Source organism: Tauraco erythrolophus, chromosome Z, assembly GCF_009769465.1.
Source record: "Tauraco erythrolophus isolate bTauEry1 chromosome Z, bTauEry1.pri, whole genome shotgun sequence".
In the NCBI taxonomy this organism is placed as follows: domain Eukaryota; kingdom Metazoa; phylum Chordata; class Aves; order Musophagiformes; family Musophagidae; genus Tauraco; species Tauraco erythrolophus.
In genome coordinates, this window is record NC_141496.1 from 88,168,089 (window position 1) to 88,239,739 (window position 71,651).

Here is a 71,651-nt window from a genome sequence, read left to right on the forward strand (position 1 = left end):
TTTGTGGATTTTCCTCGTGAGTAGGGGATCCACTGGAGCACGGGAAAAGGGTGGAAGGGCTCCTAATCCTTTGAGAAAGGAGCGGCAGTAACAACATGGATGAACTGACCTGCACTCCCCCATTCCCTGTCCCCCTGCGCCGCTGGGGGGAGAAGGTCAAGCAGGGAAAAAAAGGAAAGGGGCAGGGGGGGGGAAGGTGTTGTTTTTAAGATCTGGTTTTGTTTCTTTTTATCCTCCCAAGTAACCGGTTTTGTTTCCCTTTGTCCTTTTAAGTAACCGTTAGTAAATTGTTTTGAGAAATCCGAGTCTGTTTTGCCCAGGACCATGGTTGGTGGGTGCTCCCTCTGTTCTTATCTCGACCCTCAGTCCCTTTATTACATTTTTCTCCTCTCCACTTTACTGGAGGAGTGAGAGAGTGGCTGTGTGGAGTTTAGTTGCTGGATCGGGCTAAACCACGACATCTTGCTACAGTTACTGATCTACGATGCTAGATAATGCCAGGGTCTCACAGAGGTGTTGGACGAGCTGGAAGGGTGGCGTTACCTTGGTAGTCCAAGGGTATAGTTTCTTCTTCATGGACGGCTTTAAGATTCTGAGAAGCAAAAGGTCCTTATCTTCTTGCCCCATCCCTGGAAGTGTTCAAGGCCAGGTTGAATGAGGCTTTGGGCAACCTGGTGTAGTGGAGGGTGTCCCCGCCCATGGCAGGGGGGTTGGAACTAGATGATCTTTGAGGTATGGATATGCATCCAGCTGGTACAAATTCATAATTATGTAATTAATTAAGGTTTAGGCCCTTCCTACAAGAGGCGGGCCATTTCCTCCTGGCTGTGGAGCTGCAGCCTATGTTGGTGAGCAACATCTGGTGACCTCGATGTGACTGTAGAATGATGATAGAAAGAGACCCAGAGCCAGAGTGAGAATTCCTTTGACAAAGAAGGTAAAGCCGCTACCCCAACAGAAAGAAGGAAGCCAGAATTTATGGAGTCAGAATGTTCAGCAGAATGTTAAAATCTTTGAAGAATCTTTGAAGCTATTTAACTGGGTCTCTGCTCACCTTAAAGCCTTAAAAAAACCTGGCAAATAAAAAGGGGGAATTATGAATATGCATCCAGCTGGTGTGAATTTGTAACCATGTAATTAATTAAGGTTTAGGCCCTTCCTACAAAAGACGGGCCATTTCCTCCTGGCTGTGGGAGATGCAACAACCTGCCTTGGAGCTGCAGCTTATGTTGGTGAGCAACGTTTGAGGTCCTTTCCAACCGAAACCATTCTATGATTCACGGTGGGGGCTGTCCTTCTCTTCCTCGCAGTGAGATGGAGGCCTTTAATGCTGACTTAACCATTTTTATGCAGTATAGGAGGCAAAACGTGCATCTCTTCAGAAGGCTCATAGGATTTCACGCTATAAACACTCACTAGTACAACAGTCAGCAGCGAGCTTTCGACAGGCGCCTGGAGAGAGCGCCAGGCGCCTTGTCCCCACCACCGACATCGCCAGGGCTCGCAGAACGGCACCACAGAGATGGGGGGGGGGGACACGACTCGTCTTTAACACCCGCGCTCTGGAACGGGCCCGCGCCAGTGCGCTCCACCACCACGGGGATACGGGCAGGCGCGCTTCCCACAGACTCCCGCCGCGCAGGCCCGACCGCTCACGCACCGCGGCGGGGCCGTCCGGCCCGTCCCGCCTCGCTCCAGCTCTGGCCCGGCCCCGCCGCCGGCGTGCTCCCCGCGCGCCTGCGCGGCTCCCACCGGCGGAAGCGGGAAGTGCCGCGGCGGCGGCGGCGGCGGGAGGGGCTGGGCGCGTGCGGCCCCCGCCGGTTGCCATGGAGAGCGGGGGCGAGAGGGGCGCGTGAGCGCGGCCCCTCCCTTCTCCTGCCGGCCTCGCCCGACGGTTGGTTCTGCCTCGCGCCCCGGGGAGGGGGGCGGCGGGAGAGGGGGCGGCCGGGCGGGGGGTGCGGCGGGGGGGGCCGCCGTCACCGCGCCTCGCCCGGGACAGCGCGGCTCATGGCCGCCGTGAGGGGCGTCTCTGCGGCAGTGTGGCGGCCGAGCCGGCGGGATGGAGCCGCCGGCTGCCCCGTGGCGGGGCCCAGCGGAGGCGGGCTTTGGCGCGAGTGCGGCGGGGTCCCCTTGTCGCCGGTGCCGGTGTTAGAGCGGCGTTAGCAGCCGCGGGTGTCGGCTTTGCCGCTGCTGGCTTCACCTAAAGGGGCGCCGCTTTCTGTCCGGAGTGCTGGGGGACGGACATCCTTAGCGAGCTCCGTGAGTGTCTGCTTACTGTGGGGTAAATAAGTAAACGCTGTGGTCATAGAATCATAGAATCATAGAATGGTTTGGGTTGGAAGGGACTTCAAAGATCATCTAGTTCCAACCCCCCTGCCATGGGCAGGGACACCCTCCACTACACCAGGTTGCCCAAAGCCTCATCCAACCTGGCCTTGAACACTTCCAGGGATGGGGCAGCCACAGCTTCTCTGGGCAACCTGTTCCAGTGCCTCACCACCCTCAGAGTGAAAAATTTCTTCCTTAGATCCAGTCTAAATCTGCCCTCTTTCGGTTTAAAGCCATTGCCCCTTGTCCTATCACTACACGCCCTTGTAAAAAGCCCCTCTCCAGCTTTCCTGTAGGCCCCTTTAAGTACTGGAAGGCTGCAATAAGATCACCCCGGAGCCTTCTCTTCTCCAGGCTGAACAGCCCCAGCTCTCTCAGCCTGCCCCGAAGCTCTGCAATGCTGCTTTTTTTTTGTGAAATGAGGAGGGTGCTTGCTGCTTTTGAGGTGGTGATGGGAGAGGTGCGCGGGTTTCGTTGGCTGCCTGCTCCACCAGTGCAGCACAAGGAAGTACAGTGCCCTCTTACCTCTCTGGGCTCTGCTTTTCCAGCTCCAGTGGTTGGTAAAAATGAAATTGTAGGTCTTCTTTCCCTTTGCACTAAGAATCTAAACAGGGATGTGCTTAAGTAGTGTATGTTGTCTGTCTAGAAGTGGTTGCTTGATCCGCAGTGGGGAAAGAGAGTTTTCATGGATTTGTGATCAATGAGGATGTAGCCTTTATACGTTAATATCAAGCCAGATTCCTGTCCAAGCCCATCTGGCATCTTCCATGAATGCAGTAGATGTTTACAGGTACGCCTTGCAAGATCCTATCTGTAAAAAAGAATTGGGTGGGAATGTCTTGGCTGCTGACAGGCTGGTTAAGGCAGGCACCTAAGAACTGTGTGGTGCCACTGTCTGTGCTGACAGCCATCTGTCCTATCAGCACGTGCAATGCCAGGTATGTTGGGCTTCGTCACAGCAAATTATCTTGCTGTTTGTATTCACTGGTTGTTCAGACACCAGTTCTGTTAAATGGAAGAGCCGAGAAAGGCATAATGATAATTCTTTTCTGACGCTTGGTGACACACATAACTGACTTCTTTAAAATGTACTTGCTTGGTTCAAGTCCACTTTTTTTTTTTTCCTGGCGAAGTGTGTTTTTACTTTGATATCAGTAATTTTTGGCAGCCTCTCTTAAGATTTCAGGAAAGTCACAGATCTAAAACCACAGCTGTAGCCAAAATTTGAGGGACACTGTTGACTGTTATGGCCTTGCCTTGCCTTGGCTACCACCAGTATTACCGCAAGTGTATCTCTTGTGTTTCTACACTCTGTTCCTCTTTCTGTATGAATTGCATAGAATACAGCCTTTTTGGAAAGTGGTGTTTTTCTCACTCTGGTAGTTATGGAAGTCAGCTTTCACAAGTCTTACTTTTACTGAAGTGGAAGTCGAGGGCTCAAGTGAGGCAGAATGTAGAGGATCTTGTTTCTAGTTATGTATCAGGGCAACAGCCATAAATGTTCAAGGAGCAGGATGTCACCACATGTGATTTTTGTGCTTCTTAGGATGAGAAACTGAGTAGTGCTTGTATTTGGTTTATTTATGAAACAGAATTTTCTAAGTATGTTTTGGGACAGTCTTGATGCAAAACTGTATACTTTTTCTGAAGTTTGCATTCAAACGAACCTATTAAAACAATCTTTGTTTCATGCTAACGTTTCGGGTTAGTGCAAAGCTTTCTCGTTTCTAGGAAGTGACTTTCTGCCTGCCTGACTCATTCTGTGATCTCATTATTCAATGAATGACACATCAGAAGTCATGTTGGAGGTGGTTGTGGTGGACAAATAGAGTTTATGATACCATTAATTGAACAGGAAAGGGTTAGGAAAAAATACTGTCCAAGCATCCTGTAGTAAAAGTGTTTTATGGAAAGACAGGAACAATTCTTGATCACGTAGGAAAGTTTTGGCAAATCTGAAGATTTTCACAGCCACAGCTACTGTTTGTTTTCAAATGCTGTGTGTTCGAGATGTTTATTTAGAAAAGATTGCTATAAATTAGCGTAAGAGGGAAGAAAGCCACGAAACCTCCAACATTAGTGTTGTGTATTTTATCCTAAATTATTTTGTTGGAAAACTTTAAGGCATTGCATGTATGAATACTTAGTGTATATGGATGTAAGTCACTTAATTGTTTCTTTTTTACTGATTTGTTGTAAACCTGCTCATACACTTTTTAACTCTACATATTGTAGTTATTCTTATCAGAAACGATGTGTCCTAAAGAACAGAATTATTTGAGATCAGTCTTTCTTTCTTTCAACATTGTATTTGAAAGAGTAAATATAGATTTATTTTTTTTTAAGGTATGTTTAAAAAGAGAAGACTATAAATTCATCTTGTCTGTGAGTTGAATTGGAACCTAGTACTTAATTATCAGAACGTGCACGTGTTAGGTTTTCTTTATTCCTGCCCAACCCTTAAGTATTTATATATGGCACATAAACCAAGAGAGAGAGGGGAAAAAAAGCTCACTTTGCTGGAGGAAGTCATATATTAACTTGTTTATGCAATGTTGCTGACAAAAGTATAAAGAAAAATATAAAACTTAATTTATCACTGTAATAGGCATGCAAGTTTATCACAATTAAGTAACTGAAATGCACTGACAGTAGTGCAGTTATATATATATATATATATACCATGTATGTATATGCAGTTTCTCTGAAAGCTTCAATCCTTTTAAATATATATTACACTTGTGAAATGGCCTAGAACTGAAATGCAAGGAATGATGGTTCGGATCAGCATGATTCAGGCATGAGAGGCAAAGGATCTGGATATCTCTGTGAACAGCTTGAGGGGAAGCCCTCACTCGGTGAGGTGAGATATGAAGAATAGAACGTAATCTACTGTATGCTTCCTTTCAAACCAGTGATGGTGGTTGTCTGAGTATCACACTCTTTTCTGTCTCTTTCAGAAAAAGATACAGAAGATGATGATGAAAAATCTCCTTTTCTTGGGAATGGGGCCTTTTTTTGCATAGTTCCAACTTCATTGTGGAACTTGCCATCAAAGGTATGGGTTTTGGCGGGGAGGAGGGTGTTTGGTTTGATTTTTTGATCAGAAAAGTGATTAATGTCATGCAGGCAAAAGTTAGTCATTGAATTGTAAAAATTCGAGATATATTTCCTTTACAGACATTCTTAGTGTTTTCTCTAGAATCTGTCTTGCTGGTTATTGCTCACACATTATACTTAGTAGGTCACTCAGAAACAAGTATTTCAGTACTTATTTATTTCTGTTTTGTTTGTTGAGCTGTTATTTCCCCTTCTGAGGAAGCGCTGTGAAGTCATGGAATCTCTGCTGCTCTGGTAAGATGGAAAACAGATGGATTCCTCAGCGGTCAGCACTGTTTCTAGCTGCCACTGGTTTTTTTTGCCTCTGTGTTTCTGTCAGTCTGCATGATTTCCCATTCGTAAATCCATGCTGACTGCCCCCATCACCTTCTTGTCCTTCAGGTGTGTGGAAACAGTTTCCAGGATTATTTACTCCACCTCCCCGGGGATCATGGTGAGGCTATCAGACCTGTTGTTGCCTGGATCCTCCTTCTTGCCCTTGGAAACAGGGTTGACACTTGCTTCCTTGAGTGCTCTGGAACCTTGCCCATCAGCTTAAAACTTTCAAGTATAATGGAAAGTGGCCTCACAATGACAGGGGCAGCTCTGTCAGCACTCATGGTTGACATCTTATCTGGTCTCATGGAAGTGTTATGGCCACTTTGTTTAAAGGTTTCTTAATGTGATCCTCCCTCACTTAGAGTAAGTCTTTCTTGCTCCAGACTTTCCCAATGATTTCGGGGGCCTGGTGTTCCAGAAAGCACATCTTACCTGTAAAGAGCAAGGTGAAGAAGGCATTTTGACCTTCTTCGTGTCTTTTCAACGGGTATCATGCCCCGTTCAGCAACAGACCCACATTTCCCTTACCCTTGTTGCTCATGTACCTATGCAAGGCTTTCCTTTTCACCTTCATATCCCTCACCAGATTCATCTCCAGGTGAACTTTGGCTTTCCTAACCCCATCCCAGTACAACCAAGTGGTGTTTCTTTATGAAGTGTGCGCACACACTTGATGTAGCCCCACTTCACCTCCTTTTTTTTGATTATAACGTCTCTATTGTCCACATCATCTTTCAGCCTTTGTCTGCAAACCCTGACCACCACTTCCTCACTCGATGGCAGGTTACCACCTCCTTCTCCCATCATTCCTAGTTTAAGTCTTCCTTTAGTATAGCAGATTAATCAGCCTCTTGGCAAAGATGCTTTTACCCTACATAGTGTCAGGTGGATCATCGCTACCCGCCCCGCAGTTCTTTATCCTCAGAGAAGGTCCTGTGGATGTAAAAGCTGAGTTCTGGCTTTTGACACAAGCTGCACAGCCACTTGTTGGCCTGCGGGATCTGTCTGCTCCTCCTCAAGTCCTTCCCCTTCACTGGCAGGATGAAGGAGACATCACCTGATCCTCAGGTGCTGGTCCTCGTACTCCAAGCCATGTAGTCATGCTCGATGGTCACGCTCCTGGTCTTCCCTGGTGCCCATATATAAATATATATATGTGTGTGTGTATGTATATATATATATGTATATGTGGTGTGGTATATCTGTGGTGGTATATCTGTGGTGCCCATATGGAAGAGCAGCTGAGGGCCAGACTACTACCAGGCTCAGTAATAGCCTGTCTGTGGTATCCAGAACTCAAGCCCCTGGCAAACAGCAAGCCTTGTCAGGGGACAGGTTGGGCTGGCAAGAGGTGCCTCTGTCCCTGCAGCGGGGAGTTTCCCACCACTGTTCCTTGCCCCATCCTGCCCACATTGCCACAGGACTCAGGCGCTGCCAGCTCAGAGGCTTCATTGCACAGAGCTCTTTGGTCTTTGCCTGCTGCCAGGGCTCAGAACCTTCTCCATAAATCAGAGCTGCAAGTGGAGCAGGAACCGTCTTCCTGGTGCTGGAGCTCACAAGCTCCCAGGCTTCACTCAGCATCTCCATGCCTAGCCTGGAAAGCTAAGGCTCTGCCTGGATCTCCGCGGTGTAATGGGGTATCCTGTAGCTTCAAGGTCTTGGAGGGGACCTGGTCCATCTCCTTTGCAGCATCCCTGACAGTCTGCTCACCTCCTCCCACAGCTTCTTGATGAGACAGATCCTCCGTCAGTGCATACTTAGGAAATGTTTTTTAATTCTAAACCTGCTGGTTGTCAAAGCTAACTTATAACAGAGGCACATGAAGAACTGGCAGATTCATGAGTATGATATTACATACATCATTTATATGTCTAAAGACTGTCCATACATGTGTAGTGTATTAATACCATGTATACAACAGACTCTGGTGCATGCGTGCTACATACAGCAAAATTAAAAAAGAATAGTAAATATAGCCCTGAATAGTTTTTATGGTTATCATGAAATTAAAAACAGTTTCAAGGGCACAGCAGCTGCATTCAGTATGCAAAATGGGTTTATAAAACAAGCATTAGCAAATTGGATACATTTTTAAGATAAAAATAAGCACTTAATACTGTGCTGTACTTGAAAGGGAACACTGTTGCACTAGAAGACAGCAAATGAAGGGTTGTGATAGTGTGTAGAAGTGTGAAAAAATGTCAGATAGCTTGTTTGGGTCTGATTTTGCTTAGAAATCCAGAAAAAGAAGAAAACAAGCCATTAATGAAATTTGTGGATAATATTAAGCAAAGAAATTGTGAAGGCAAGTGAGGATAGGCAAGCATGAAACAAGTAAGCAAACCTCCTGGAAACAGACATGTCTGACTGTGTCCTGGTTTCAGCTGTGATAGAGTTAATTTTCTTAGCAGCTAGAACAGTGCTGTGTTTTGCTTTTAGTATGGGGTTTGGTATGAGAAGAACGTTGATAATATACTGATGTTTGTAGTTGTTGCTAAGACATCAAGGACTTTTCAACTTCCCATGTTTTACCAGTGTGCAGGTGCACAACAAGCTGGGAGTGAGCATGGCCGGAGCAATGGACCCAAAATTCCTGGTTTAGGATTTGAGCTTAGTTTAGGATTGAGGCCCAAGTTGGCCAATGGAATATTCCATATCATGCAAGGTCATGCTCAGTATATGAATGAGGGTTGGCTGGGAGGCTCGCTGTCTTCTGGGATTGCAGTTTCAGGATTTCTCTTCTTCGGGATTGCTAGGCAGGGACAGGCTAGGCATTGGTCAGCTGGTGTGAGCAACTGAGCTGTGCATCACTCGTTTTTATATTCTGTTGCTATTTTTATTATTCTTTTCATCATTATTACTTTTATTTTATTTCAGTTATTGTTCTTATCTCAACCCTTTGAATCTCCTTCCTGTTACTCCTTCAATTCTCTCCCCCATTTCTCTGGGGACAGAGGAGTTTGAGTGAGCAGCTGTGTGGTGTTTGGTTACTGGCTGGAGTTAAACCACAACAGACTGATAAACAAGGTGAAATTTCAGTGCAACAGGTAGAAGCTGAAAGGAATGGAAGGAAATGCATTGAGAGCAGCCCCGAGGAGAAGGACTTGGGAGTGCTAGTGGCTGAGAAGCTCACCATGAGCCGGCAATGTGCACTGGCAGCCCAGAAAGCCAACCATGTCCTGGGCTGCATCCAAAGCAGCGTGGCCAGCAGGTCGAGGGAGGGGATTCTGCCCCTCTGCTCTGCTCTCATGAGACCCCACCTGGAATACTGTGTTCAGCTCTGAAGTCCCCAACACAAGAAGGACATGGAGCTGCTGGAGCAAGTCCAGAGAAGGCCACGAAGATGATCCGAGGGCTGGAACACCTCTGCTATGGAGACAGGCTGAGAGAGTTGGGGCTGTTCAGCCTGGAGAAGAGAAGGCTCCGGGGTGATCTTATAGCAGCTTTCCAGTACTTAAAGGGGGCCTACAGGAAAGCTGGAGAGGGACTTTTTACAAGGGTGTGTAGTGATAGGACAAGGGGCAATGGCTTTAAACTGAAAGAGGGCAGATTTAGATCAGATCTAAGGAAGAAATTTTTCACTCAGAGGGTGGTGAGGCACTGGAACAGGTTGCCCAGAGAAGTTGTGTCTGTCCTATCCCTGGAAGTGTTCAAGGCTAGGTTGGATGAGACTTTGGGCAACCTGGTGTAGTGGAGAGTGTCCCTGCCTATGGCAGGGGGGTTGGAATTAGATGATGTTTGAGGTCCCTTCCAACCTTAACCATTCTACGATTCTTTGAAATCCATCTGAAATAGACAAGTTCTCAGAAGCTCAGAAATCAGGGAAACTAATGGGTAGGAGAGTAGCTTGGGGTTTGTGTGTGTTGCAATATTAAGGTACTTCTGTGAAGGCAGCCTGACAAAGACATTAACAGTAGGAGTCCTTCCCTTGAAGGTTCAGCTGAATAGTGCTTATGACTTCTAGTGTGGTTGTTTTATGAAGATCAGCTTATGAAGCTCTGAAGTTCATACAGTAGGATTTGGTGGGGTTTCTTCAGTCTAAACCAAAAAAGAACCCAGCACACTAAACTATCAGAATGGAAACCTTGATGTTTTAAGTGTGATTAACAGTGAGAAAACTTACTGTTGTATGATAACTCTTAATCATCTACAAGAAATACGTTAGAGTAGTGTGGTTCCTTTCTCTATTAGTTTGGCATAAATGGCATGAAGGAGTTTTTTTAAGCAGGGAAAAATTAAACATTTCTAGGGAAGCTTGTGAAAATTTTAGCATAGAAGCTTTTAAAAAATAATTTTGAAATATAGTTGGGAGACTACAGTAGGTAGGTGGGATGAATCCTTGTATAACGTAAATAACTTCATGTATTTCTTGTTTGTTTTGCAGCCTTTTTATTTCGATGACAGAGTTCTTTAGTGTTTATATCCTTTGCTGCTGCCAGCTGACTGACAGTTGCTTGCTTTACCTATCACTTAATAGTTTTCCCAGGTACTTGTTTTATTTGCATCTTGATGATAAATGTTACTTTTTAGTGAGATGTAACTAGTTAATGAAACCATAAAATATTTCTCTACTTGGTATTTGAATAGTGTGTGAAATGTCTGTAAGTTTTCATTTAATTCCTTAAATCAATAGCTGACTTTTTTTTTTTTCTATTTGAATGTATGTGGAACCCTGTAGCTTGCATGACACTAGTTAATATACTAATTTCTTTTTTTTTTTTTTTTTTTTAATTATCTCTCTAGGATAATCTTTTCTTCCTGGGCCGTGGCAGATTATTACCTGTTTGTGTTCAATGGGACGACGAATTCACTTCGTGGTTGACCCTCAGGGTTGGTGCTGCATGGGTCTGATTATCTTTGTCTGGCTGTACAACACAATCTTCATTCCGAAAGTCATCCTTTTCCCTCACTATGAAGAGGGACATATTTCAGTTGTGACAGTTCTGTGTAAGTCAATTTAACTTAGCCTTTTTTTCTACTAGTAAAAATAGTATCTTTGGGCAGTAGTTAGCATGTAAGAGAAAAGTCAGAAAATAAAGAATGAGTTGAAGGATAAGAGTACTGGGACGCATCCTACATTTTTGTATTCTGAGAAGTTGAGACACTTCATTCATTTCAAAGACATTAGGTAAAATTTGCGTGGAAACTCAGCAAAAGCATTAATATGGCTTTCAGATCTTGTAGCTAGAACTCGTTGACAGAATTTCAGACCCACAACTCTTAGTGCTTGTCAGAATTTGGGATGGTAGTCCTGATGGTTCACAAACTGAGTTTTGTTAGTTTTGTCGTGTATCCCTTGATGGGTCCGCTAATATGAGTTATGCTAATAGGTTTTGCAGGGGAAAAGGCTTTTAAAGTGTAGATGGACCATCGGGAATTGTCCTTTCCCATAGAAGCTTTGAGGTGTAGAACGACTGGTTCTTATTTGATAAGACATTGGAGGAACTTCTTAAATACAGGAGTAAGGTCATAGTGACATCCAGCTGGTGCTATCATAACAGTGTTCGCTGCTACCTTTTCCTCCCTGTTTTTAAGACTGGGGAATTCTTAATACTGTGGGCTGTATAATACAAAAATATATCTGGGATTGAGTGAAAAGGCAGAGTAATTTCCAGCTCAGTGCTGGACCATCTGTATTTTTGATGCAGCGTATAGTAGATATTTTGTGCTCCTGAAAAGGTCCAAGAAATGCTTATTTGCTTTTTCAGGTTATTACTTCTGCTCATTGTTTTGTATAGCTTCTTTACTAAGAGCTTCAGTAGCTGATCCAGGAAAGCTACCTGAAAACCCAACCATACCAATTACAGGTACATTAAATTGTTTCCGTATAATTGAGTAAAAGTTATTTTAATGTCCTCAAAACAATTAGGAATCAATTTGATTTTTTGAGATTTGGTGGAAACCAGGAACTGTCTCTGCTGAAGCCTATATTGTTAATGAAATTAAAATTGGTACATCAGTTTTCAACTTGTATATTTCTAGAACTTTCTCTTGTGTAGACTAAAAATTTCTTTTTCAAAACTTGTATTCCATCAGAAGTTTAGTTATGTAGGAACTTCTGCTAGGAAATTTTTCCATGGGAAGGATTTTTTTTTTTGTGTTATAGCCTTTCAAACATACTGCATATAAGTAACTTGATAATATTTAATAAAAAAAATGTTTAGAGGTGATTAGTCATTATAATTCCACACCTTTTTTCTGAGTAAGTTTATAAGATGATGAGAACGGTGGTGGAAGGTACTCTTACACTGGATTTTGCCTATGCATTTTGTACAGTTTGGTTTTTGGTCACTTAAGTTTGTATGGGCTGTTAACCAAACAAATGTGATACTAATTACATTGTGTTGCTGTAGAGTAGCAACTTAAGATGTTGACAATTCCCTTCTGTCCATGTGAATTTATCCCACAATTCCTGTATAGTATCCGATGCTCCAGAAGATGGAGGAAATTTGAAACCTTAATAATTCTCCACAGAGAAAGCTGGTATTTTTATAAACTGATAGATGCCCCATCCCTGGAAGTGTTCAAGGCCAGGCTGGATGAGGCTTTGGGCAACCTGGTGCAGTGGAAGGTGTCCCTGCCCATGGCAGGGGGGTTGGAACTAGATGATCTTTGAGGTCCCTTCCAACCCAAACTGTTCTATGATTCTATGATGTTATTCTAAGGTGCTTGTCTAATGCAGAAGGCTCTTATATAGCAGTTTAGAATGGAGTAAGGCTATTAAACAACATGAGCTTTGTCACATTGACAGAAAGTACTTTTGGAATGTAGAAAATGTACCAAATGAAGTGAGGGGCGAATATTTCAGTCTTGTCTTGCAAAGTGGTGGATGCCAGGATTGACAGTTTGCTCTCTTTTCCTGATGTTAGTGAGAATCTAGGATGATGCGCTTGGACATACGATCTGTTCAGCCTCAGCACTGATGTTAACAGTGTGCACAAACTAGGCAGCAGGTCGCAGGAAGGGATGTATCTCCCTGGGATTCAGATGTGAAACACTGATAGCAGATCTCATGTCAGTGTTCTTTCTGTTCCTGGTAACTGAGCCTTTGATCTAGTAAGTCAGTTTAACTTAGTTCTGCAGTCAGAGTTCTTGCTGTGGGAATAACAACATGGATGCTGCAACCCGAGCTGGAGAATAATGACTCAGTACAGTTACAGAAAATTACATTTATGACTGAACGTTCATTTACGTGCAAAATACCAGGACTAGTACAAATTCGTTTTGTGCACAGGTGGTTTTTTTTTATTTTAAGGGATCTTTTTGAATAGCTGTCGAACCTCTTCATGCTCCATTCATTTCATACAGCAATGATACTTTATAGGTACTTCTGAAGATGGAACACTTAGGCTTCGCTGTGGCAATGATATTGTGATTTTGTGTGTGCTAGATCGGGAATTTTGTACTTTCTAAAATAGCACTTCAGTTCTTTTACATTTTTGCACGGTATTAATTGTATTGAAAAATGAGGTTGGGGTGTTTCCAAACTCTGCTGGTAGCTACCCTATTAGGGAGTGACACCTCTGTGACACTGGGAACAAACTATGATTCAGTTTCCCCCTGGCATTGTTACTAGTTTAATAATCTCATATATTTGGCTTGTTCAGTTCCAGTGTCCAAATGTTATTTTGCAGCAAGAAAAACAAGATTAGAGCTGCCAGCAGGTGGCTCAGAAGTGCTAAATTTTTTATTTTGTTTACATAGGGACAATGCTTTACTATATAAAATTTCAGAATGCCCTACTGTAAAAACTAAGGTTTGTTGGTTTTTTTTTTTCCACAGGGTTTTAAGAAATTTCTCTGCATCAGAAAAGTTATATTTAGGTAGAAACAAACAGTCAAAGTATGTAAGATTCTCAGTCATGCATCTGTTTTCCTCAAAGACAGAAAATACATGCTTTTGTGAATGGAAGTATTACAGTGTTGGTGTGATTTGTTTCCCATGTGAAGGGGAACTTTCTGAATATCATAGAATCACAGAATGGTTAGGGTTGGAAGGGACCTCAAAGATCATCCAGTTCCACCCCCCCTGCCATGGGCAGGGACACCCTCCACTACACCAGGTTGCCCAAAGCCTCCTCCAACCTGGCCTTGAACACTGCCAGGGATGGGGCAGCCACAACTTCTCTGGGCAACCTGTTCCAGTGCCTCACCACCCTCAGAGTGAAAAATTTCTTCCTTATATCCAATCTAAATCTGCCCTCTTTCAGTTAAAAGCCATTGCCCCTTGTCCTATCACTACACGCCCTTATAAAAAGTCCCTCTCCAGATTTCCTGTAGGCCCCCCTTCAGAGGGGCCTACGATTCAATATATCGTTTGAATTCTCTTTTTCAAAGGCTTCCTCTAATCTGGGTGGTGCAATTTGAGATAAATAATAGCTAAGCTGAGCAATAATAGCTTCTGGTAGTTTCAGCTGCTCAGTATCTCTGGAAATCAGCTTAAAGAATCTCACATTGGGCATCCAGAAATAGCGTATATTTTTACATACAAGCCTATCCTCTATCTGTTCTTTGATTGCCTTATATGTAAAATTGAGTGTTGTGAGATGCATGTCTTAGAATGCTTTGAGATGGAACATGCTCCTGAAGTAGTCATTGTTTATTTCATTTCAGTTAGCTAGCTTTGACAAATTCAAGTAGCACTGTTTTCTCGGGAGGTTTTGGAATGGCAGGGGGACTGTATGATGGTTCTGTCTAGCAGATACATTTTTTCACAGTAGATGTGTAAGAAAATAATTGAATTATGTGGCAGCTTTTGTGCTGTAATAATTACTTCCTAGAAATATATATACAAGGAGAGAGGATTTTGGAGAAGAAAACTGGCACAGAGCAGCAATAATATCTTCCAGTTTAATTAAGGTGACAGTGGAAAAAAAGTTTTTTAATGTGCTGCTAACCCTTCTCAGATCATAGTAAGATTTCTTTTTTCTCCTTGAATCACTAACGTATAAATTTATCAGGAGTGTGCTGTACTGAGTTTAAATTTCTCTAATCTGACTTTGTGTTTCCACCTAGAACGAGAATATTGGGAGTTATGTAACAAATGCAATATGATGAGACCTAAGCGTTCGCACCATTGCAGTCGCTGTGGACATTGTGTGAGGAGGATGGATCATCACTGTCCCTGGTAAGACCAGGAAGTTTGTTCTGACAGTCCACTGTTGTTTTAGTGAATCATTTCAAAGTTATAGTCTGACAGTTGCTCATTTGTCATACTTCTTTCCCAGTAGGGCTTAATCATTTAGGTGTTTAGAGCAGGGAAAGAACAGCTTTCAGACTTTCTTATATCTACAAGTAAAACTGACGGTAAGAACTGTTGCAGCCTAATGTTTGATCGCTGTCAGATTGTTACATGCCACATATTTTTTGAAAATTCACGCATTTTGTTTAAAAAATTGGATTTTTACTCCTAAAACTGATCAGAACATAATTTATACATAGCAGATTTATTTCATTTGTTGCAGTTTGGTTTGTGATGCTGTGAAAAATATTTTTCGTGGGGAAACTAAACAATATTTATGTTTCTTGGACTGAAATAAAAGATTACAATTTCAACATAGGATGGGGTGCTCTTTATAATAATAAAAGTAGATCATGGTTTTAGACAGTTTTGGGTTTTTAGTTTACTGAGTGGCTGCACTAAGCGGAAAATGTTACTGACTCACACTATGCCCCACTTGTCATATCATCTCTGATTTTGTAGTGAAATTGCTTATTTTAGTGTTCTCTAAGTAGTTTCAGTCAAAGTGAACTGAAGTGGCTAAAATCCTCCATTTAAACTGATTGTTTGTAGCTTAAAATGAAAATAAACATTGCTGTCAGTAGTTGTGAGGTATAATTTCTAGCAAGACAGCAATGATGAACTGCAGAGGACAGAACTGACATCGGGATCATCCTGTGTTGATTTAGCCATTTTTAAAACTGCCCTTTTTGTCAGTCGCTGCTTCAGAAAATAGTGCCAGTATAGTGCTTTTGTCATTATGGCTTAGCTTGGCCCCGATGTGTGTGTCAATGCTTGTAGGAAATTGCACCCCGGCCACATTTTTGCATCAATGTAAATTCTATGAGGCGGATTAGACCTAGATTTCAAAGGTTTTTACTCTTGTTCTTGATACATATTCTAGAATCCTTGTGACTCCTTTACTCCTTTATGTTGGAGTACGCAGAAGGAGTTTCTGAATAGAGATGCCTGTTCTGTCTTCTGTGTGTTAGGCTCCTTCCTAAGTCATTGGGAATCATTCCTATTTGTCATTGGGCTACACTGCGATCACATTTATTTAAAACCACTCATTTGCAGTTCCACTTTTTGGACTCTACATAGTTCACAATCAGTGAAATGCATTGAGCAGCAGAAGATAATACATATTACTGTGAAATTTTGCAGACTTTAAAAAAATAATTTGGTAACTTGAGTATTACTTAAAATTGTGGGACTGTCTTTGCTGTATGAAGATACAGAGAAGTATGTCTCCTGTTCTAAGCAGTGATCTCAGTAATGCAGCCTACACTTTAAGTGGCAATGTAAGGAAACTACTGCTTACAGTAACTGCCATCTCTAACACAGAGTCCATCACTTTGATTAAGAATGAAGTGGTCAGTAGTTCTTATATTTCCTCCATAAGTAATTACAAATTTTCATATTCACAGTATTGTAACTGCAGATTTAAAGTGTCTGTATTTCTGTCTTTATATATATTTTATTTCTCTGTAGGATTAATAATTGTGTTGGTGAAGACAATCATTGGCTGTTTTTACAGCTGTGCTTCTACAGTCAGATCCTTAGTTCCTACACGCTGATACTTGATTTCTGCCACTACTACTACTTTTTGCCTCTGAAAAAAGAAAATTGGGTAAGAATCTCTTTGTCTACGAAGTGACTAAATAGCTAGTACTGCAGTGTGATTTTGGTATCTAATCACTACATGTTTCTGCTGAGTTACTTGTTGACAGAGAAGAGAGTTCATCTAAGTGTGTGTTATCAAGTGAGCAAACTGATTTATGGTTAAGTAACACAATACCATTCTAAAAGTATATGTGATTTCTGTGTGTTAAAAACACAACATTTATTTTCTTAGAAATCTAGGAAGGGAGGACAGACCAGTTAGGTTCCTTTGGAAGTGATTAGTGAATACTGGGAAGAAGCAAGGCAACTACTTTAGGTGTATTCAGATTTCTTTTTACTTTCTCCAAAGAAAACTTATGCAGAGTATATTTTTTTCCTGTCTTAAGTCCCTATTTAAAAATGCTGATACTGCCGGAAAAATGAGAAAAAACATGGTTGTTCTGAAAGGAGAAAAATGTACATTGCTTTTGAAGCAATAGTTTGTGTTGCTTTGAAAAGGTCTTGCGGGTTAAGGGAGAATTAAGTTTGGTTTATTTTACTTGGACTTTATGCTGTTACCATATTTCAACATCTTGTCATCAGCAAAACACAGTTCAGCACACAATCAGAGAAAATTGACTTGCACATTGGAATAGAGTAAAAAATTACGGAATTTTTTCCATTGTGAAATTGAAGTTGTAACGTCTCTATCTGGTGCTTGTTTATGTCTATTATCTTTAATGTTTGGAATATTCAAGAAGTTTGCTTGGAAGTTATTGAATGCTTGAAAGTGCTAGAACAACAAAGCTGATACTCTTGAAGAAAATGTTGTAAGATCTTGCTCATAAAGAAACATAAAAACTTACACCCAAAATCTGAAATAGATTTTGTACTGAACTGTAACAAATAGAAGAGCACTGCAGAGAGAAACCTAGGAAAAAAGTTTAAAACATTTTCAAAATTAGATAACGTTCCAGATGTCCCAAGTGAAGAGATGGAGACATCCCAGAAATGGGTAGTACTCTAAATTTTGTTGAGATTTTTTCCAAGTACTGAAGTGCTGCAGATTTTCTATTCCATGTTGTTGTGACACCCAAGCATACTCTCTTCTGGTGAAGTCAGACCCATTAATGGCTTTAAACTGAAAGAAGGTAGATTTAGATTGGCTATAAGGAAGAAATTTTTCACTCAGAGGGTGGTGAGGCACTGGAACAGGTTGCCCAGAGAAGCTGTGGCTGCCCCATCCCTGGCAGTGTTCAAGGCCAGGTTGGAGGAGGCTTTGGGCAACCTGGTGTAGTGGAGGGTGTCCCTGCCCATGGCAGGGGAGTTGGAACTAGATGATCTTTGAGGTCCCTTCCAACCCAAACCATTCTATGATTCTATGATCTTTCAAGGCTGCTGGAGACTAGCCTTTGGTTATGGGTAAGGCAAATCCCACTTTCTATTTCATTGAAAGATTTATGTTTGTTGTATTATTTTATATCCTAAATGATATAAAATAAGAATAGTAAACTTTCTGAAAAATTCTACTTCTGGAAAAGAATGAAGCATAGCCTTTCAAGGTTCTTGTTTGCTCATAAATCAGTCTGCAGTGGATGTGATGTTCCCAAGAAAACATATGTGAAGACAGTGTGTCAAAGGAGAGCTGAAAATGTGGGAAGACTGTACTCCTTGGATCATCCAGAACCAATAAAAGCATTTTACTCAAGTTGATAGATACCAACTTTGGATTATATAGAGTGTACCAAAGTTGAGGATTTTTGCAAATCTCTCTTAAAATAACTGCTATTCTAAAGGAATTTAATTTTTTAATTTTTTCATCTATATGAATATTTCCATTTAAAGGGTTTAAGGAACACTAGAAATGTGGAAAAGGGAAGAATTTGCCATCTGCTTGGGACATCTTTCCATAGACACTGCCCTGTAAACTGAGACAAACCTGTAAAATGTCTCTTGAGTTGGAGTACTCACATTTTTCACTTTGTTTCCAGTTTTTTTGCAAATGGGCTTTTCATATTCGCCTTGTTTTACAGGCATTGTAAGATTTAAGGAAGCTATTTTGATTTGTTGTAGAAACATTCAAGTTAAAAAGTATATGAAATTGCAGTCTTTCTGTATTAGTGAAGAAATCTGTCGTTGAAGTAAAATTCCTTGTGGATGTGTTACATTTGGGGTTTTTGGAAAGTTAATGTTTTTGAAAGGTGACTAAATGTAAACGCCTTTGCTTCTAGTTTCAGTAGCTTTGTAAACTTTGTAATTTATAAACTATGTTAACCTACTGCATTTCTGGACAGAGTGATCTCATACTTTCTGTGTTCTGAAGGCTTCCCGTGCACAAGGTTTGCAGGTTTCAGGAGCAAATGCTTCTCAGTGGTATTGATCTGAGTACTGGATTGGGTATTGTAGTGCTTCTAGAAGGAATGTTATTTTCCAAAGATAAAATCTTTATATGATATTGGCAGTGCTTCTCTAATAGTTTAATTTAATATTAGAGTATTTCCTTTTTATTGTGAGAGTCCCTGAGTGCTCTAACTTTGAGTAATTACGCTGTGTTTAATAACAAACCCAAGTTCTATTTGTTAGCCTTGCTTTTTAAAAGCAGGGTGAAAGGGAAACAAATTATTTGCTTGGGGATGGTCTGTGCAAGAGAGGAAGAGGGAAGTCATGTTTACTTCAAACAGTTTACAACCTCGAGGTAAGAGGTAAAAATAAATGGTTATTAATAATAACTGTTCAAAAAATGGACACATATAAGACTTTGTTCTTGATGGTTTAACTGGGTTAATTTCAATTCTTTTGGAGAGAGACTTACTTTTAATATTCACCGTTTAGAAGATGTGACAGGTTAAGAGGCAGGATGCATACACAATAATTATTTTAACCCAGTTTGATGTAGTTGCCTGAAGAGTGGATAAGTTTCCCATGTTTAGTTTTGTTTTGTTTCAGTTGTGGGTTTTTTGGCTTTATCAACTATATGGACACTTCAAATGACAGTCTTCATTTGGAAAAACTAGATCTGTGTTATAGTATATAACATTCTGTGCCCCAGAGAGATAAATGTGTTACACCATATAGAAAAACTTAGTAGACACAGCAGGTCTGGTCTGTTCAGACCTCTTTTAAATCTGGTGTTACTCTCAACAGTGTTTATCTTTCTCAGTTTTTCAGCTGCAGGATTGAGGGGCACACACTGAAGTACAGAAAATTAAGAAGAATTTGTTTGGATGTCTAGTCAGTATATCTGCCTGGAAGATGACATCAGAGCTCCATTAAGCTGATTTTTTGAAGTGTTGCTAAGGATATAATGCCATACGTGTCACAGAATAATTTGTCAGAATTATGTAATTTTGACATCAAATGAACAGTGAGAAGATTTGCTTACTATTAGTTAGGGTTTTAGGCCAGCATTCTGCAAGATTCTTTTAGTCTTTGTTTATAAATTAAAGCTGAGGTACCACAGCATTCTGGAGACCACAGTAGCTTCTACCTGTCACGGAAACGCTGTTCTTTGTCAAAATTTTGGCTGTAACCAAGAGCTTACGTTTTCTGAATTGACAGGGGTTAGTGTTTAGCACAGATTCAAAAAACAGGGTAATTTTTTCTAAACAGCCATCTGGAATTATCTTACTTCCTGCTCATTAAAAATACTTGTGATTTTTTTGGCAGTGCGCCTTTATCTTAATCTTTATTCTTTGGAGATAAAATAGAGATTTTTAACAGAAGCTGTAGAATTAAAATTGCTTCTAATGCTGTTGTGAAATAATAATTTCATCACTACTGATTAATGCATTATGAAAATATGATCGCTGGATGCATGTTAGTATTTCCTTCTGACTGAAAACTTGTGGTTTTATTTTTTAACGAGTCAAGTAATAAAAACCCAAACATTTTAAATTAAGTATACTAAGGAAAGGGTGGTTGCTTTAAAGCTAATAGAGGAAGCTATTTGGATAGAGATACAACCTTCCAGCTTCAGGTCTTATAACAGAAAATTGCTTCCTAGTATTCTTAGCTCTTGTAATTGATACACTGTCAGAAAGATGGATTGTGGTTATTGCTTCTGTTTGTCCAGCAGGAGGAGTACAATTACTGCTAGAAATGAAGGAAATCGTAATTAAATTGTCTATGTGAGATCTTAGCAGAAAAAAAAATCTATATAGTTTGAGTGTGACAGCAAAAGAGTTCCTCTGCTAGCTTTGGTGATTTTCAGAGGCTAAGACTGGAATGTTCTTAATTTTGCTTCTTCATCTTTCATCTTCTTCAGGCTGATACCGCTCTGTCTGGGACTCAGCTTTCCCAAATCCAAATAAAAGGTGTTGGGAAATGCTCATTAGGCTTGGTGAGAAGATTATTTAGAGTAATATTTATTTCAATATTATGTATTAACAAATATTAATTGAAATCTGGAAATACGTATCATTCAAAGTCCATTTCTATTGTAAAGAGACTCTAAAGGAAACCTTTTCTCTTAGGGTTATGAGATGACCTACAGGATGTGAGAATTTTTAAAAAACAAAACAAAATAAAATCAAAATTTTCCTTCTCAGTGTTCTGCAAAACCAGCCTAACCCTGCTCTCCTCCTGTATAATTGTAAGGACAGTATATAAACGTCAAATTAAGTTTAGGAAGTAAATACATGGTTCTCTAGAGAAAAGATAGGAACGACTGAGAGGATAACATTTTGTTAAAACTTAATATGTTCTTAGTATCATTTTTACGCAAAGATTGCCTTTTAAAAAATCTATTCTAATCTGAAATTGTTTCAGAATTATCACTTTGGATTGAACTCTGTGTAGACAATTGTTTTTGGAATCAGAGTGCTATTCCCATTTTCACTTTAAACCAAATCAGTCATGAGTCAGACTTCAGAAAATTACTCATTTAGTAGACATGAAATAGTCCTTAGTAAAAAGTGCTTTACATAAACATCCGTCGTTACTAATAATAAATATTTCTACAAAAAGTCTTATTAGAATGCAGCTCATGTTCTGTGAATTAATTTTCTTTTTTTTTTTTTAACACGAGTAAATTTTCTCTGTTGTACCTCTCCTTTGTCTTCTTGCAAAACCTGCAGTCTGTATTTTTTGCTTTGCTTTCTTGAATCCGACAGCCTGGCTTTGTTGTGTATTCTGTGCTGGTTTTATGATAGCCAAGTTGATAGACTGACTTCATCACCAGGCTGGGACAGACATCCTGGGCATTTGCATCTGAGAATAGATGAGCAGGTTAGCATGTGTTACATAAGGTATCCCCTCCTCAAGAGAAAGATGGAAGTATCTTACTATATTTTCTTAGCATATTAATTTCTGTGTGTATCATATTTCAGTAAAGAATCGAGATTGAATGAATGACTCTTACATTGTAAATGAAAATTTATGAAGGTTGTTTTTCACTTTGTCTCTTCTGGAACAGATGCAGTAGTCCTGTGTTGGTCCTGCCGAAAGCTCTGTCCTCTGTACAGAGTGTGCTGTTTTTAAAGGAGTACTGTAAAGCCTTGAAAATAATAACCCAATACTGCAAATGGCAGGGACCCATTAAATGTTTTCATCCTTTTTGTTGTTGTTGTTAGCAGGGTAAAGAAAAAGTTTAATTTGGAAGCAGTGGTCGTATAATTTGTTACGATCTTGAGCTGGACCCATCATTGTTTTTGACCTCTCTCCTGTATGATAGCACAAAACTGTGGTAGCTGTTTTCCTAGTCGATGGTAGCCTTAACCATAGGGATCATCTCTAACAGCTGACGCTCACAAACGAAGACATGGCATGTGTTCTTCCATGGAGTTGAGGAAGTCTTACATGAATCTGTCACGGAGACTGGTTTTCTGTGGAACGTTTTGGTCTTTCCTGTTAAGATAAACAGGGCAGATCTCATGGCTTGTAATCCATTCCTCAACATAATCCTACAGACACACTCTTTGTTTCTTGTTTTGTGGCAAGTTTCTGTTGTACACGTTTCTGTCCGTTTTTATAACTAGCCAAGAATCCTTGGAGTTTTGACTGGATGGATAGAAGTAGTGGCTAAAGGGAACTTAAAAACCTTTAGAACAGGCACCAGCCTGGGGGTAGGGCGCATCTGAGCTGTGTAGGAAATGCTAAGCAGAAAGGCAATGGCAGCAACCCGTGTGAACTGAAGTTCTGCCAGAGCCGTCAGGCTGTGATGCTGACAAAAAGGCAAAGAGAAAGGGGCTACCTGAAGCTCTCACACCGTTAAAACTGTGCATGCCACAGGTGTCAGCCTGGCCCAGTGCAGAAAAAAAGCTGCTACAGGACAGAACCCTGTTGAGCCATCAGAAAGAGTTGATGCTTTGGAGATGTTGGCTTACGTGTGCTTACGCTTGGTGGCTCGGTCCGTGTTGTTCTTTCTCTTAGCACAAGCAGTGTGATTTTGGAGGGTGGGGGGTCAGGCTGTCTCAGGACTCACACTGCACTGAGACTGATGAGTCCTAAACGGTTTTTGAACAGGAGGATCTGTTCAAAATACATTAAAAGAGGGATTGATTAATTATTGACTAGTCTTGGAGGTTGATTTATTATGGTTTCGATTGGGTTTATTATCTGGGAAAAATGTTTTTGTCAGTTCTGAGAAGGAATAATAAAGCCAAATAGGGCTGAGCAAAATGAAAAGCAGCAACATCCTAAATGTACAGTTATTATTATTATTATTATTGTGATTTAAGTGGATTTTTTTAAATGGTCTTTTTTTCTATTTTCATGGAGTCACTTGTTTTTATTTCAATGCAGGATTGTGAAAGTAGCTCTGTTACTAAGGTCTGATTACCAAAATACTCTTTTCCTCCATATAGTTTGTTTTTCTATAGAAAAATGCTCGTCTGTTTGTACAGATTGCTGGATGAGTATCCGGTACTGACTTCCAGAGTCTTTGATTCCCTTAGGGCTGTGTAATGGCTGGAAAAAACGTTGGTGATGTCACCTCTTCTCACTAGTAATTCATCAGCACCCGGTCTTTTGCAGTAGATGCTTTCATCTTGGGAGGCCCTTCAGAGGGATTTGAACAGACTGGATCGTTGGGCTGAGGCCAATGGCATGAGCTTTAATAAGGCCAAGTGCAGAGTCCTTCACTTGGGGTATAAAAACCCCAAGCATCGCTATAGGCTCGGGGGAGAGTGGCTGGAGAGCTGCCTGGCAGAGAAGGACCTGGGGGTGTTGGTTGACTACCGGCTTGATATGAGCCAGCAGTGTGCCCAGGTGGCCAAGAAGGCCAATGGGATACTGGCGTGTATCAAGAATAGTGTGACCAGCAGGAACAGGGAAGTGATCCTGCCCCTGTACTCGGCACTGGTGAGGCCGCACCTGGAATATTGTGTCCAGTTTGGGCCCCTCGCTTTAAGAGAGATATTGAGCTCCTGGAGCGGGTCCAGAGAAGGGCGACTAAACTGGTCAAGGGGCTGGAAAATAAAACTTATGGGGAGCTGCTGAGGGAGTTGGGGCTGTTTAGCCTGGAGAAGAGGAGGCTGAGGGGAGACCTGATTACAGCCTACAAATACTTGAGAAGGGATGGTGGGGAGGTGGGGGAAGGGCTCTTTATGTTAGTGATGGGTGATAGAACAAGAGGAGATGGGTATAAGCTTAGTCAGGGGAGGTTCAGGTTGGATGTTAGAAAATATTTCTTCTCTGAAAGGGTTGTCAGCCACTGGAATAGGCTGCCCAGGGAGGTGGTTGAGTCCCCATCCCTGGATGTGTTTAAGAATAGGGTGGATGAACTACTTAGGGATATGGTTTAGTGGGAGATTAGGGACAGTTGGACTGGATGATCTCTAAGGTCTTTTCCAACTTAGAAAATCTATGAAATCTATGAATCTTTTAGAGAGGATGGAAGGAAGGGGGGAAGGAGGGAGGGAAGGAAGGCCAGAGAGAGGGAAGGAAGGAGGGAGGGAAGGAAGGAAGGAAGGAGGGAAGGAAGGCCGGAGGGAGGGAAGGAAGGAAGGAAGGGGAGAAGGAAGGAAGGAAGGAGTAGCATTCCTTGGTCTTCAGTATGAAAGGCCTTTCCTTTTCTGTACCTCTGGCTTTAACAGGCGTTAGAAGGGCCAAACGCAAAACGTAACCTGCCTTCTTTACACTAGGTGTTTGTCATGTGTTGGGGGATGTCTCTTTTCCTGCTGAAAATGATGCTTAAGAGAAGGAAATCTTCTAATTAGGGTGTTAGGAGGATGCTAAGGGATGTGTTATAAATTTTTTTCTAATGGGACAGTGTGTTGCTAGATCCAGAATGTGACTTCGCTGTTGGCACTCTCTTGCATTTCTCTGTTTTCTGTCAAGTTTGAATATGTTAAAACATTTCTGATATAATAAAACAACATACCTATGATGATAAGAAGAGAAAGTATGATTATAGCTAGTAGAACTTGCGTCGTAATTACCTTGCTTTTCTTTAAAGCTTTGGTCGGCTGGTGGAAAGAGGAATAAAAATTAGTATGAATGCTTTTATTTTGAGTTGATTTAACTGAATTAACTCATTAACTGAATAAGAAGAGTTTGTGGGGTTTTTTTCAAAAGAAAGGAAATGAAGCATATATTTTCAACTGCAGCAAGAAAGGCCAATAATAATGAGAGCTGGCTTACCGGTTCAGAAAAGTCTGGTGGGATTTGGTTTTTGTCTTAGCTGGTTGGTTAACTAGTGATTTCTACTTGTTCATTATATACTGACTTTCTTCACAGCTTTCATAGCCAGTATAAACTTTTTTCCTGGGTTTATATTTTGAGCCTTTGTGGAAATAATTTAAATCTAAAATCAGACTTTTTTTACTAAATATAATTTGCTTTAACTATTCTCTGTTTAATTAAACCCCAGTATTCTTGAATCTAAGAAGTCCTCTTCTTTCAGTCCTCTGGTTGAACGTAAAGAAGGAGAGTTCAAAAGCAGTGGTTTTGTTGTTTGTGGTTTGTGGTTTTTTTTTTTTTCATTCAGCTCACTTTTACGTTCTGGTTGTAATTTAAAGTTTACTTGAAAGATTTTAATAGTTTCCTGCTGTGATCTGCCTTTTCAAAGTGGAGAAACAGATGTGTACATTCAAAAGACAGCCTTGAGAACATAACTGTAATTTATAGATAAGAGAATGGGTGTATTAACTCATTATCAAAGGCTAAGATGGGGTGTGAACTTGCAGTACATCTACAGTAACCGCCATGTACAAATGTTTTCCCGTGATAAAAATAAGGTGTTTTATCCTTTGAAAAAGATCTGTAAAACTCTCTCACACTTTTCATATTTTCAGCTGTGTGAGAGAAGGCTTTCCAGAACAGCTGATGCAGTAAATTCATATCCTCCTGTACCCTGAGGTGACTGGATTGTCCACCCATATCCAAAGTTATAATAATCCACTCTAAGGCCAAAACGTAAAAGATAAAGATAAATTTGTGTTGGATAATAGCATTACAATGAGACCAATCTATTACAGATACTTGGAATTTGTAGGTACCATCTTCCAAGAGTCAAGCTAGGAATGTTGTTATTTTTATTACAAAAGAGATGATGTTAAAATGAAATTTGCTGTGACTGGGAGCTGAGATATGAAAGTCTTATAAATCAGACTTTAACAGAATGGTTTACTTACGTTCTGGAGCTTGTGTGTAGAATCTGGCACAGTTTGAGATGGAAGATTCAGGAATAACCCATTTGAGCTTGATCTATTCCCAAACCTTAAATACCTGACAGATTTTTTAACAGTCAGTCTGGCAAAACCCCCTAACTGTTTGCATGCATGAATAAAAGATTATTGGTTTATAATTTTAGCATATAAATGTATTAATGGTTTGAATGTAACTCAAAAATCCAGTATTTGCCTTTAACTGTAACTCTTTGGGAACAGCTCTTATGTAGTTATTTCCATTTGGTTCAAAGACATAAACTAATTTTTAAGTGCTAAAGTCTCTCTCTTCTTTCTTGTTCTAGGATGTTTTTGTATTCAGACATGAACTTGCTCTCCTAAGAATATCTGCCTTTATGGGTCTAATAATATTAGGTGGAATAAGTGGACTCTTTTACACTCAGCTAATGGGTATTTTCACTGTAAGTATCTCATTTTAGAAGTATATATCAGTTTTATTTTGAATCAAACTAATAAAAGCAGAAAAGCAGATTGCATTTAAGGGAAGAATAGAGAAGCACTATGAGGCAGCTATTTGGTATGTGCTCTGTCAAGACTTGTCTGAAAGCGAGTCTTAAGAAGCCTTTTAACAAACAAGTGCCTAATAATGCACCTATCAAGGCAATTTTCTCATTTGAATTAGCAAATAAAACCATACATTGTCCTCAAATTACGAAGCATACAAGGTACGTATTTGTGGGGTTTGACCTTTGTTTTTATTTTAAACTCTTATGTGCCCTGTTCTCAATTATACTTTGTGACAGTAAGGCCCACTGATAAATCATACATTCGGAGAACACAGACTTCTTGTTAAGTATTTTATTAAATATGTGTACTTTCATATCTCTTCAGTTACTGAACTGTGGAATAGAATCAACAGTTTACAGTCCAAATGCATATTCTGTATTTAAAGGTATGGAAGAAAAATCTTGCGCGTAGAAAACTTTTCTAGTTAAATGAATTTGGTAATGTAATAAATATCTGCAGGCTTTTGTTGCTGTAGCATGCTGTTCTGTACATTAGAAGATAATCACTGTAGTGAATTATTTAAAGTTATCTTGAGAATCCATAGAATTATTTGAAGTACTGCAGTGTTGAACAGTGAGAGTACATTAGTTGGACCTCTGCATATCTGAAAGGGTGTATGATCTGGCCTGCAGAACTTTTTTTACAGGCAGTAACATACAAGATGACAGTATCTTTGTGACTACAACTGATTGAGATCTGTCTGAGATTTCATTTTGGGATTATCAGGTTTTACACAGTATTAACCTTTGTAAGTGCAACGGAAAACCTCCTACCTGTATTATATCATTCATTTGCATAGAATAAAGGACAAAAATAGTTTTTCCTTCTGTTAGATAAAACAATATTACTGCCTTCTGCTCTTTGTGTGGCTGTGGCTATGCTGTGTGTAACTTTTGCCATCTTCCAGCTGCTCTATGAGACTGCCTTCTGTCAACCTACAGGTCTACAGATTTACCTTCGTGCCCCTTTACTGCTGCCTGGTTTCTGTTCCAGGGTCTTGCTGACGAGTTCTCACCTGGCACACAACCTGTGTGTCTGCATGCTCTAGAGTTGTTTTTTTTTTTTCTAATCCAATACTGGATTTTTTTTCTAATCTAATACTGCCTTGCTGGGTATCTATCTGAAGTGGTGCGGAAATCTGAAGTCTTTTCACCCTCAATCCCAGTAGTGGGAGAAGCAGAAACTCAGAGAGCCTTAGAGTTCAAGTGCTGAAATATGGGTGTCTTTTTAGTCTCTTTTAAATGGGTCTATGAGAAGGAACAAAAAGCCGCGTAATCGGTACTACATTAAAACACAGAAATGATACAGAAGAAAACAGGGAACCTAAGTCTGCCATTCTGTTCTACATGCTGCCAGAAGCTGGACTAAATTTTGGCAGTGGCCATCAGCATCCATTCAGATACTATTAGTATACATTAAATAAAAACTCTCAGACTGAACCAGATTCTTATCAGATACACCTGGAACTTGGGATGTTTCTTTTCTGGCACCAGATGCCAACTGTGCTGCCTCTGCAACAGGCATGAATTCCCAGTATGTTGTATCACTGTTATGAGCCTTAACACTGTCAAGCTGCTACTACCACTGCAAACTCTATACTATAAAGTGCTGTAAAGCCCCTTTGTTCTAGGTCAGTTGTGTAATATACTGTGAATTACATCCCATTGCACTTACTGAGCTGGCCACTACCCTGGAACAGATGTGGAATAATAGCATTTTCAAATCCAACCTCCTTTTATGTGCTCAAATCATAATTCTGTGGATCACTGAGCTGCAGTGTGCCTGGATACTCTCTTTTGTGCTCTTTGCCAAACTTTGTGAAACAAACACACTACAGTAATTGTGGATGTGGATGGACCCTGAGAGGCAGAGGCTGTTAAAGTACACAGGTCTTCTGCATTAGCGCCTCTCACTGCACCCTACCCGTAGCAGAAGGGCTGTTGTGCTTGCCTGAGATGGATAACATTTTAGGTTTGTGATTGTTGGGTTGAGATTGCTGGGGAAGTAGAAATCTGTTACTGTGATCCCCAAACCCTAATTTATTCACACCACATGGATGCTGTTGCATTGACTCATTGAAGAACATAGATCATCTAGTTCCTCCCCCGCGCATAGCATTTCTGTGTCAGTAGCACAATTGTCTTCTTCCTTTTCATTCCTTTCTCCATGAGTAGAGAATTGGCAAGAATAAACAATACAGTCATTTTGAGGAAGTCTGCTTGGCAACAACTAGTCAGACTTCAAATGAACAAAGCCAAATCTGTTTGGTGAGGTTGTTGAGGTTGTGCTTAGTCTGCAAGTTTTCTGCGTCAGAAGATCTTTCTGTACAAATGGTTTTTGATTGTCAGCATTGTAGTGTGGGTTCTCCGTGCGTTCTCCATGAGCATTTACTAACAGCTTTGGCTTGCCAATGGAAAAGGCAGAGGAGAGGGCAGCAGGTGAGTGAGCCATTTCTCTGCAGCCTCCCCAAAGATAGACCTATGATGCGTAGAATAAGGAAACAAAGAAACTGGGTATATGCACCCACTGTGCTGAGCACATAGCATGGAAGACATTAAAGTCCTGCAGAAGCAATGAACCGTGATCACTAAGAGACAGTGATGTTCCCATTGTGTACTGGGCTAGAGATCCTCTTCAGCATCTAGCCTTTCTGTATAAACTAAGCAAATCGTTACCTGAAATGAGCTCTATTTAAAATAATGATGAAATTAAGCTTAACTTACTGTAAGGTACAGATCAAAATTTATTTAACAGCAGAACACAATCATCAAAGTGAAGTGGTGAAGACTTAAAGTTAGTTTTAAAGGAACTCAAAACACTTGAAGGCATAGATGCGCACAGTTAAAGCATTTGTGTTATTTTAATTGCTCCATAGCTATTCTTGGCAGCATTAATTTCAGTGATTATTGAAGCTGCCCACTGATATGTGCAAGAGAGGTGGACAAGAGCATGGGCCTTTTGAAACAGGTGAAGCAGAGCAGCTCTTACTTGTGCTTGCGCAGGAAAACAGATAATAAACATTTTCCTAGTTCATGCTCCATGCCTGTGTTTGCAGTTTAACATTAAGCCAAGATTAGTTCCACAGCTCCTGGATAAAAGTTATTTTTAAATCAGCATTGCAGCTCTGTGATCTAAACATTGACTTTGTTGCTAAATGAGTCCAGCAAGTTCAGGTTTGTTGATGTTTAATGTTACTATTTACCTGTGTTTCAAATGCTGCCAAAATTGTATTTTTGGAAAGAAAAATAAACTCAAGATTTATCAAGCTTTGACCCTTTCATAGCAAAACTTCCTGCTTCTCCATAAGGTAAACTTGCTTGACCATCATTATAATTTTCCAGAAACCAAGCCAATAGTTTGTGTATCATCTAAGTAATATAAAGCTAAGGCTAACTTCTTCCAGGAATATTGGATGTGCAGATTGAAAAAATCCCGAGTTCCCCGTCTTTCAGTATCTTCTACATACACAGAACGTGCTCTGCTTTACTGTCAGTATTACAGAAGCAACTTGGGATAATGAAATTGCAGAGTTGTTTGTCCTCCTTTAGCATCATCAGTCATAAGGAACTAGAACCTGAAGGGCCAACTTTATGCTTCATTATTTGTGGTTGATATCCACAATCCGATGGCTCTGCTCAAATGCGAATGATTGGAATATTGCATACATTATGAAGCATGATATGTAGCCTAGGTCAGAGCACTCACGGTGATTCTTCCTATTTACATAAGTTGGTCCTTTTGCCACTGCAGCAAGATGGATAAAGTTGAATGTATGAAATTAATTTGCATCAAGTGGCCTATGTATACAGCATTTTTATAAGCAGAATCGCTCTTTACTAGAATTGAACTAAGCGACAGCTTTACAAGCCGTAAGAACAAGCACAAGTTTTTCATAGGATTTTAAGGGGAAATACTGGTATTTTCTCCTCTTTGATAATTTTTTTTCAGAAGTTAAAAAATGTTGTCCAACTGAACTTGTAGTGGAAAGCATCTGATATACTCCAGCATATTTTTCTGGAACAGGGCAGTAGCTAAAACAGGAAAGCAAAGAAGCACATTGTGAAGTGCAGGTGAAATATTGTGCCATGCGTGCTGGCACTTTCCAGAATTCAGTGATGTTGTGCAGTTGACTGATCTGTGCCTATCGTTGCATAACTTGTCATTGGTTATAATAGTAGATCCATTATGTAAAAGTTCTTTGAGAAAATAATCCATGTAGTCTGCTGTTATCCCATTTCATGTGTGTTCAGCAGATACTAGGACGCTTGTAAAAAATACAGTCTCTGGTAAAAATGAAAACTTTGTAACTCGTGCTTACATTTGGCTCTTTACACAGAGAGTGTTCTTAAGGCTGTGCTGCTTGAGAAGGTGATTAACAGACCAAATTAACCCAACATGCAGTGATTTCTCTGAGTAGGTTCACCGCCTCTTTTATTGCAGTATCACTGTTAGGGTATCATTAGCATGAGGCTATTCATATCTCATCTGGAGGTCCAGGAAGCCAAAGAGCAAGGGAGGTGACTTCCTACAACGAGAGGAGAACAGCTGGTTGGCAAAAACTGTCCTTAGAGGAACTTTTGACATGAATCGCTCTGATGAAGAGGGGAGCAGCTGAGGTGGCCTCTGTATACAGGATTAGTGCTTTCTCCCTAGAAACTAGCATATGTGAAACACACTTCTAGCAGAAGGGACACATGGCTCTCTTCATCCTTCTTCTCCAGTTGCTTTCCCCAGGCTCTGTTTGCTGTTACTCTCATCATCATCCTGAATTTTAACACTTCTTCCAGCGTGTACCTGAGATTGCTCTTGGGGAACTTTTGTTTGGATACTTTGGAAATAGAGGTATCTAAGTTCTCTCTAGTAAAAGTTTTCTCTAGTTTAGAAGTCTCTGAAATAGGGAGAAATCTAAGGTCTTAATTCAGGAACTAATTTCTAGGAAATGCTCTTCTTGAAATCTCAGCATACAATTAGTCTTCTTACTTAAAATTTTCATGTTTCTAGAGAACGTGGTGGAAGAAAACAGTTTCACCCGTGAAGAAAGCACTCTCTGATGTAATTTCCAAAATGATCATGCATTTGTATTGAAGGCCTGCTTATCTTCCATGCTTGGCGCTTGCTTTTCCAGTCCTCTATGCCCTATCATCACTTGTAGTGCAAATTTGAATTTTATATTCCTTCAGACTACTTCTAGCTGCTTCTACTCCTGGAAGCGGTTATTCCACTTTTGCCTCAACCTCTACAGGATTAGAAGATAGCTCTGGTATAGACGCTTTTAAATTCCATGAAGGTAGAAAGGTGTTTTTTTATCTGGTGGCTTGTCATACATAGTAAAAATTCTGTTTATAGCTAAATTATCATTTTGCTTGAGATAGTTCCATTTCAGAAAGTTCTTAAATTTTCCACAAAAAAACATCCAAAACATACACTATCTCGTGCAACTACTGCCTATACCAATTAATGACATGATATTGAAATGGCAAATGCAAAGTTTATGTAGGAAAGAATATTTTGCACTTAACGTAGAAAAAGATCTTGAGGAGCACATACCTGTGTGCCTCAATGTTATTTCCAGTTAGGGTTTTTTTGTAGTTATCCTCACATCAAATAATAAAATTTAATTGGAAGCTAAATCAAATGGTATCCAGAAACTTCCTTGCTTTCTCAAGACATATTTTCTCGTGATGTGTTTTTTAAGAAATCCTCTCTTATTTGAGAGTTTTACATGTAACAGATGCTTGTTTTCCTAAAAAATGCATAACTAACGTATTTATTTGTTGGAAAAGCCATAAATTCACTTAGGGGAAAAAAAAGTCCCTTTTATCAACTACAGGTTGCTTATGATTTGTGAATGTAGGAGGTAAAGAGCTGCAATTCAGGCTCTTTCAAAAAGGTAGAACTGCCAGGATGCTTGTGTATTAGTACAAGACTAGCCCTGGCTTTTGCATTTCTCTCCCTCACGTTCCATTTTTGCTTTAAGCAAGTACTTCTGTGTATCTTTCATGTCACTTGAACAGTTAAACGATGTTAAAAACTATTTTTTCTATTTATACAGTAAAATTCTGACATCAGTTGTGTTTGATCTACAAGGCATTGCTGTCAAACAAGTAGTAAATGCTATGGCATGCTTTTTTAAACAATGGCTTGTCTGATTATTTTTATATTTGTTCATATCTGGTGAGGTTTTAAATTGCACCAGACACTACTAAGAAGTGTTCAGTTTGCGGATCTTTCTTCAGGCCGGTACCTTTTGTGTGTGTGAGGTTTTCTTCCTCTCAAGATCTGTGTTGTTCTTTATTTTGTTGGCTGCCACCTGTCTGAAGCAATCAGCCACTTCTTTCTCTTCCTCTGTACAAAAGGAAAATCCCGTCTTCCCATGGATGGTGGAAGGTAACAGGATAATCAGTTCAGCAGTGATCCTCTGATGTCATTGTGGGAGCCCTGTAAAAGCGGATTATCTGTGACCCAGATAAAATAATTAGAAATTACTTGGACACTTACAAATAACTGATCTACTAATCTCATTTCCAAAGTTAAAAAAGGCCTGTCTCTCAACGTAACACTACCAGATGTTTCAGTTAAACAGCATCCTTTGCAGAGACTAATCTGAACCCTAATTTTAAGGGATTACCTTTGATTGTTTTTTATTTCAAACACTAAACAGTTTGTGTTTGCATTTTTCCATATGTTCAAACAAGGTATTTATCTAGAATTAAAGAATTTTTCTTCATTTTTCCACTATAGTCCCTTAAATATGATTTTGTGTAATTTTTGTGTGTTAACAGAGAAAAAGTTTTAATTAAAATTATTTAGTAATTAACTTGTTTCTCTGGGGCAGAACTATGTAATGGAAGGGTTTTTATAAATTTAACAGATACCATGTGGTCTCTGTGCAAGGTAGTGGATGTATTATCATAAACTAAGTGGACAGTGACTTTATTAATTTAATTAATGCTACCGGGGTTTCCTGTTAATTAACTGTTTGAATGGTGTACCGTGATATGCCAATATCCTGGCGCATCAATACTGTGTGGATGTGGTAGAGAGAAATTTCCCTTTATTTTCTTTGGGGAGGGTGGAAGGCAAAACAGTTTAACAGCTGGTGTTCAGCAGTCTGCCTGGTGCACAATATGATGCCTACCATATAAATTTTTCCCCTTGGCAGCATTTAAAAATGCTCAGATTTGTCAAGTGCTGTGTTTTACTATTGTTGCCGTGTTTCTCCTTTTCACCTGCAAGTAGCAAACATATTTCACTAGCTACTTTTGTTGTACTTGTAAACAGATCTGTCTCCACATGAACATCTTGAACTTACTAATTCATGCATTTTAACTATTTTGCTTAGTGTGACTGATACTTACAGTGAGCGTGTAGTAAGAAAGATAATTGATTTTGCTCAGAGCTTCTTTTCTTCTCAAAAGGACAAAACCTTCCTTTTAAGGAAATTGGAAAAAGGTGGAAATTGTACAAATTAGTTTTCTGTTACATTTATCCCACAGGAATGTTTTCAAGCAGTTAATTTTCTTTAGGAGTATCATTTCATTTAATAGTATAATGCAAAAACAAAATGCAAACAATAAAAATGCCAGTGAAAAATTTGCAATTCTTTGTGCAATCAGTAAGTCAGACAAAATGTTACAAAGGTTGAAATGCAAAATAATGAAAATGTAACTGCAGTTATTCTGTTAATAAAACCAAAGGCCTTTTAATTCTTTGCATGTTTCGTAGAGTTGATCCGTTGCTGTTTTAATATACAGAGTGCACGTGATCTACTTGTGTTAAAATGCTTTTTGTCTTTAAAAATAAGTATCTTAAAAATATTTGTAATCATATCTTTAATCAGATAATCTATTAAATACTGTTTTGATTAGTGAAATACTAAGGGCTTTTCCTGTTTTTTCAAACATGGCAGAAATGTAATCATGGAAGTATTAATCCTCATAATTAAGTGTAGCACAGAAGAAATTAGGATTGGAAGGGGAAATTAGGATTCCCAGGCAAACACATTCTTTACCTGGCTATAATAAAGTGTAACATACAAAGTAGTTGCAGAGGGAGAGCAAAAGATATATAAAGTGTAAATCCAAATAGTAATTTGAAATTAGAGATGTAACTGAAAAAAAGTTCATGTTAATGTTGTCTGTCTGTATCTTCCCCATTATTCTTATCCCTTCCCCTTTTCCTGTCTCTACCTTTAATCCACCTATAGGTAAATCTCCTATTAGAAGACTGCATAAAGTCCTATAATTTAAATTGTAAGGAATTATTGATGTCCTGGTCTTTGAACAGGATTTTGTTAACTGTGTAAAGTCTTTTGTATCTTAACCTTTTTTTTCTCAAATAGACTAGCAATTAGTTTAACATTTTTAATGAATGTATTCTGACAGTCTTAAACACCTATTTACCATCAAAATAAAATTCTAGTTGATTTAAAAAAACCTCTGTCATGAGCTATTTAAAATGTAAGCTTAAATTTAAGTGTAAGACACACTAAGTGGCAAAAGATTTCATGTGTTTTATTTAGATCACTTCATGATTTTAGGTAAAGTGGGAATACTTTTATTGATATTAGTTAGTTACAATTTTATTAAGGAAAAGGGTAAGTTAGAAAATTTTAGTCTGAGTCTTTGTACTGTGCAGAGAGTCAAAAATATCATCCCCAAAATATCTCCTGTTCATCACTCAAGGAAGAAGTCCTTTTACAACTCAGTTATTTTTCTAAATAGTAAAGGAAGTACCTTTAACCAATTGAAAATAAGTAACTATAATAATGATGTTGGAGTTTTCTAGGGGGTGGGTATGTTTCGTTGGAATGTTGCTTGTCAAATTTAGACATCAGACCATTAAAATGGCTTCTGTGTGAGGAAGGTCAGTAGCTAGCCTTCCTGAGCGTTTTTTTCTTAATATCTTTTATCTTAAGAAGGTATGGATAAGTATTGAGAAGAACAGTACGTTTTGTCATGTGCATTGCAGTCATACACCTAACACACCGTGGATTTCGACTGAAGAGAAGCGCATCTTTGTAGATGAGTTCCTAGTTTGTCATCAGATGTTTTTGTTGAATCGTTTTCTAATATCTGACAAGTACTTTGGAAATCTATTCAACTGAATTCATCAGAGCATAGAGAAGTGTAGGAGTATTCCCTAGATATAGCATAGTGTAGCTTCATTTCTCATTTTGCACACAGTTGTCTGATTGAGACATTTAAAGCTAAAACTGAACTAGTAAGTTTCAGGCTGAACCTAATTATAATTGATAAAATTAATCATATTATCTTATGTGAAAAGTGTAGATAAAAAAAAAAAAAATGCTAACAAGTGGCTAAATGTAAACCTAAAATGTAATTAATGCCAAAAAGGAAAATTTCTGAAATATGAAATATTCTTTCTATGAGATGTTCAGTATTTTATATTTGTCAGTTGCTCACCTGTTATTTACATACACACAAGAAAAGGATGTTAGGTAGAAGGAGTGAAAAAATTTTTGTTCAGACAGAAGATATGTTGTCTTATGCTTCCAGATAACAGCAATGGCTGCAAATCCAGGAAAGCCTGCAGCTTTTGTTCGTTTTTTCTCTCTTTCTGCTTCATCATACTATCCTGCTGATTCTTGTATACTGAGTATTTGAAAAGACCGTATTAAGAAAGCATGGCATAATGCTTACATTCTTCTACTGCAAGTATTAAATAGAGCTGTATTGATCACATGTCACTTTAAGCAAACACAGAGGAAAAATTGAACCAGAACTTGTTGCTTTGTGCTTCAGAGGTAGTCCTGTGAGTACAAATTACAGCTTCTCCTTTGGAAGACATGACTCAGTAAGAGGGAAATATAATTTCCGTGTGCTTCTTTCCATGATAAATTAGTTCATGATGAATCCCAGCTTATAGCGCAGTTTGTTAAACAATGCATATGATCTTTTAAAAAAAATTTTTTTTTCAGGCAGTTGGTTATGCTAATTAAATATATAGATGTGGAAGATATATTCCTCTTAGTAGCGAATGCAGGTGCATTCATTTGCAGGTGAATCTTAAGTTGGTCTGCAGAATTCAGTCGGTGCTCTTACATATATCTCTCTGTTGCTTTCTTAACAGTCTTAGCTGTGGCAGTAGCTTACTGCACTTAGACTAGACAAGCTGCTCGTGTAGACTTGTAGTAAGCCCTCAAAGCAAAAAAAAACCCGTTCTTCATCCCCTTGGGAGAATCTGAACCCTTTACACTTTTCCTCTTGTTTTAAAATGGTATTTTGTTAACAATCGCTGTGTTTATTTCCTCTAATTTCTTTTGCCTTTCTCACTAAGGTGTGATGTTTTTTCCCTAGTTGCTTCAAGATGCTTATCAGTGAGTATGTTATGTCTGAATGACCAAGTGCAGGAACAATAATTGTTTCCAATCTGGATGATGACTTTGGGGGTCCAGATGACCTATCATGTGAAATTAACCAGTTGTGGGTTAGCTGGTTTTGTCTTGTATGCAATTTTAAATTTTATGGGATTTTTGGAGATAAGAAATGACTAGAACTCAATTAGATATGTCGTGTTTGCTCATACCAAGTTATTTTCAGCTTTTACATGAGTGCCAATTCTCTAAAAGATTTTAACCAGCATTAGCTGTGGGTCTGGGGAGGGGTTTGAAATCTTAGCAGAGTTCTATTTGTATTAATAGTAATCCAAGCTGATAGTAGATGCAGACAGCCAAAGCCTCTTAGGCTGAACACAGTAATGCTGATGTTGTAGCAAAACCTTGGTATACATCAAGTGCGTAATTAAGACAGATGATGTTCTGGTTGAAAGCCATTCGTGAGATGTGCTGATGAACAGAACACCTTGTCATTCAGAAGAATAGTGGTTATTCTGGTCATCCCGTCTCTAAAAGAAGAAAAATTCGTCTGTTTGAGAAGAAAGTCTGGAATAATAGGCCAAAACTCTACTGTGGCCCTCTCCCTTTCCTTCCTCTCCTGTCTCTGGAGGGGCTCCTGAGTTTCCTGGGGTGCTGTGAAGTTTCACTTTCGAGTGAAAAGGTAAACTGGTTCACTCTCAAATGAAAGTACATTTCAAATGAGCCCAGCTGTTTGGCAGCAGTGTTGGGGGAGGGAGGCTGTGAGGGGAGTTTGGTTTCTTAAGTTCAGTCACCAGCACTTGTTAAGCAGCCACACTTCAGAGATGTTTCCTCCCATTCCCTCACAGCTCTAGTTCACAGCTTTTAAAATGTGGCTATAAATTTATTTTTTTTAATTCTGAAAAAGTATCCCAGAAGCAAAGGATTCACTGCTCAGTTCCAGTTCCTTTACTGTAAAGCAAAAGTATTCCAAAGTAGATGTTGGCATTTTAATGGAGGAAGAAGGAAGGAAGGAAGGGAGGATTTCCTTTGAGTTCCTGTCCAACTGAAATCCTTAGGATGTTTTAAAGGTGTGGAAGCTTCACAGTCTTTTCTTACAGTCATTTTCTGCAGCTCCTGTTTTGGTGTTTTCACTTAGTTCATTAATTTAATGGGTTACAATTTTGAGAGAAGCAGACCCTGTTGAGCATCTTTCAGGTCTTGGTAACATGCCATGATAACAATTAAACAGAAATACAGCCCCCAGTTCTCAACCTAGGAATTCCTCCAAAAATCTCAAATACAGTATTTTAGGCAGCAGTACAAATGTATTAATGAATAAACAATGTGGAGAAACGTAGCAAAAAGCCATATTTAAGGTATTATTTTGTTATGTTACTTCTGTACCCAAAGCTGTTTCAATTTAAGGCTCCTTTTGTAAAATGATAGCATAAATCTTTGACAGCTAAAAATCAATTACAGTCTGGACTAGCCTGCTGTTGTACAAAAAATCATTAGCAATGATTGCTCTCAAGCATACCAACATTATTTTTTACTGTCAGGTAGACAGCTTTAAGTTGACCAGAGGATAATTCCTAGAGGTGAGATGTTTTTGCAGTTACGGAAGGAGCTACAGCAGGTCATGAAAATGCTGTTCAAACCTCACTGGAATGCTGTGGAAGTAATGTCTGTGTTTATTTAGTCTTTTTTATTCAGAAAGCTGTGTGTAATTTTCTGTGGTCAGAAAAAGTGGTGTTGGTTCTGAGAAGAGTTGGACAGAAAGCCCGCCCAAGGAAGCAGAACGTCCCTTGGCTGTGCAGCCAGGTCCAACCTTTAGCAAGGAGAGTGGCTTGTGACTTGTAATGCTTACTTGCCACCTGTGGCAGGTGAAGGGGAATATGCTAGACAGGCCCATAAAGTGGAGAGGAGCAGCAGTTTACCTATGGGCATCGAAACGAGACAATATTTACAGCCTGCTGCTTCCAGTCCTGTCCTCTCCCACTGTTGAGTGGTCGTTCCAGTTCACCTAACGATGGGGCTGGAATGGTTTGTGTAGTCCGCTGTGGGCATGACTTCTCTGCACAAACAGAACTTGTGCCTCCTGGTGCGTTGGCGTGAGAAGAGGGGGCTTCTCTCCTTTGCCATAGTGCTTCTGAAATTCAGCTGGGTAGGTTGTGGGCAGAATTAAGATTCTTGCTTTTTAGCATGTGGTAAGGGACCATGTTCCAAAACTCATCAGAGCTGGGAAGCGGATTTAGAAGGAGAAAATTTGGCAAGGAGAGTTGGGGCCACCCATGTCTGGCAAAGCAGGAAGGCAGCTTCCTGTACGTTATTCCTCACACACATTTTACCCTTCCCCTTCAAACCTTTATGAAGGATGGTGGGAGGATCCCAGCAGTGCCTGCCCTGAATTGGATGCACTGATGGTGGAACAGTCAGGGAACACAGTATGTTTTTATTGCTAGGTGGTGTTTCCAGATGACAACGAAGTCGCAGCCTAATTAAACCCCAGCCCTTGTGTCTGTATGGCCGGGACAATAGAGACCACCTCTTGGTTTCATTCAAAGGCTGGTGTAATCTCACAGGTGCATTATGAGCATGCCTAAATCCATGAACAGTCAAGGGCAATAGCAGGCTGCTATGAAAAGGAGGTGGAGCCGTGAGAAATATTTCCATTATTGTATTTTGGACCTCGTGAGTGATTTGGGTACATAATGAGCTACAAATGGACATTGAAAACACTAATACTGCTGGAGTTAAAGTTGAAGAGATACTCACAAAACAAGCTTTTTTGTTAAATATGTAATGCAAAGTGAGAAAAAAAGTACTATTGTTGGTAGTTTTAAAAGCTTTGTTTAGGAATGATCTGAGCTCAAGTTGATTTGTTAATTTTAAAACTTTGTGACTCATTCAATTAATCATGTCCAGAAAAGTAAAGTATGAATTCAATTTACTGTTAGCTGCAGCGATGCCGTCTTCTCTGCATGTTATTTAGTTTTTATTACATTTTAAAAGAATAATTTTTGAATTTGGTATTTACCTGTGGGGACTATGGAAACTGATGGCGTATTCCTAGTGGTGCTGTTTGCATTATAATACTGACGAAGATAACTATATTTAAACTTCTTAATACCTCCTGCTTTTCAAAATACTACCTCTATTAGTGGTTGCGTTTTACTAAGTTTTCCTGTGGTTATCTCAGTTGAGTACTCCAAGTCTGGTATGGGTGCTTGTGAAAAATATGGCAAGAGTGTACCTTACACACATTGCTTCTAAATGTCCCATGAATTCCTTGCAATATCTGAATTAATTTTAGCTGTAATAATGCTGTAAGTTTTCGTTGATGTTCTGTGGTATGTGCTGTCCTAGTAAAACTTCACAGTATACTTTCACATCATGGTAAAACTGCCCAGTATACTTTCACATCATGACTGTAAAAATCATTTAACGGAATAAATTTGCACGTGTAATCTCACAGCTGTTTAAAACTGATATGGCGTGTGAGTAATAGGTAACCTGCTGGACTAATGCCAAAGCAGTGTACGCTGAGGATGGATTCCCTGCTTTATTTAGTTGCTTTCATAATGACATTTTAACAGTTAGGAGTGTGAAGAAATACTTTTTCATTGCGTTTTCTTTTGTTCAACAGGACACGACAAGTATAGAAAAGATGTCAAACTGTTGTGAAGACACGTAAGTGCTGTAAAATGTCTATGTTTATTTGCTGAAAGGCGAAAGGAGTAGCTGCTTTTTTAGCTGTGCAAGAGAGAAAAAGAACAGAAGGCACTGTTAGGGTTATTTCGCGTGGTAACTGTGCTTTGTACTTCCTATCTCTAGCAGCGGCTCACTGGTCTTTTAATATTGGTTGTACACAAAGTAGCCTCACATTGTTCCCATTCCTTCCAAAGCCCGTGGAACTGTATTTTCTTTCAAAAGTACAGATCAAAAGACACTTTCTGCTGTGTCTTGACATACATTTCATTGATTCTGAGGTTCTCCTCTGCTTCAAAAGTCAGCTTCGGTTGATTGACGACACAGATAGTTTCTCTTCTCCAAAGTTACGTCTGAGCTGCATGCTGTAATGAAAGAAAAGCTGTATTTGTGATGCTGGGACACAATTCATCAGAGTCCAGTAATGGATCCCCAGCCAACCTGCATTGTTCTAGCTGACTGAAGTGCACCATGGGCGTGCTGTCTTTCACTAATAATGCTGTCTTCTGTAGATCGAGGCCCCGAAAGCCGTGGCAGCAGACCTTCTCAGAAGTTTTTGGCACTCGCTGGAAGATCCTGTGGTTTATTCCTTTCAGGCAGAGGCAACCACTGCGAGTTCCCTACCACTTTGCCAATCACGTCTGAACAGATGGATGGTGGGCACAGATGGGTCCTCCATGCTGGAAGTGCGTTGCAAGTTTTGTGATAATAGGACTATGACAGTCTTCAAGTCAATTAAAATCCACCCACCAATCGTAGGCATCACAAAGTGCCCCAGGCGTTATTTTAATAATGGTCTTGATTCTGTTCTGAGATTGATACAAGTTGTATGTTTAACTTTTAGGCATATTTACTTTCAAATTAGCTTTCCAAAGGGATTTCTTTCGTCTTTGCGGTTAATATCAAAACCAAATGACTGGAATGCAATCTTACTGTATTAGTTTGATACTGCCTCTTTTTAATTTTTTATTTTTGGTAGGAAACACTGATGTTTACATTGATTGCTAGCTGTCCCACAAAGTGTCTTATTCTGCCTTGAATTTTTTTTTGTGATTTTCTCATAGGTCTCTATAGGTAATATTGGTTTTTTTCATGCCCTTTTTTTTTCTCTGCTATGTGTGTTTAAAATTCCCTGATACTGCCATTTATTTATGATACACAACAGTAATCCTGCAGCACTGCACTATCAAACATAACATTTAAATCAGGCAGACTTCTTCCTAAGCCTTTCTCAGAGAGGTTTTTATAAATACATATAAATGTATGTGTTTATATAGAGATCTTATGTCTTACAGTTATCTTTCTGCATAGATAGCGAAAAATATTCTTGACTTTATGTCAATAAAAGTGATAAAATGTTCCAGGGTAAAAGATGCAGATAGAAAGCATTTTTTTCCCTGTGTTCTAAGGATTTCTTTGCAGTAATTCCACGAAGAAGTTGTATGGTGCAAATACTAGAATAATTACTTTCTAAAAATACAGATTTAATTAGTTAGCATAATGTTCCATAAAGAAGAGTATATTGTCAATAAAGTTATAAATTTTATAGTTACTTTTGTGTAGTCATGATTAGCTGGCACTGGTCAAAGTGTTTGTATATGGGAAATATATGTGAATGTATTTTAAAAAATTTATACATAAATACAGATATTTGCTACTAATGTGTAATAAAGTGTATTAACTGATTTAATAGGGTACTATGTTGATAGATTGTTGTGGGCCCTTTAAGTATGCAAATAGTTAACCAAAGAAAGCATCCTTAGGCTTACATCTGGTAAAATGACGATTCCCAAAGTACTTGCTCAGCTTTGCTGTATCTGGAAAAATTATGTGATTTATTATAGCCCTCTATATTAGGAAAAAATTTTTTACCATGAGAGTTGTAGAACACTGGAACAGGTTGCCCAGAGAGGTGGTGGGTGCTCCATCCCTGGAGACGTTCAAGGCCAGGTTGGACGAGGCCCTGAGCAACCTGATCTAGTTGGAGATGTCCCTGTTCCTTGCAGGGGGGTTGGACTAGATGACCTTTGAGGGTCCCTTCCAGCCCTAACCATTCTGTGATTCTATGATTCTATGATTCTATATCTATACAGATATCACCATGAGATGTTTTCCATGCTTGTGATTTTTGAAAGTTCTGTGAATTTTTGTGAGAAATTCACAGCCTCAGTGTTTTCAGTTGTGCTGCTTACTGTGTTTGTTGTCTGGTCTAATAGGACCAGGATCCACCTTAAATGACAGCATAACAGGATAATAAAAGGTACAAAATCAGGATGTGACATACCTAGGTTGTGTTTGGAGAGAGTAGTAGTTCGTTTGTGATCAGTTTGTTCAAAAAGGAGAGCTAGATTTGTCATGACAGTATTCCCAATGAAATTTTAGATCAGCTCTTTTAAAATGGCAGCACAGTCACTGCCAGTGTTGTTGAATTGACAGATTTTGAAGATCCATTGAAAATTCAGAAAGGTCCACCTTAAAGATCACTTGAATTTTGAACTTTTGTAAACTTACAACATGTGAACCAACTTTACTTTCCCTCTCCTTTTAAAGAATAGATGCGATATTTTCATCGTTTAAATTTGAAGCCTAATGTTCAACTGTGTTTTCTCACAGCATTTTTACACGTGAGTTTAGACTCTCTTTAAGGTGGTATTAGCAATATTTAAACAAAAGAAAGCTTGAGGAAAGTGGGTGGAAAGGCTGGAGCGGTGCTTGAAATCAAAAGGAATGTGCGTATACATTATGAAGTAATGGCCATATTCTCCTTTTTTAAGGAATTCTACTATTACAGTCTCTGTGAAGCACATATCAGGGGAATACCAGCAGTTTTGTTTTACGTGCTAATGTTTAAATCCGTTTCATGAGCAAGGCATAGTAGTCTTTTTCAGTTTGTCATGGCAATCAGTTATGATAGTTAGTGGATCATGCAGGGCTGAAGCTTGATAAGGATGAGGATCAAGATTTTAACTATTCTCGATACTCACTGTGGGGACATAGAATTACTGTATCGTTTCAGTTAATTCAGCTGTGCGTGGAGAACCAAATCCGTAAGCCAGACCCTGCCCGACGGTAGGAACCTGTGTTAAAATTGTTTCTGTTTATTTTGTGCACGCGGTACACGGCGATGTAACGCGACCGTTAGGTTTGAACGCGCTTTGCGGGGATGAAAATGCGGGAGCAGCCCACACGTCACCTCGCGTGCCACATCCCGGAGCGCTCCCACAAAAACCGAACGCGAAGGAGCCGGCGCGGGCGCGGCGCCGGTGGGGAACAGGCGCGCTCCCGCGGCGCGCCCTCCCTCGCTCCCCGCGCGCCCTCTGTCGGCCATTCGGCGCAGCGCGCGGGTGGCGGGAGCGGGAGTGGCGGGGTTGGGGGTCCGTGTGGGTGTCAGGAGCGGGAATGGCGGGGTTGGGGGTCCGTGCGGGTGTCAGAGTGGGAGTGGCGGGGTTGGGGGTCCGTGCGGGTGTCAGAGTGGGAGTGGCGGGGTTGGGGGTCCGTGCGGGTGTCAGGAGCGGGAATGGCGGGGTTGGGGGTCCGTGCGGGTGTCAGAGTGGGAGTGGCGGGGTTGGGGGTCCGTGCGGGTGTCAGGAGCGGGAATGGCGGGGTTGGGGGTCCGTGCGGGTGTCAGAGTGGGAGTGGCGGGGTTGGGGGTCCGTGCGGGTGTCAGGAGCGGGAATGGCGGGGTTGGGGGTCCGTGCGGGTGTCAGGAGCGGGAATGGCGGGGTTGGGGGTCCGTGCGGGTGTCAGGAGCAGGATTGGCGGGGTTGGGGGTCCGTGCGGGTGTCAGGAACAGGATTGGCGGGGTTGGGGGTCCGTGCGGGTGTCAGGAGCAGGATGGGCGGGGTTGGGGGTCCGTGCGGGTGTCAGGAGCAGGATTGGTGGGGTTAGGGGTCCGCATGTGTGTCAGAGCAGGACTGGCGGGGTTGGGGGTCCGTGCAGGTGTCAGGAGCAGGATTGGCGGGGTTGGGGGTCCGTGCGGGTGTCAGGAGCGGGACTGGCGGGGTTGGGGGTCCGTGCGGGTGTCAGGAGCAGGATTGGTGGGGTTAGGGGTCCGCGTGTGTGTCAGAGCAGGACTGGCGGGGTTGGGGGTTCGTGCGGGTGTTGGGAGCAGGAGTGGCGAGGTTGAGGGTGCGATGGTGTGCTCCGTGGCTCCCAGTGCTCAGCGCTGGAGACCATGTTGGGCAAGGAGAGCCTGCCTGTCCCCGGACACAGGCGGGAGTGCCGCGTGCCGGGTCTGTCTGGAACATCCTCAGAACCGTCGGACTATTCGGACAATCAGTTACAAGTTAGAAATCAAAAATCCCTAAGTTCTGTCACGCTTCCTTAAGTGACCAAAAGAAGAACCTCGAGGCTGAAGTATCAAATATACGTTTAAGTAAATGACCTACGTGGAAATCTTGCCTGGTTCTCAAATGAAAACAGTACACGTTTCCACAATGTGAAAAATTGAGAAATTCATGTTTGCTCAAATGTTTTCGTGTTGTTCAATTTTTTTGGCAAATATATTTCTTCGTAGTCTCCTATTCATCCTTAACATTAGAAATTAATATATACTATGATTAAGGCAGCTACTTTATTTTTTATCCTGTTTCTGAGTATATGGAGAAGAGTAGGCAGAATTTGGAGAGGCTTCATTTGTAGGGGGCACTGAGCTTTATTCTTTGAATGACAGGCCTCTAAAAGTGTAAAAAGAATCAAGATTTTTTTTTTTTATTTTAGCCAACGATCCTATCATGTTACTAGTTCATCAGAGTAAAGTTTCTGAAACTGATTCTTGGAAAGAGTTGTTCCAGCAGAAAAAGATCAAGTAGACTTTTATGATCTAATATTTTATATCCTTTAAACCTTGAAATCTTTGAAATGCTTTGAACCTTTACTTTCAAACCTTACTTCTTTTCCTCCAGCTCTTCTTCCTGATTTTTTGTTTTAGTAGAAACTGCATTCTTGAGACTAATTGTTACACATTTAAAAAATCTTACAGACAGCACTGATGAATTTCATCCTAATACATCAGAACTACCCATGCTTTATTAAACACAGTGGGTATTAGCTATGAACTCAATATTCAGGTTCCTGAGAGATACAGAAACAAGTCAAAGCACTAATGAAAAACAACCAGAAAACACTTGAAAATAGCGGGTTTATATGCAGTATGGTGTAGCTCCTGGTAGGACTGAACAATGCTGTGTTGCTATCTCCTTATAATATCAGAGATCAGAGATTTCATTTGAAAAATCTTGATGTCTAAAATAAAAGATTCTATATTAAATAATGTTTACCAACCTATCCTCTGATCTATTGGTTTGAAGGACAGGTTCCGTCAAACAGCTGGTAGAGTAGTTGAGATACAGAATCATTTTCAGTCTTGAGGAGGATTCACGACTAAGAAACTGTCTAAGAACCAAGTGGTAGGATGAATTTTGAACTGGACAGCTGCTTCCTTGTTTTGAATCTGAAGTGGGCTGATGTGAAGGGAAGATTCATAAAAGCACAGAGAAAATGGAGATGGGGCCAGAAGAGTTGTTGTGGTTCGTTGCCAAGGTTTACCAAATGGAGTGAGATTGCAAAGAGCAGGAGTTACACAGTTAGATGCACTTGCCATCATTAGGTGATGTCTTTCAGTGTTCACAGCTATCCAGTTTTGTTCAGCAAATGGTACTTTCCAGAAATGATGAATTCATGTTTTGTTTCGTGCTAGAGCGGGCCATAGTATGCCAATGTAAGGATTTTTTGTAGGTGGCGAAGACACGATTTCTGCGGTACTATGAAAGAGAATTCAAGTCAACTTTGCACTCAGATGAAACTTATTGCTAATGAGCTTTCTGTAACCTGAAATTGTTTCTATAGTTTCTGAAATTGTTAGTTAACATAAACCACTTTTTTGTAACGCATTATTTAACATATTTGGCCAGCCTTCCTGCCAGCAGTACGTCCCTTATAGCTGAGTGTTTCTGTCACGTATTTATTTGAGGATGCAGTCACTTAGATGTATTACTGAACTTGGCCATCTCCACCCTTTGTCTTCACCACACACTCCATTCTGCTGCAGCTCACAAATAAGAAGCCAGTGTAGCTTTGTCACAGAATCACAGAATGTCAGGGATTGGAAGGGACCCCAAAGGATCATCTAGTCCAATCCCCCTGCCGGAGCAGGACCACCTAGATCAGATCACACAAGAACGCGTCCAGGCGGGTTTGGAACATCTCCAGAGAAGGAGACTCCACAACCTCTCTGGGCAGTCGGAACAACCATATCACAAAGACAAATACTATTGACTGGCACTTCTCAAGATCTCGACTGGAAATATCACTGCCTTCCTTAAAAGTTTTTATGGTGGAGTCTCGATCTTCTGGACAAAAATCATTGCTTATTCTACATATATTCCCATCAATAATGCTGTATTAGCACTTCTAAACTATTCCTAAAATAAAAAATAAATGTACTTTATGAAGAATAAGAGTTGCACAAAACAATGTGGTTCTTAATTACTACCACCTAGTACTTCTCATCACTTCAAACAATGCTGAATAATGTTTATACTGGACTTGTTGAAAATTACGAGATCTAACACTGATTGTGCCTGAATGGCTAATGTATGAGGTGACTGGCTGAATAATATCAAAACAGGGAACTTAACTCTGGTATTCTTTTAATCAAATCTAAAAGTGCAAAAAGTATGTCTAGCTGAGAAAAGATGCATTGTCTTCTATTTCTCTTTCTTTATTTTATTCATGTAATATTTCTGTTTTTTCTTTTTACATTGATTTAAGTTATAGATTATTTTTTCGTTCCTATTGAGATTTCTTATGTACTGTATTTTTTAGAAATCTTATTTTTATATAACAAAAACCCAGTTTCTTTTTCTCCTCTGGATTTAATTTACATTGGTTTAAGTTGTGTAAATACTTTGCTAATATTTTCCAAATCTATTTTTAGATTTTCCTAATTCTTTTATAAATTACTCTCATTACTCATTTTTTTTTATTGTGACAAGAATAAGCTATAATCCCAAGTGATCATTTTCGAAAACTGAACTGTGAAAAATCACTGAATAGTTAGTGAGGTACTTCTTATCTGAGCTTTGTTGTTTAATTTAAGAGAACAACTGAGTGCTGGTGGAAGCATTGAAAACTTTCTCTGTTAGCAGTTATCTATTGGTGTAACAACACTAGTTACAGTATTGGTTAAATTTCTTGCCTAAATAATTAAATTATTTGTATGCTGCTATACTGATGCATTAACCCTCCTCCTCCCCCCCCCCCATCCCTTTTGTTTTCTTTTGTTTTGTGGTTTTTGGATTATTTTTTTTTTTTCTTTCTGCTCTTGTTATGTAAGGTGAAAACAATCAAATCTCTAAACTGTGCTGATCAGGGGGTACGAGCGCAGGAATCTTCTGACATATTTATGCCAAGACGGAGTTCACAGTGCTCCATTATCCCTACCAGAGTAGGAGCCACTGATGCAGATATAAACTAAAGATTATATAAATTGCCGTATTTCAAATTGCAAAAATAGAGTGTTGTTTTTTTTTTTAAATCTCTGTCTTGTATGTTTTTATACAATGTATTAGATCATTCATAATCATTCTTGGAACACTTTTTGAGAGAGTTAAATGGATCTGGATCAGCAACTCTTCTGTTTTCCGTACTTGTGAATTGATGTCATGTTTTGATGCAGAGAGGTTTTGATACCTGAAATTTTCAGTTTCCTTTTCAGGTATCAGATTCACACAATTTGGTTTCTTTCAAATGAGATACCGGATTTAGACATGTAAACAGAAGTGCAGAAGTATTAGTGGCCACAGGAAAACTTAGCAGAGAGGGATAAAACAGAAGCTGCCGGGTATGGTGTGAGCAGTAGTCTCAGCTGTGGAAGAAGTAAAGGGAAGATTTTTAGACACCTGGGAAGATCCACTGTAAGAGCAGTGAGCCAAAGAAAAAAGCCAGTGGTTATGCCTGCAAGGAAATGATTAAAATAGCTGAATTGTGGCACTTCATGAATAAGGGAGCACAAACTACACGATGATGGTTTGTGGCACAGGACTCACGTTTTCTGTTTCAACCCAAGAACCATATTCTGGTAACAGCAGTAGTAAAAATCACTTCCATACTGATCCTTCTGCAGCAGTGCAAAACTGACCTGTAAAAGTCTGCGTTCCCTGTGTGTTCCAGAAAAAGCTGTTCTTCCCTGCTGCCAACAATTTCAGTTTCTCTCGTCTGAAATTTCAGTGGTCCTCTTTTCCCCACATAATAATTTCAAATCCGGTTGATCTCTGCTATGAAATGTATTTATTTTAGTATTTACAAATTAGATGTAGCTGACTTTTGTGAGTGTGGGACTCCTTTTTGATGTGTGGAAACAGAGATTTATTCCCACTTGCCCATAAAAATAATTTTAATGTGTACACTGCAGTATTTTTAATGCCTAGAGCTCCTGAAAGTATTTCTTGACGAGTTTTGTCCTTTTATAAACTGAATGAAACAAAGTATTCAACAGTACTTTGGGTCTATAAATCCATTTTAAGAGGCTGCCAGATAGTGCAAAGGAGCAAATACCTGCAAACACTGCTGTAGGCTGACCAATTACCCATATGAGCTGCAATTATATTAGCGTGCAAGGGCAATTGGAGGGAAAATTGGACCCTGTGGACATCCAGCTGAGTAAACAGGCTTGAGGAAGGATGGAAGATGTGTTAGTCTGAATAAAATACAACCAAGCTAATTTGAAATAAACCAGGCCAGAATTTGTATCAGTCACAGCACATTCTTTGTATGTCCTCTAGTTTCACAATATTTTTCTCGTTAGGCTTCCTCTTTCAAAACCATTCCCTTTGCTGAAGGATTAGTTGAAGACCGGACACACGCAGCAATAGGCTGTGTATGCAGTGAGCCAAAAATCTGTGTTTCGGTCTCACAGAGCTGAGCGTAGAATGAATTGGACAGGTGCTGCTGAGGGATAACGAATCTGTCAAGCCTAAGCAATAATTTATCCCCAAATATAACATGGTCTTGCTGTTTAGGATATTCTCCACAACCTGACTTTTTTATTCCACGAAGCCAGGACTTTCCTGTAGCCGCGGCCAAAATCCCTGCGCCCACCGTCTGTTGGCTGCCATGTGGGTGATAGGCTCCTCTTTTTTTTCCGAGTGGTGTAAGTGCAGGCAATGCAGGAATTCGAGCCCTACAAAGGTGAAATTTGATCATTTGCTTTGATAGCTAATGGATGATAACGCACTGGGTTAGACCACGAGTCTGGGACCCAGAAGACCTGCCTTCAGTTCCCCGTGTAAGCTCTGGTTGTCTCAGTGAAGACACCGAAGGAGAAAGCTGTGGTCTTCTGCTGGAGCGTTGCCGTGCCTGCGGCCACATCCTGTGACACAGCAGTCGAGGCTGTCTTCCCATATTAGATTCCTGGAGCTCCCAGGACATCCAGAGCAACACCTCCCCACTGCTCTGGGCTGCCTCTGCCTGAGGAGCTGCACACTTGCTTCCCTTCTGTGGGACACCAGGGGTCCTTCCCTGAAGCCTTCGAATGATGCAGCCTAAGCACAGCTGGGGTGCATGGGCAGGATTTGCCAGCAGCCGTCACTACGTTATGGCTTTAGCAAGTGATGGTGCATATCTTTGAGCAGTTCCCCGGAGGGTTCGGTGCTCCTGCCGGCTCTGAGTAGTCCCAGCACAGCTTGGGCGCTCACGATGGCCCTTCACCAAGTCCCACCTCCCACGGTGTCTTCTCTGGAGGTTGAAACTCCAGTATTTGGTGCCATAACATCCTTTTCTAGGGACCAGGTGGCAGGTTTTTGTTTCATGCAGTCTTCATTTCTTTTTGCCTATATGGCTGGTGCAGTGTAGGACTTACAAGTGCCTTCTGCCTCAGAGTTATGCTCAGGATAACATTGTTAAAGGTGATAGAAGGTTTGGTCATTTTTTTTTTTTCCACAAAATGTTCTGACAAAAGAGATGGGAAGTTTTTTGAAAGATACTGAAAATCACAGGTGTTGAAGATGACTTTGTCTGTCATGTAACATTGCAAACTTGATACTTGCTATTGTTTGCAATATGGTGATAAATACAAAAGAAATTTAAGGACTGCAGTGGCATAATTACAGTTGGAGGAGAGATACGTAGCTGTGTGGTAAAGGCTTTCCAGCTTTAGAGTTAGTGAAATGACATGATGAAAAAAGAAAAAAAGAGATTTATTTTCCCGTATGTTTATGTCTTATGAAGCTTTGTCATGTAATAATGCTTCGGCCGTGAGGCTAACAGGGAGAAGCAGAGAAGTCAAGAAGTTGATCTGTTAATAACTGACTTTCTTTTTCCAACATTATTTCCAGTTAAGACAAGTCACCAAGTATCTGCTATTGATAAAATAATGTTACTTTCTATCGTCATACTGCCAAAAGAAAGTTAGAAAGCTCAGAAAATATATTTCCTCCTTTTCCCCACTTTATTAAAAAAGTAATTATTTATCTTGTGAAGAGGAAGTGGGTTTAGTTGAATTTTAACAAGACAATTAGTACACTTCTCAGGAAATTTTACACTGCAGCTCTCTGGCAGCAGCGTCTGATTTAAATGAACAAGGAAGAGCAAATCAAAAAAAAAGCATGCCTCAGTGTCACGGACTTTAAGTAAAAATACAAATAACATCCTTTTTGCCTTAAGTTAAATATTAAATACAAGCAATACCTGCAAGTCTGATTGCAGATCTGTTAGCTTTCTACATGCTGTACCGTAGATAAGTAAGTTCAACTTACTGTGCTGATGTTGATCACATCTCTAAATTAGACTGTTTTTCTACAAAACTCGGGGTTGAGGAGTCTGTCTAGGGAGTCTAACACTCATTTTGGCTGGGCTTCCTAAAGACCAGGATTTCTCCAGGCTCTTGAGTTGTTACTCAATAATCTGATGGATGTGTAAATATCTCAGAGAATAATTTTCCACAATAATTGTGAAAATAAGTAGCCAGGTGTACAATTTTAAAAGTACCGTAACTGAAAGACAGGTAGCAACTCTTGTGCACCTTACTTACCTCTGGTAAGGTACAAGGGAAACCACGTGCGAGAGATTTCATCAACTAAGCTAGTCCCAGAAGTATTTCTGTCTTGTGGCTTTTTGCTTTTTAAAAAGTTTTTTACCAAATCTGAGGCCACAAAATTCATGCCATCTGCACAGAAGCATAAAATTATATTCTGGAAATATGGAAACCCACTTTTTAAAGTCATTTTTGAAGTGCTGTTAATAAACAAAAATAACCCTATTTCAAAGAGAAACATCTCCTGTATTTTTGGAATGGCTTTATCTTCTGAGGCACGCTTCTTGAGGCGTGGCTGTAGAAAGGGAAATGTTGGTGAAGACAGGTACATTTTTTTTTTTTTTTAATTCCTGAAAGTTGATTTTAACGTGCAAATAATAGCTGTCAAGCTTCCAGCTTTCATGGACTTCTTAATTATTCCTGTCTTGTTTACTTTTTAGAATTGGCAAATGCCTGAATAACTGCACAGATATCTTTAATTAATATTTTTATATTTTGTTGTGTTTAAAACAAAACTTTTGAGGCCTAGTAAAAGTTATTTTCAAATACTGTAATTGCAGAAAATATTTGGAGTAAGTTTTCCCAAATTATTCACTTCGTATAATGTCATTATTGTGCTCAGATAGAAAAATCAGAAATTATTGGAGTGATTTAAAACCAGAATGTTCTGTAAAAGATATTTGATGTCTGTTCTGATTGCTAAGTGAGAAGGGGAGAGGACAGTTAGGGAAGATGAATCTTGTTTTGAAGAGAAGGGCAGAGCTCTTCTCTAAAGCAAGCACATTGTGGTTCTGCAAAGAGCAGAGCAGTGGCAGCCTTGTACCCCTAGAACGGAAGGGAACAGACTTAGAACAGAATAGAATAGACTAGACTTGGAATGGAATGGAATAGAATGGAATAGAATAGAATAGAATAGAATAGAATAGAATAGAATAGAATAGAATAGAATAGAATAGAATAGAATAGAATAGAATAGAATAGAATAGAATAGAATATTCTAAAGAGGCAGAGGGGGTCTTTGTGTAAGAGAAAATAAAGAACAATTTGTGTGGGCAGCGAACGGGAAGTTTGCTGGTCATTTTGGCAGGGTCTGGCTGGCAGGTACACACATCCCACCAGCAGAAGGGTAAAGCATCGGGGAGGAGGGACCTTCAAGGAGGTAAGGTGTGTGCTCAAGTGCAGCAGCCTACAACACCAAGGAGTAAACAGTATCACCTGAAAGCACGGATCAGCTCTTTTTTTCAGCAGTTGCATGTGTAGAAGCGTTTGAAGACGGGAGGTGGGAACTATCTTTTGTTAATAATTATGTAGCATTTTATAGTTTTAGCTTATGTACACCAAAAAAAACCATTCAAGTAGCATGTAAGTGTACTGTTTCACAAACACAGAGTGGAACATTGCGATCTCAGAAGACAAAGAGAAAAGATTGATTAATGTACTGTGATAGGTATTTGTTGCTGAGAAGTAGTCGTTCTCCAAACACTTGATCTATGCTCCTCTACTGGCAGAAATTTATCTTCTCCCTCCCACACTAGTTAGTTGCGTCATAGATCTGTAAGGAGTTGCTATTCTTTTGAGATACAGGGAGAGGAGGTAAAATGTGGAAATCAATTGTAGTACAGGCAGCTGGTTTTCCAAGATGGCTGTAAAATTTCTGCTCTCTTTCCAGTTGTTTTTCCTTTCAAGAGCTCAGGCTGGTGGACTAATAACCTAGAGTGCATCTATTCAGACATCAAGGCCGCATTTGCAGTTCTTGCAGAACTTCTTTCTGGAAGTAACTTTTTGTAGTTGTCACTCACCAGTCACAACAAATGCATAAATATGTTGTAAATTCAAGATCTTAGCCAGTCTTATGAAAAATAGACAGTATCATTCCATTCAGCGCCTCTGCAGTCTCCTAGGAGAGTATTCTTGAAGATGTTAAGAAACTGGAAATCCATCATTTACCTTGGGAGCCTGATCCTACAGTTAGTTTACCACTTTTTTGCATTCCCAGTTTTTCACTGTCCTCTTTTCCAACTTGAAATTTTAAGCTTTTCCTTTGAATGTACTGGACTTGTGCTGTTCTTTCTGACTGGGAGAACCCTCGAACAGTCAGCATTTCCTTTGCCTAAACTCAGTGGTAAAACAGAGCGAAGTTGCCTTTCAGCCATGTGTTTATTTGGTAAACAAAGTGAATGTGCACTTGCAGACTTGCTGAAGGGCATTACTGAATAAGCAGTTTTATTGCCATGTGATGGCATTTGAAAGAAAGTTACAAAGACAGACATGATATTTCATGAAGAGCTTTCTTGTGTTCAGTGCCAGCCAGAGAAGTAAATCCTCTTCTGACTTAAGCTTGATCTGCTGATTATTCACTCAACAATTATATGTCTTATTTTTTTCTGCAACATAATTCTGGGAGTTTGCTCACCACATTTCTGAACTCAAGGTACGATTCCCCAGACTCAGCTGCATTCTTTATCCCCATTTGTAGCTTTGAATTTAGCTCTAACAAGGCAAATTCTTTCGAATTAGGTCCAGCATATTCACTGTACCAGCCTTTTCTTTATCACTGTGCTCAGCAAATTTTAACAGCAAATTGTTTTTTGTTTTTAGACTGTGTTGGTTGACGTATTTGGTGATATGAATCATAATACTGCTTCTTATGAGGCCACATTAGCACTATCCCCATTCAGTTCTGATTCTTTACACACAGCTACTTTTTGTGATGTTAGCCTGGCTTTAAACTAGTACTGATGCTGAGAAACTATTGGGAGAAGGCAGTGCAGAGTATTTCCCAAAATATAAGCAGATTTGAACTGTGATTTTATCTTTGCTATCCGTCTTTTATTCTTATGTGAGAATGAAATTAGGTCTGTAAATATTTGTATTTATGTTCATGTTTAGGTTAGAACAAGTTCTACAGTGAATCCTTTCATTCATGATTAATTGAATCACCTTTTCCTCTTATTTTTCTTGGGATTAAAGACAGCCTGTGACCACCCGGGATCACTCTACCATTGCTTTTTAATACTGTCACTCCTCACGCTTCCTGATGCTATGTTGCAACTTAATATCAACAGGACAGCAAACTCATCAAGCAACTTTTTTACAGACTTTTTCCTGAAAATTATTTAGCATGGCAGCATTCAAACTGTGGTTAGGTATTAGCATTTGTCTTAGTCACCGATAAACCCTCTGCATTTTGTCCCAATGGTCAGCCCTTGGGGTCAGTCCCAAGAGACGGCAGGTTTTGGAGGCCCAGCACCATATTGCCTAGAAACAGGGAAAAGTGAAGAGTGATGCCAGTACTTCCTCCTCCAAGCTCAGCAGAGGTGCATCCCGATGAAGAACAAGTCGGGCAAAAAGACCAGGAAGCCCACGTGGATGAGCAAGGAGCTCCTGGACCAACTGAAAATGAAGAGGTTAGCCTATAGAGGGTGGAAGATAGCCTGGGAGGAATACAGAGAAGCTGTACGAGTGACCAGGGATCAGGTGAGGAAGGCTAAAGCCCTGAAGGAATTGAATTTGGCAAGTGATATAAAAAGCAATAAGAAAAGCTTCTATAGGTATGTAGGGGACAAAAGGAAGTCCAAGGAGAACGTAGGCCCCCTCCGGAAGGATACTGGTGCTCTGGTCACCCGGGACATAGAGAAGGCTGAGGTAATCAATGACTTTTTTGCCTCAGTCTTCACTGATAAAGCCTCTTGTCTTACCGCCCAAGCTGTGGAAAGAACTAGCAGGGACTGTGAGGATGAACCACCGCCCACTGTACTTGAAGAGCAGGTTCGGGAACATCTGAGGAACTTGAAGGTGCACAAGTCCATGGGACCTGATGAGATCCATCCGCGGGTCCTGAAGGAACTGGCGGATGAAGTTGCCAAGCCACTGGCCATTGTATTTGAGAAGTCGTGGCGGTCTGGCGAGGTCCCCGATGACTGGAAGAGAGGGAACATAACCCCCATTTTTAAAAAGGGGAACAAGGAGGACCCGGGCAACTACAGGCCGGTCAGCCTCACCTCTGTGCCTGGCAAGGTCATGGAGCAGATTCTCCTGGGAACCATGCTAAGGCACATGAAGAGCAAGGAGGTGGTGGGTGACAGCCAACATGGCTTCACCAAAGGCAGATCGTGCCTGACCAGCTTGGTGGCCTTTTATGATGGGGTGACAGCATCGGTGGACAAGGGTCGACCAATGGATATCATCTACCTGGACTTGTGCAAAGCTTTTGACACTGTCCCACACAACATTCTTCTCTCTAAACTAGAGAGGCATGGGTTTGATGGATGGACCACTCGGTGGATAAGGAATTGGCTCAATGGCCGCACTCAGAAAGTAGTGGTCAACGGCTCGATGTCCAAGTAGAGACCGGTCACGAGTGGCGTCCCTCAGGGGTCCATGTTGGGCCCGGCCCTCTTCAACATCTTTGTCGGTGACGTGGACAGTGTCATGGAGTGCACCCTCAGCAAGTTCGCCGATGACACCAAGCTGTGTGGTGCTGTCGACACGCTGGAAGGGAGGGATGCCATCCAGAGGGACCTCGACAGGCTGGAGAGGTGGGCCCGTGTCAACCTCATGAAGTTCAACCAGGCCAAATGCAAGGTCCTACATCTGGGTCGTGGCAATCCCAGGCACAAATACAGACTGGGTGGTGAATGGATCGAGAGCAGCCCTGAGGAGAAGGACTTGGGAGTACTGGTGGACGAGAAGCTCAATATGAGCCGGCAATGTGCTCTTGCGGCCCAGAAGGCCAACCGCGTCCTGGGCTGCATCAAGAGGAGCGTGGCCAGCAGGTCGAGAGAGGTGATTCTCCCCCTCTACTCTGCCCTCGTGAGACCTCACCTGGAGTACTGCATCCAGTTCTGGAGCCCCCAACATAAGAAGGACATGGACCAGTTGGAGAGGGTCCAGAGGAGGGCCACGAAGATGATAAGAGGGCTGGAGCACCTTTCCTATGAGGACAGGCTGAAAGAGTTGGGGCTGTTCAGCCTGGAGAAGAGAAGGCTCCGGGGTGACCTTATAGCAGTCTTCCAGTACCTCAAGGGGGCCTACAGGAAAGATGGGGAGAGGCTGTTCAGGAGGGCCAGTTGTGATAGGACAAGGGGTAATGGTTTTAAAATAGAGGGAGGTAGATTCAGATTGGATATTAGGAAAAAATTTTTTACCATGAGAGTTGTAGAACACTGGAACAGGTTGCCCAGAGAGGTGGTGGATGCTCCATCCCTGGAGACGTTCAAGGCCAGGTTGGACGAGGCCCTGAGCAACCTGATCTAGTTGGAGATATCCCTGTTCCTTGCAAGGGGGTTGGACTAGATGACCTTTGAGGGTCCCTTCCAGCCCTAACCATTCTATGATTCTATGATTCTACTTTTTGCTGTTACAGATGCTGGTGGTGCTTATGGTGGCTGGGACAACGGTGAGGAACCAGCAGGTTCGATGCAGCATTTATGTGATGCCACTCCCCTTCTGGATCAGCAGCTGGAGGTCAGGCAGAGTAATGAGAGCACCTGAAATGACAGAAGTTGAGATACAGGTGTTACAGAAGCCTGGATAATCCATATCTCACAGGTCAGATAAGGAATTTGGGCTACCTGACATCCAGGAGTGCATAGGCGTCTAGAATGTGAAGTTTATGTAGTTTTCAGCTCATGCTGATAAACTTTTTGGATGCACCAATGGCGCACATCTGGACCAAGGAGACAGATTATGTAAGAAACTGTATTTAGTTTTCTGCCTTTGAATTTGGATTTAAATAAATAAAAGAATAACAGATAAGCATGCTTTAGGTGATTGTGTTGAGATTTAAAATTTTTTTTTTTTTTTCAAATATTGTAATTTTGTGTATATACCTTTAATAGAGAAACTACTTGTAGGGAAATTGAAAATACCTTTCTGCATCTAATTTGGCTACTCTATAAAACAGTTGCATATTCAGGGCATATTTCTACAAAAAACACATACATGCAGCATGTGTATAGGTGGGGAAGAATTCTGGTTATTCGTCACTAACAACCAGAACTGGAAATTTTAATCATATGTCTCTTCACCCACCAGTAGTACAACATCTTCAGCAAACAGAGAGGGTAAGAATTCTTCTGGGCAAGCCGTTAAGGATCAGCTGTTCAGCTTTGCTTCAAGGTATTAAATCCTGGAACTGGAAAATCAAATTGTGGTTTCCCTGTCCACCTGCCTTAATATCCCCAGAACACAACAGCTGAGAATTTATTTTTTCTTAGACTAGCCAAGTGATCTCACCCTTTGATAACTCTGGAAAAATAGTCTTACAGAGGCACGTGCAACAGGTGCTACCTTCGTATCCTTGGGCAGGGAGAAGCCACAGCAACATGTATGGACTGGGAAGGGAGACGCAATGTGTTTTTCACCAGTCCAAGTGTTCTTTGTTTTGCATTCTGTAGAGTCAGGAACCTCATTTGAGGGATAAAACGTGTTTTTTCTAACCCAGTGTTCAGGCAGAGGAGGTTCCAGCACTGTCATCCACAGCACACCAGGCAGGGACAGCTCTGTGGAGGTGTCTTGTGACCCTGCTTCCTTCTGGCTCGCCCTTTCATACGAACAGAACAGGCACCATCCTCCGCGCCTCAGAGCGGCATCTCCTTGTGGGTGGGAGAAGGCCTCCTAAAGTCCGGGAGATAAGATTCGTGTCCCCCCCCCCAGTAACTGCAGAGGAAGCAGCGGGGCCGTGGAGCATGGTGGAGCTGGCTCCTGTGCTGACAAGGGGGAGGGAGAAAGTGGCAATGTGAGTGATGGAAGTAGCGCTGGTGGAAATCATTTTCCTTCTAGGAAGCTCGGGTGTTGTTCTCCTTCCCCAGGTGGGACACCTGAGCAAGAGTTTCTCCTTTCTCCGACGGACTCTGTCAACTCCTCTCAGGCCAAAGGACTCTTAAATTTTGTCACCTGAAACAAGTGTTTGATGTCAGATGAAACTCAGGCACTCCACGCTTCTGTCATCTTCCAGCGCAGCAGCAGCTTGGCAGATGTCAAAAGACAAGTGAGAGCTGGTGACTGAAGGATTGTGAAAACCTTTCTGAAAATGCTACTTTTCTGAAAGATTCACATGAAATCTAAACTATGGAATCCTAATGCATTTTTTCGGAGCACCTAGGTGGAGAAGTCATAGAATCATAGAATGGCATAGGCTGGAAGGGACCTTAGAGATCATCTAATCCAACCTCCCTGTCATGGGCAGGGACGCCTCTCAACTAGATCAGGCTACTTAAGGCTCCGTCCAACCTGGCCTTGAACACCTCCAGGGAGGGGGCATCCACAACCTCTCTGGGCAATCTATTCCAAAGTCTCACCACCCTCGTACTGAAGAATTTCTTCCCAAGATCTAATCTAAATCTGTTCTCCTTCAACTTGAACCCATTTCTCCTTGTCCTGTCAGTGGACACTCTTGTAAAAAGTCCCTCCCCAGCCTTCCTGTAGGTTCCCTTCAGGTATTGGAAGGCAGCTATTAGGTCCCCCCGAAGTCTTCTCTTTTCAAGGCTGAACAATCCCAGCTCCCACAACCTGTCCTTGTAGCAGAGGTGCTCCAGCCCCTGCATCATCTTTGTGGCCCTCCTGAACACGCTCCAACAGATCTATGTCTCTCTTATGGTGGGGACACCAGAACTGGATGCAGTATTCGAGGTGGGGTCTCACAAGAGCAGAGTAGAGGGGGAGAATCACCTCTCTTGACCTGCTGACCACGCTTCTCTTGATACGTCCCCGGATGCAATTGGCCTTCTGGGCCGCATGAGCGCACTGCCGGCTCATGTTGAGCTTCTCATCTATAAACACCCCCAAATCCTTCTCTTCAGGGCTACTCTCAACTTACTTTGTGCCCAGTTTGTATTTGTGCCTATGATTGGCCCAACCCAGGTGAAGGACCTCGCATTTTGACTCGTTGAAGCTCATGCAGTTTGCACTGGCCCATTTCTCAAGCCTATCAAGGTCCCTCTGGATGGCATCTCTTCCCTCAAGTGAGTCCACAGCACCACACAGCTTGGTGTCATCGGCAAACTTACTGAGGGTGCACTCAATGCTGTCATTCATGTTGCTGACAAAGATGTTGAACAGCACTGGACCCAGAACAGACCCCTGAGGGACACTGCTTGACACTGGTCTCCATGTAGACATTGAGCCATTGACCACCAAGTCCTACAGGGTGAATTCAAAAACCTCTATAGCTTTGCAGAAACAGATAAAGGAGAAGGAATATGACTGTGTGAGCACCATACACCTTTTTAATGAGAACTTAGAACTAATTTGGTGTCTCAGCAGCACCATGTCTCTCTGAGTATCTGCTGCATGAACACAGCTTTACTTGCAGCTGTCCAGGGTAAAGATATATCTGAACCTCAGTAAGTGACTATGAGGAGATGCACACACTGAATTAAATAAAGAGATTTTCGTTACCTGATTTATGACTCTTCCATGAAATCAGAATGCTATTGAACATCTAATTTTGTGCTGGTTAGCTCTAGATGGAAAGTATAAACAGTAGGCTTTATCATTAGAAAATGACAGCTCAAGTTGGACTTTTGTTTTGCAATAAAATATTTGTTTTGAAGAATTTTTCAACACGATGTATTTCATATTTTTTAATCAATGCCATTTCACTCCGTTTTCGCATTCGAAGTGGCTTTCTGCTCGGTGTTTTTGAAATCTCAGGTTAGGTGCACAGCTAAATGTAATTTAAAATGTAATTTAAAATGTAATTTTCATCAGTTCAGATGTTTTTATTCTGTTAAGCACAATTCCTTGGAGCTTCCCCATGGAATTGCTGAGTCATGAACGCGTGCATCATGCTGGGACACACAGTCCACTCTTCCTAAGTCTTCCTGCAAATTCCCTGGAGAGCTGGCTTTTCAAAAACTGGACGTTTCAAGTCTGACGATACTATAGATACTTAGAAGATGTAGAGTTGATTGAGTTGTTGACCTTCAGCCTCAGTCATGTGTGCGACTGATCAGATTTCCCACCTGCATGCCCTTTTCAAACAAAGCAGCAAAATTATTCTTTGTCTGAACGTACTAGCAAGCCAAATTGGTATCTGTTGACTTCAGAGTCTTCTCATTAAAAGGTAGCTGCTGTTTTCTGAAAAATGAACTCGAAGACAACTGAAAAGCCAGAGGTTAATGTTATGTCTAAGATGAGTCACTCTCTAGATGTCCTATTTTAAATGCTTAGAAAAAGAATTAGAAAAAATTATCTATCGCAACAAAATTAGTGTGCATGTATGGATGTGTATGAACACTTCTGCAGTTTTGGAGAAGTCCGAACAAAACCACTACTCTTCCAAGGAGATCTTGATTTAACAACGTTAATCTATGGCTTAAAAGGGAGCAGAGGGACAGGTAGTATGACTGCACCTAAGAGAATACTGATGAGGCTGTTCTGTTACTCCACATGTCCACTTGTCATTGTTAGGTCTAGCAAAGCTTTTTGCGAGTGTATCTTAAATGGACTTTCAGTTATGATGCTAGAAGTTTTTGAATGTGAAGATCTATATTGTATCACAGTGGTAGTTGAGTAGAAGAGCAGCGCTATGTAATCTCAGCTCGATTTATTACATAAAATAGATGGCAAAAAAGTGCTGGAACATTAATGAGGAGGACAGCAACTGACAGTCTACTAGTTTAGTGAGGTTTCTGCAGGATCTGCTGTCTGTATCCATGCGTTTTGTGTAGTTATTTCACAAAGGCCAACGGGCATTTGAAGGTAGGAATCTGTATCATTAACTAAATAGCTTATTTTGATTATTGCTGGCTAGGTGGTTGTAACGATTCATTCCATTTGTCTGATGTGTCCTTGGAATTCTAAGTTGTATAGAAGAATCGAGCTACGTTATTAGACAAAGGCCTTTGAGAAACAAGCTTTGAAAAATCGACTCTGCTGAGGCCCCAGAGCCGTTTTCAGACAGATAATAATTCTCCCATGTGGGAACTCAGTTGCGTTTTGCACTTATTTCCATTTACACATAGCTTGCTGTTCTCAGTTGTAGCCTGCTATTCTGTGCTCTGTTGGGGCACAGAAAGATGATTAAAAAAAAAAAAACAGTCTAGCTTCTCCTAATGCTGGGTCACTGAGCTCCCTGTGAACTTTGATGCACCATTTTTGATGTTTCCTGCAGGTTTGGGATATCTCATGTGGCAGCAGAGGATTTGTCAGTTTGTTGGAATACTTTATGCTCTACTCACAGTGCGCTGACCTTGATCTGATAAAACTGGACAAAAGGAAGGCGCAGAAACACATTAATATGAAAACAAACAAACAAACAAACAAACAAACAAGCAGGCCAAAACTTGTATCAAATCACTACAGTGTAGTGCCAGGCATTGCTAACTTTCAGCACATATAGATGGGTACATAAGTCACATGCCTGTAGTCACAGGGATACTGACAACTACTCAATCCAGTTACTGCTTGTGTTGGGAAAACTCAGCCTTCCCCTCTGGCATGAGGCAGATACCTGTTTGAAGTCCAGTGATCCTGCAATTAGTCTTGGACCAAAACTTCAGCCAAAATACATCTGTGTTGACCCTTGCCCACCTGGCTTGCCTACCACAGGCTCCAACCTGAGGAATTACAGTCTAAAATCAGCACGGCTCTTGGAATGGTACCAACCTACCAGCTGCCGACCAGAACTGAGCAGAAGGAAACATGTTGATACCCACCCAGTTGAAGAGAGGATCATGGCAGGTGCAAACCTTCTAACAACTAGACAGATGCTCCAGCACAAAAAGACCTGCTAAGACATGGCAGGGAAAATTCATATACGGAGATTGCACCTGTACCTTCTGCATGGGACTAATGGTGGTGATCTACTGGAGCATCGAAGAGGAAGCATCCTTATGCTGAGGAATGCATATGCTCAGTTCCTGAATAGCACAACCCCTGCGACCGTCTATAGCAGTAAAGACTCACAGTGCTGAGAGTAACGATGAACACTTAACAGCCTCCCGTGCTTCCTGCCTTCCTGCTGCCGGCAGGTAATCCGGATAGTGCATTGGCATCCATCGCAGAGTGGTGCCGGGCCTGGCTCAGTGTGGTGCTGAGTGAAGTCAAAAGTCTTGCCTAGTGTCTTGGAGGGGATTATGATTACTACTAACACGAGATAAGGAGGTTCTCTTTTGCTGGAAGGTGTTATCAACAACATCAATCAATCCAGAGGAGGTAACAGAAAATGAAGCTCCGAGACCTTTCACATATGAGATTTTCTTCCAGTCCTGACCTACTCTCCCCTTTTTCTCACCTCTCTTATGTGATATAACTGAGAGAGATCAATTGCAGCCATGCAACAATGCCAAACACTACTTAAACCTCTGTAGTTTTCTCTTTAGAAGTAAAACAGTCTTTCGGACTGTGAAGTGCAGGAGGATGTGGAAGAGCGTGAAAATGCTCATCATGAGGAAATCGTTAACCACTACTACCTGGGCAGCCAGGTGACATGAAGACAATCATAAGTCTTACTCAGAGATAAGCCAGTAGCTACACTGATACCCCTAGTTTATTGTCAGCAACACAGTTATATGATGCCCCCAAAACCAAGGAGACTCTATTTATCTGTGCCTCATGTCTAACTGATAGCAAATCCGTTTGATGTCATTTCAGAAAAAAACATTGGAATGAAATGCAGAAAAAAATGCAAATATTCTTGGAAGAAACCAGCTGGAAGAGTGTCTTCCCCTTTCTCTGCCTTTTGTTTCCTGAGTAGTAAAGTCAAGTCTTTTGGTCTCCACCAAGTAGAACTGGTGGAGACTGTGTTCCCTATGCCATCTGTGCCCTCTCCAGTCCCTTCCCAGCACTTAGACCAAGTTACCCGCCATGCCCAGTCCTTCTGCCCTGGGAGCATCAAGCATTTGCTGTCAGGGCCTGTAGCTGGTGTTCAGCCACACAGGGGCATCCCTGTCCCTCAGCCAGTTGCCCATCATTTTCTTCCCATGCCTAGTGTGGTCTGCCATACAAAGAGGTTACCTGGACAATCCCTAGCTAAGGAGCAATGATTGCTCGTCCTGAATCAACCTCCGCATCTCCTTACCCAAGAATAAGTAGTTCTCACCCCTAACCAGCTGATAGAAGAAAAGCAGCCTACTCAACAGATGTGGTGACTATAGACTCAGGGTCAGACCTGCTTGCTTTGGAGAGGGTGGCCCAGAAGTCCACACACAGAACTGCAAAACCAGTAGCAAAGATCTCAAGTAAGTCTATCAAACTGGAAGCAAAAGGTTACCTCCTCTGACTGGTTACAGCCAAAGGGAGCACCTGAGTTAAAAGGGAAGACAAGGCAGCAGAGGTCTTGGAGCCAGCCTCCCCTCCTGTCAAACCACCACTTAAGCTAGATGTAGAAAGATATATCGAGAACAATCAAAGCTGTGAAAGTGAACGCAAAATGATACTGAAATGCAAAAGGGATGTGTCAAAGCAAGAAGAAAATCTCTCAGCCTGCTTTTTTTTTCTAAAATAATTGAATTCCAAGGCATATGAAATACAGGAAAACCATCTAGACTTTGCTGTAGCATTTAATAGTCACAGAATCATAGAACGGTTTGGGTTGGAAGGGACCTCAAAGATCATCTAGTTCCAAGCCCCCTGCCATGGGCAGGGACACCCTCCACTACACCAGGTTGCCCAAAGCCTCATCCAACCTGGCCTTGAACACTTCCAGGGATGGGGCAGCCACAACTTCTCTGGGCAACCTGCTCCATTGCCTCACCACCCTCATTGTAAAAAATTTCTTCCTTAGATCTGATCTAAATCTCCCCTCTTTCAGTATAAAGCCATTGCCCCTTGTCCTGTCACTACATGCCCTTGTAAAAAGTCCCTCTCCAGCTTTCCTGTAGGCTCCCTTTAGGTACTGGAAGGCTACTGGAAGGTCTTCCCAAAGGTTTTTATTCTCCAGACTGAACAACCCCAACTCTCTCAGCCTGTCTTCACAGGAGAGGTGCTCCAGCCCTCGGATCGTCTTTGTGGCCCTTCCCTGGAGGAGTCCAGCAACATGTCCAGTAATATGTCCACTAATAAACTGTCTTATGCTGGAGAAGTTGAGAACTGATTAAAAATTGCGAGATGTGCAAGAAATGAGATAGAGTGAGCTGAGAGAACAGCAGCAGGTGTGCCATCTGGGAATGGATATGTGCATGACATGTGATTTCTGAAGAGGGCACGTGGCATGCTTCCCCAGAGGCAGGTGCTGGCTTTGAGGTGCAACAGCATCCCCATCACCCCTGCCCACCTGGGGTGCACTCAGTATGGCTGGGAGGGAGACACTGCTATCTTTGGGGACAAAGGGACAGGGAAGTGGCAATGAGCTGCTGCCAAGAGCCCCATTCGGCTGCCAAAGCTTTATTGCTTGCGGTGCCCTAGGAAAGGGGAGCGACCAGCTTTGTGCTTGTTTTTGCTTTTGACCAGATTTGCGGTGAAGTCTGGGGAAGGTGCCCTCTGCGTTGCTCATGCCAGCGCACAGCGAGCACCAGCAGGTGTTTTCAGTCCAGGTGGATCAGGTTGTCTCGCCAGACCCTGAGCTGGAGACGTGCTGTAAGCAAAGTGCTTGCCCCACATCCTGTTACAAAAGTGCAGTGTGCTTGATGAAGCCTCTCGGTATGCCCCTCTCTTCAAAGAGAATGTGAAAAGAATCCATCCCTTCTTCTAAGGAGATTGTGAGCAAGCAGCATAATGACTCCCATTTATTACTGGGCTTCTTAGCATTGAATCTCAGGGGATGCAATTCAGATTTCTATGATTCTCGCATGGCTCATAGGGATGAAATCCAATCCACAAATGCGATGGATGGAGTATTGTCCTGTGCTGAAGGCAAACGGCCACCCTTCTCATGAAACAGGGCACTTACTGAATAAAGAACGCTTGTGTGAGACACATAATTCTTTAATATCAAACAATTTTTTCGTGAAACTGGCGAGTGTAACTCCACCTCTATCTTTGAATAATGGTTTTCCTTTGGGGAGATTTTTTAGAAATGAAAAAAAAAAGTCACATACTGCATTTCATAAACACTTCTTTTTTTAAAAAAAAAAAATTACTTAGAGTGCTAGAATGTTAACATTTTGATTTATTGTGCATTGGCTCTCTTATTATGCATGAATTATTTCAATGAAAATAGTGCAAATGAAGGATTTTCTGAGGCTGGTTTAGAACATACAATTGAACCCTCCAGTTTTGGGCATGTCTCCACCACTGGCTGTCCCCTGCCCAGGTTGCAAGTTATCATAGCACACAACTGTATACGCAAGCTGCAGCAGTCCTGTGGACATACCAAAATTATACCATCATTAGTTCTTCAAGTTAAACCATCGTATTTGCCTCTGAGTTTAACTGATGTTAACAGTAGTTTTCACTTAACTGTTTTGCCATATCCACTCTTCTAGTCGGCACTCAGCATTTACTGCTTCCAAAAGTCCCTTGCAAACAATAGTTTAGCATTATTTTCTTTCCTGAGTGTCATCAACCCAGGAACTGAGTCTCCAGCATTTTGGAAGGCAGCTTGTTCATCCCAAGGGTGGCACCTGCCACCCTGTGTTTTCTGCCTGTCCCAAAAAGTGCTGTGCTCCACCCAGAAGACGACCAGGCACTCCTGATGGGAGCAAAAGGAGGGATGTTAGAAAGACACCATCAGTCAGCCTCTGCCACCTTTATTACTTTCAGCGAAGCTGCCGCTGCTGCTGGTGGCTCCTTTTAGCCAGACCTGTTTGTGACTTAAATATGGAGCTCTCCACATTCCTGGAGATACCTGGCCAGTTCTTGGGCACCCTGGAGCTCCGGAAGAGAGGAAGTATGTCTGCCCACAGGAAAGAAAGTGCTAAGGTGGAAATGTCTGGTTATAAAACAGCCCAGTAAAGGACTTGGTAAGCATGCTGGCTTTCATCACTGTGGCAGTCAGCAAAGATGTTTCTCGAGCAAATGCTGCCATGGTTGGATTATTTTTAATTATTTTCTTATAAAGCCTTATTTGTCTCTTTAGTACTGTCAACTGGGAAAAAATAGAAAGGCTAAGCAAAGCTAATAGCAATTATTTGCCACCGTCACTGCTGCCACATTATGAAGGAATCCTCAAATTTGCATTTTCCAAAGGACATAACTCAGTTGAAAGCAGTGGATTGTCAGGCTTCTGTACCAACGTACTGCTCCCTTAATAGAAATTAAAAATCCTGGTGCCGTAAAGGACCTCTCTGTGTGAGTTTATGTGAATGGATTCTGTAGGTGCCAATGACTATGGATGGAAAATATTTACTAGAAAACAGCAGGGAAAAGAGGAAAACTACATGTTGAGGGACAGCGTGTGGAAGTCTCCCAAGAGCTGTTAGGTTCTGGAGACCAGCAGCCCTTTTGGGTTCTCACAAAGGGCTGAGTCAGGGCTGTATCTGCACCTGGTGAAACAAGGGATCACTGGAGGGGCTTTCCAAACACCTGCCTAAAACCTTCTGGTTCATCAGTGCAATGTCCCACTTCCCAGTAAACGGCTGGAGCTGGTTTCCCAGGTTCAGCCCGGCAGCGACGAGCGTCTGCAAGCGTGCACGGGCATGTGTGTGAGAACTGCGGGAGGCAGTGCATGAACACCATCTGTGGTTAGCTGTCCTCTATTAATGTCAACAGTTTGGCTCCAATAATGGCTGGATTAATGAAAAGTTTCCTAGGAAATGGGAGCTGTGATCTATGTCTGCCCGCAGGCCTATTGACTATCGTGGAAAGGGAATTACCAAGACTGGAAGGGTCACTATGTACCATGGGTAGCCTCAGGACACTGGCCTGCCTCTGTCCACTAGTGGAAGAAGATGCTGCTCTAGACTGAAAATAACGAGGAATTTTTCAGAACTGCTAGTTTTTTTCCTTTCCAAAGACAATCAAAGACTTTTCCAGCAGTGCATTAAAAAAAAAAAAAAAAGATTTCAAGATCATCCTGAAATATGAACATTGAGCTTGTTCTCTGTAATTACTTAAATCTACAATACTAGTTTTGATCTCTCTGTGCCAGCACTGCATATCCTCCAGAGCACTGAGTTCTTTGTTTGAGCCTCTCTATTAGTAGGTGTTGGGACCTTATGGAAAGAAACTAATTGATTCCTGAGGGCTCATTAGGAGTGGTGGTCTCCATTAGCTCCCTTCTGGATATGAAACAGGAATGTCCCCTTGAGTAGAGTCAAAAGCTGAGACAGCCTGGAGAAAACAAAACTTACAAAAACTTTTTTTTTCCTTGGGGAAAAGTCAGGCTGGCAATTATTTTCTTAATGTGTTAGGAAGACCGGTATCTAGAAAAGGATGAACTTGCTTGCATCTTATTTCACTTCAGTAAGAACCAGATTTTTGTTCTACTAAATTTTGTATTTTGATGTCTTCTTTTGTTGCTTTGAGAATGTGGGAAAAAACGTTTTGCCAAAAGTAATGTGGATCGGTCAAATTCACTTGAAAAATTAATTTGAAAAACGCAGCTCATTTGAAAAATTAAAGTTATTCCAGGTAAAAAAACCTCACCGTCTACTAAAATGGAAGTTTGAATAACCTTGAATTGCACTGCTGTTATGTAACAAGCAGTACCATGTGCTTAGCTCATAAATCTGTCTTTTCCCAAAAGGAAAAGGTGATCTGAAGAATTTTGTCCAATTACCTGTTTATCCCTGCCTTGTGTACGACTGTACGTTCAAGCAGCGTGGGAGATGAGATGTCTCCCTACATATAACAGCATTTTAAAAATCCCATCTGCAAAACAGACATGGCTGGGAGAAAGGCAGACCTGCCCACACGTAGGAGAAGATCTGGAAGCAGCACGTGTGTGGGGAGCGTACGCCGGCCAGCGCTGCAGGCGATGTGTTTCTGGGTGCCAGACATCCCCGTCCTGCCCTCAGCCAAGGCACGAAGGCAACAGGCAACAACAGAAGGGAGGCTCGTGGTTAACTCCATCTTTTCCTTGCTGCACGAAAGCCAAAGTCCATGCGGTGTTTGTGCCTACAGGAGATGTGTCGTCTTCCTGAAGCTTCAGGAGCTGTGTTCCTCTGGGCTGGAGCAGCAGCGCTGGTCGCGGGGGGCTTGGTGGAAGAGGATGCTGCAAGATTGAATCTGCCACGAGCTGGGTGCCTGAGAGCAGCTTGAGATCTCTCAGCTGGCTATAGCGCGATAAAACTTTTATCCTCTTTTAAGCACAGCGAACTGGCTCATGATTACCTAAAGTGTGGGCTCGCACTCCCAGCCGTCGCGGTGCTGCTGGGGATTTGTGCATTGCCCTAGTAAGGCAGATTAGTGGCTGAAGCAGTTGGTCTCTTCACCTGGGATCAGACCTCAGTGGGTGGGAAAATGCAGGAAATCCACCGCTTCGCGTTATCTCCAGGTTTCCTTGCACCGGGGAGTATGTTTGTTAGCTGATGTCAGGGGTTATGCGGGAAAGAGAGTGATGATGAGCCTGTTAGTGAAGGCCATGGGAGAGATTCAGGCTGGGACTGTTTAGGACGTCCAATTGTACACTGCCTACCGACAACTGGAAAAAGTGTCTGCTGGTGTTCTCCACGCCTGGTAACATTTATGACAAAGCCAGGCTGTAGGAGCGGGAGGCAGGGACTGAGCCAGCGTGAGTTGATGCCTCCTGTGCACTGTAAGCGTGCTGAGCCATCCCACAGCACCGGGCTGTAAGCAGATCTTCCAAGAACCCACAATTTTCTCAGGTTCCTATTTATCATTGTGACCCAGCTGAAAGGGAAAAGAAGGGAACATCCTCATCTATTGTACAGAGCTCTTCTAGAAAAAGAGTTATGTAAATTTAGGGAACTGGGAGGTCCAGAGTCTACATTAATTCTATGTCTGGCTTTTTTGATGCCTCATCAGTGTATTTAAAAAGAGAAACTAAGGCAGCAAGCCAGCCTCAATGGCGCACACAGAGAAGGGAAAACAGTTTTAATCTTTGATGCACCTGGTGTTGCTACAGAGCTGTTCTGCTGCCGGAGCTCCAGACTTGCTCAGAGAATCTCTTCTTCAGATGTTGTCACTGTTTCAGTACCTAATTAAATGGGTCGTGGATGCCAGGTCTGACAGTTAGCTGGAGGTAGTAGGTCCATGCCAGACAAACCTACTGCCTGTCCCACAGCAGTGGGGTGAATGCGTGGGTACCCTCCTTCATCAGCAGAGGTGTTGCTCTGCTGTGGCAGCAGCTACAGGGGGCTCTCAGCTGCACAGGTGATGAACTCTGGAGGTGGTCTTCGTGGAAAGGAAAAAGACTGTGGAGAGGGGAAAAAGAGGCAAACACATGGATGGGAAAGAAGAGGTGCAGCAGTGAGGAGTCCCGGTGGGGGCTGTATGTGCCATGGTGTGGTACCTCCATATGCCAGTGGACCTGGATTCTTACTCACGGCTTATAGCAAATAGGTGCAAGGGGCCTGTCGATTGCGAAGGCTTTTCAAGTGTAAAATACCGAGCAAAATGTGGAAGATTGTTAAGCTGAAAGCACGATCAGTAGAGAGATGCTAAGCCTGTGAAATACTTGCTTGTTTGCAGTTATTATTTTAATGTGATAATTTTAAAGAGACGGTTTCTGAAATGTGGGGGATTTTTTGCTGAAGAGGGACCTGCAGCTAAAGCACGTACAGAATCTGCAACGCAGCGGTGAAACCAATGTTGGTCGCTTCAGCCAGGACTAGCAAATCCTGTTCTCTTTGTATATCCCCTTTAATGTGAGCCAGGGTTTATTGATTTCCTCTGTGTGCTTATATACCTACTTTTGCTTTTCCACAGCTTAAAATAAAGTCAGAATTATTTGTTCTTCTTAGCCAGCCCTTCCTTCAGGGAATCGTCAAGTTTTCCAATAGAGAAAAACCCTTGCATGGAAAACCTTGCGGGAAGAATGCCTTCCCTCCCTGCTGTCGGTAGGTACAACAGGCAGATGACCTGAAGCTGTGGAGCAGGAGGGAGCAGTGATTGAAATAGTTCCCCACCCCCCCTCGCCTCCCCCTTCCCAGCTAGATCATCCAGAGCAGAGGAGACCATGAGCACCCATGGGAAGGGCAGGGGGGGAAAAAGTCCGTGGCACTGAAATCCTGACACCGCACCCCCTCCCCGCTCCTGGTGCCGACTTACCAGCCTTCCTATTCCTTGTTAAAGGCTGATCGCAAAGAGTTAAAACTGTTTCCATATGTCCGGTGCGAGAACAGAGTTTGTAGCCTTTGGCAACCCCCGCTGCATCCAGCTGCAGCTGCTACCTGTGTGTTCCCGCCGCTGCACGCGCGTGTGCGCGCGCGGGACATCCGAACCAGGCCCCCACCGTGCTGGTGAAACCCGCCTGCCCGTGTCGGGGGAGATGCCACTGTGGAGCAGCTTCTTTCCCTCCGTTCCTAACGCTCGGAGCCGACCACGAGCCATGCCGGGCAACGCGCAACCGAGGGGAATGCAAACAAACTCCAGCCCGCCGTAGCCCAGCAGCGCAGCTAGCCGCCCACTTGCAAGACACTGGGCTGGTGCACACATGATACACAAAGAACGCTGGCTAGTTTCACCAATCCCTTCAGACAAAAAGGGGAAAAAAAGAAAAAAAAAAAAAAAAGAAAACCGAGGGGAAAAAAAAAAAACACCCAACCTGATCCTTGTCTTTATATCGGTGAGGTTGGAGTTCTTGCTAATAAAGGAGCTTTTCCCATGATGCAGTGTGATAAGGATTGGCCTACATGTAGCCCAGCAAGCCACTGCTGATGTTTTCTTGATTAGGTGTCTTATCTTCCATTGAGCTGCGTCTGATGAAGGTTGCTGACAGCGTAATGGCAGGGAAAGCGTCGGACAGCTCCATAAAATGGCAGCTATGCTATGACATGTCAGCCAGGACCTGGTGGATGGTAAGTTGGTGTGATAACTTTTGTTTCCCCTCCCTGGAAGCATTTCTTTTTTTTTTTTTTCCCCCCCC

At 41.5% G+C, this 71,651-nt stretch overlaps 2 protein-coding genes across 6 annotated transcripts in view; both read left to right on the plus strand.

Annotated features, from left to right (window-relative positions):
- The first annotated feature begins 10,516 nt into the window (after positions 1–10,516).
- Positions 10,517–41,654, plus strand: ZDHHC21 (zDHHC palmitoyltransferase 21). Of its 3 annotated transcripts, XM_086629607.1 has the most exons (8): positions 10,552–10,596; positions 10,684–10,713; positions 11,475–11,573; positions 14,781–14,892; positions 16,477–16,615; positions 26,498–26,614; positions 40,685–40,728; positions 41,259–41,654. In XM_086629607.1, the coding sequence occupies exons 1-8, from the start codon at positions 10,560–10,562 to the stop codon at positions 41,389–41,391; spliced, it is 711 nt and encodes a 236-aa protein (XP_086485733.1). In that variant the 5' UTR covers positions 10,552–10,559; the 3' UTR covers positions 41,392–41,654. The 3 variants fall into 3 exon arrangements, with proteins under 3 accessions (XP_009988814.1, XP_086485733.1, XP_086485734.1); XM_009990512.2 differs by having other exon boundaries at positions 10,517–10,713; XM_086629608.1 differs by lacking the exons at positions 10,552–10,596; positions 11,475–11,573 and having other exon boundaries at positions 10,678–10,713.
- Positions 41,655–71,487: 29,833 nt separating this feature from the next.
- Positions 71,488–71,651, plus strand: part of NFIB (nuclear factor I B) — a 265,735-nt gene continuing 265,571 nt past the window's right edge. For all 3 annotated transcript variants that reach the window (XM_086629999.1, XM_086630000.1, XM_086630003.1), the window contains exon 1: positions 71,488–71,583. In XM_086629999.1, coding sequence (XP_086486125.1) covers positions 71,488–71,583 — 96 coding nt within the window. The remainder of the gene's footprint in view (positions 71,584–71,651) is intronic.

Coding starts and splice junctions, on each gene's coding strand:
- ZDHHC21 (XM_009990512.2), top strand. CDS start 10,560: ATGGGACGACGAATTCACTTCGTGGTTGACCCTCAGGGTTGGTGCTGC. Junction 11,574..14,780: donor CCCAACCATACCAATTACAG/GTACATTAAATT, acceptor GTTTCCACCTAG/AACGAGAATATTGGGAGTTA. Junction 16,616..26,497: donor CTCTGAAAAAAGAAAATTGG/GTAAGAATCTCT, acceptor TTCTTGTTCTAG/GATGTTTTTGTATTCAGACA.